Below are 72,089 nucleotides of genomic sequence, written 5' to 3' on the forward strand. Positions count from 1 at the left end.
CATGGTCCAAAGGCAAGAATCGAATGGTCGAGGAGCAAACACCAATTGCAGACCCTGGGCAACTCCGATGGAGGGCTCCACGCCCTCCTAGGCCCCGAGCTTCGTCACAGCAAGCAGACACTCGGTACCCATCTAAACTATCACGTAAGTATCTCTGACCTTTCTCCATTAAATCTATTGATGAGGGGGAGCTATACCTGAAATTCAAAGATTATAAACTTGCTCCCCCTCGCTATTTTGATTGGCCCTTACTTGAGAAAACGGGTAAGGATGAGGGAATCAAAGAAATCCTAACCCGGATGGGATGGAAGAAATTAGATGATAGGAGGTATAAATTGTACAAATTCTATATTGTAGAGTTCTTTACCACCCTACGAATCGACACTGACGATGAGGGTGTAAAAACTCTACACTATAGAATTGATAACACCGAGTCAAAATGGAGTGAGGAAGAGTTTAATAAGGTCATGGGTTTTAAGGAGGGTGATTACACCGAGTGGGACAAGGGCCTCACCAATAAAGATGTCTGGTTTGAGCTTTCAGGAATTTTTGATTTTAAGAAAACCAAAACAGTGAATAAGAACATCACCGACCCTCAAACCCGATTAATGCATAAATGGATAACATTCAACCTCGTCGGCCTCCCCGAGGCCGATAAGGTTAGTGAGGCTGATCTCTTACTTCTCTGGTGTATGACACAAAACAAACCTCCTCGAATGGCCCACTTTATTTGGACTTTAATGGCCGGAGTTCGCTTTTCCAAGCGAACCTCCCTCCCTTTTGGCCATATCATCTCCCGCCTAGCGGTATGTGAGGGAACCATGGCTACCTTCAAGTTAAAAGAGTCTGAAAATTTTAAACTGTTAGATTCGAATTATCTGTTGCGTGCTGAGCTTCTCCACAAGTCGGGGATGTGGTGGAAAGAAATTCAATCTGTAGGTACAGGTTCCTCTGAGCCAATGGACCTTGGCTCCGAAGAGTAGGATGATGAATATCAAGCGGAGCCAGAAAGCGGCTTTGAGGAACGAATGACTAACATGGAAGCCAATTTGGAGCAGTTGACACATGAATTCCGCGATTTCCGCATGGACGTCAACGGATTCATGTCCGATATGTGCGGCTGGATGGATCACCACCCTTGAGGGAGTCCCTATCCTATTTTCTTTTCCCTTTCATATATTTTGTAGCTTTACTTTTCTGCATTTTCAGGAGTAAATGCTTGTTTTAAGTGTGGGGAGGGGAAAATTAAGATAGAAAATTACATGTCTGTCATTTTCTTATCGTTGTGTCTTGATTAGACTGTTTGTGTGTTGCATTTGTGCATCTGCTGTCACCGTGTCTGTCGCGTCTGTTTTGTAGAGTCAATCAAAGCCTCCCTTCAAACCGAAAGTCTTGGTTCTTCGCTTGAAATGGATGAAACACTTTAGAGTTATTATATTACATACCCCCCCGAAAACCTTCATCAAAAGAAAAAATTATACAAACATGCCACCTTAATTTTACCCTTGAATAATTGATGATGAGGTCGTGTCCCCAGTACTTAATTTTGATACCTAGTGCAATTTAGGTAGTCCACCTTTAAAAAGATGATAGAAGCCAAAAATTGTGAAACCCGAATGTCAACCTAAGTTGAAGTCGTGTTACCGGAAGTAGCCAAATTACGCTTAACGTTAAATGCATAAAATCTTAAACCAAATTTGCTTGCCAATGCACTGAAAATCTAAATCTCCAAATACCTCTTCCCACCCTACTCCAATGCCTACAATCAATAAGTGCAATTGCACAAACAAATTCTTGGTATGAGTATGCATAGCATCTTGGTCTTGTGATCGGGTTGTATCGCCGGGGGTACGTCACCCATGCGTTCAACCGGTACAAAAGGCCCCTCACATTGGAAAGAAAACGGGAAGAGGGGATCTAATTCCTCAAGAGCCTTGGTTTGGTGATCGGGTTGTATGACCGGGGGTACGTTACCCATGCGTTTCAACCGGTACAAAAGATCCCTCACATTACCAAGTGATTTAATGTATTCTGTTTAACAACTTTAGGGATTTAATATGAAGGTTCACGGTGAATGATTTGGTTGTTCATTTTTGGCTAAACAAATTAAGTTTCTATCTATCTTCTTAGAGTGTGGGCTACTGATATTACCTTTGAGAATGAGTTTTCACAAGGCGACCCCTCTATCATCTTCGGTTCAAGGGTAGTTAGTAAAGTGTCTTGTTTGGAAATATTCCGGAAATGTCGAGAGTCCGAGGGCTATGTGATTTAATTCCTTCTAAAATGTCCGTCTTTCTTGCTTGAGGACAATCAAGATCTAAGTGTGGGGAGGTTGATATTTCCATATTTCATAGGTGTTTATTTACATTTCAGTCACTATTCTTAGCCATTTTCAACTGTGTTTGTTTATTGTTTTCGTGTTTTAGGTCAATTTTGTGTTTCCCTTATCTTATGGCATGATTAGTGTTTTTCAGGACTTTTTGGACTTCCTCGGAGCTCTAGGAAGCAATCAGGCATCAGCCGAGAGAACGAGGAGCTGAAGCGGACCCGGCCACATGCTGTCTCGCCGAGACAACTACTGTCTCACCGAGACAGCCACTGTCTCACCGAGACAACTTCTGTCTCGCCGAGACAGAGCGCGAACCAGCAACGCAAGTCCGGCTCTTTTTGCTAAATTGCCCCTATGAAGACCTGGAAATATCCATTTTGTACTCCTATAATTTACCTTTTTGCCCTTATAGCTCTTGTTGTGACTATAAAAGGGAATTAGGTTTTTATTTAGCTCTTCCTTCCCTCTTTTGGATGATTACCTTCTTTTCTAGCAGCCATTGATAAAAAAACACATTTTTGGAAGCTAAGCTGTGACTCAAAAATAACAATTGGATTTTCAATCATTCTGAATCGATTATTTTTTGGCGACTTTCAATCGAAGATTCATCAACGATCACTAGAGTGACAGTCTAGTTCTCTTCTCCGTTGTACTCTTCTATTGATTTTCAATATATAATTATGGATTCCATCTTTATCATTATGATTGTGTTAATTTCCACACCTATGAGCTAATCTCCATCTAATCTGGGATGGAGGTGAATTTGGTGTGAATGATTATAATCAGGTTTAGAGTTAGGGTATGATTTGATTATCGACTTAATCTGCTTGTCTGTACTTAACGCCTTGATCCGAAAGGAAATAGGATTTTAGATAGATTCGAGACCGAAAGGAGAGAACCTATACTGAACCCAGACAATCAGACCTCACTAGGACACTAGGAGTGCAGTTCTTACTCGGGCTACGGCTTAGAGTTCAACCAAATAGGACTTAGTAATGCTTTACATGTTTTAGAACATATTGCCTAACCAAGCTATTGTTTGAACGCATGTGAATAGGGGTTTAGAATACTGATCACATTCATGCCTCCTCTAGAACGGTTGCCGTTATATTTCGATATGATTTAACGACCCTTAACTCGCACCTAGATATATGATTCAACCAAAGGATCCGAAATCCCAGATTTCTTATCCATTAATCCCATCAATCAACGTCCCTAGTATTAATTTTCAGTTCTTTATAATTAATTACATCTTTAAATTAATGCCAAATTCATCCCAATTCTATTTGTCTTGACACTTGGACATTTGAGTAGACTTAGTGGCTCTGCAATCCTGTCTCCCTGTGGGTTCGACCTGTGCTTGCACACTTTATTACTTGTTGCGATAGGTTCATACTTGACCTTAATTTTGCTATATATCCACGGAGCATCAACAGCGCATGCTTGAGGCATATGACTGGTGATGAAACTCAGTTCATCACGTTTGAGCGTAAACAAGGAGGAAGTGTAAGTTTTGGAGACAACAAAAAGGGTAAGATAGTAGGGTCAGGAACCATCGGAGGTAATCCTACTATTGAGTCAGTCTCCCTAGTCAGCGGACTCAAATATAACCTACTCAGCGCAGCTCAGCTATGTGACAATGGGAGAAAAGTTATATTTGATGCTACTGGATGTAAAATATATGAGGGTAAATCAAATGAGTTAATTTTAACTGCCCCTCGCATAGATAATGTCTTTATGCTAGACTTAGAGAAAAAGTTTTCAAAAACTGTATGCTTAGTATCAAAGGAAGAAAATTCCTGGCTATGGCACAGGAGACTTGGTCATGTAAGCATGGACCTCCTGGCCAAATTAGCAAGAAAGCAATTGGTTGAGGGACTGCCTGAACTTAAATTTGAAAAAGATCAATTATGCCACGCTTGCCAAGCTGGAAAACAAACCAAACAATCTTTTCACAGCAAAAACATTGTCTCAACTAAGCGTCTGTTAGAGTTACTACACTTGGATCTCTTCGGTCCAGTCCAGCCGCTGAGTCTGGGTGGAAGAAGATTTTCCTTGGTCATTGTAGATGACTTCTCTCGGTACACTTGGGTCATCTTGCTGAGTAGCAAGGATGAGACCTTTGAGACATTTTCAAATTTGGTTAGAAAAATTGAAAATGATAAAGACCTAAAATTGGCTCACATCCGAAGTGATAATGGTGGAGAATTCAAAAACCAAAAGTTTGTTGAATTCTGTGAAGCCAGCGGCATTGACCATAATTTTTCTGCTCCTAGAACACCTCAACAAAATGGGGTTGTTGAAAGGAAGAACATAACTCTGGTTGAAATAGCCAGGACAATGCTGAATGAGCATAGGCTTCCAAAGTATTTTTGGGGAGAGGTTGTTAACACAGTGTGCTATATTCTTAATAGGGCTCTAGTTAGACCTATATTAAAGAAAACCCCCTATGAACTTTGGAAAGGACGAAAGCCCAACATTGGATACTTTCGTGCCTTTGGCTGTAAATGTTTTATTTTGAATACTAAAGATAGCTTAGCAAAGTTTGACTCAAAAGCTGATGAGGCTATCTTTTTAGGCTACTCAACAAACAGCAAAGCATACAGAGTTTTCAATAAACGAACTCAAGTTTTAGAAGAGTCAGTACATGTTGAGTTCGACGAGACTAACCCTGCAGGTAGATACCAGCCACTGACCGAGGATGATCCACACTCAGTAACCGCTGACCAAGAACCAGCTGCTGAGTCATTTACTAAAAGGCTGACCAAGAGTAAGAGTGAACCTAAGATTGTTTTCACTGACCAGTCTACTTCTGCAGAGATTATTGAAACACAGACAGCACAAGACATAAATCTACCTAAAAAGATAAGGATTCCAAGAGGGCACTCAGAGAGTGCAATCCTTGATTCTGCTGGGAATACCCTGATGATGAGGAATCAACTCAGAAGGTACCTCAGCAATGTAGCCTTCGTCTCAGTTCAGGAACCTAAGAACTTCGCTGATGCTGAGGAAGATGAATTCTGGATGAGCGCAATGCAAGAGGAACTCGACCAATTCAGAAGAAACGATGTATGGGAGCTAGTGCCACATACAAGGAGTCAGAAGACCATTGGAACAAGACGGGTCTTCCGCAACAAACTGGATGAGCAAGGAAATGTAGTTAGTAACAAAGCAAGGTTTGTAGCTCATGGCTACAGTCAGCAAGAAGGTATTGACTATGGTGAGACCTTTGCCCCAGTGGCAAGGCTAGAAGCTATTAGGATCTTATGTGCATATGCATCTTACATGAACTTTAAATTATTCCAAATGGATGTTAAGAGTGCATTTCTTAATGGAGTTATAAACGAGGAGGTTTATGTTAATCAAACTCCAGGGTTTGAGGATCCAAAATTCCCAAACCATGTTTATAAACTCAAAAAGGCTCTGTACGGCCTCAAGCAAGCACCACGTGCTTGGTATGAGAGGCTGACCAGTTTCCTGCTGACTAGAAATTATGTCAGGGGCAAAGCTGATACAACCTTATTCATTAAGAGAAAGGGTAAAGATACCCTACTGGCTCAAATTTATGTTGATGATATAATATTTGGTGCAACTAACGAATCAATGTGCAAGGAATTTAGCAAACAAATGCAGACTGAGTTTGAAATGTCGATGATGGGAGAACTCAACTTCTTCCTCGGACTTCAAATAAAACAAGGAAAGAATGGCATCTTCATCAATCAAGCTAAATATGCCAAGGAGATATTAAAGAAATATGACTTGGAAAATTGCAAGCCAATATCCACTCCTATGGGCACTGACACTGTCCTCTGCGCTGACGAGAATGGTAAGTCAGTAGACAGCAAATTGTATCGAGGTATGATAGGCTCTCTACTTTACTTAACAGCCAGTAGACCGGACATTCAGTTCTCAGTATGCTACTGTGCTAGATATCAATCTAACCCTAACGAATCTCATTACACAGCTGTAAAAAGAATCCTTAGATACTTGCAAAGCTCAGTAAACGCAAGTTTATGGTATCCCAACACACATGGCTTTACACTCGTTGGATACACTGACGCTGACTATGGTCGAGACAAGCTAGAACGAAAAAGCACCTCTGGAGGATGTCATTTCTTAGGAAGCTATCTTGTATCTTGGTTCAGCAAGAAGCAGGCGTCAGTAGCCTTGTCTACCACTGAAGCTGAGTACATTGCTGCTAGTCACTGTGTTGCTCAAGTCCTATGGATTAAGCAACAACTTGAAGACTATGGTGTTCAAACAAAGACAATTGAGGTCAAATGCGACAACAAAAGTGCAATTGATCTATCAAAGAACCCAATTCAACACAGCAGAATGAAGCATGTCAGCATAAGGCATCACTTCATTAGAGACCATGTACTCAAAGGTGAGATAAAGCTGACCTACGTCCCAACGGATGAGCAGCTTGCGGATATCTTCACAAAGCCACTGGCTCGTGAACAGTTCAGCATACTGAGAGAAGCCATTAGTATGTTTAATCCTCTTTAGTAAATTCCTGTTCTAAAATGTAAATTTATGCTGAGTGAATTACTATAATGAATGATTTATGCAAATGCATGCTGAGTGATTGTTATGCTGAGTACTTAACACAAAATACACATCAATACTGAGTCAATATGCACACCGAGTAGTAATCTTAAACTGAGAAATCATCATTTCATATACTGCTGACCACTCAGAATCCAAAACGCTTAGTATTCTAAACGCTGAGTGTTAGATCCGTTGCTTTAAATGCAAAAGCACTCGTATAGCCACTTAGGATGATGTATGCGCCGAATGTGTCATAAAAGCCAGGATCTTTATCGATTGACAATCCCAAGGCAAAACTGACATATGGATTCGATAAGATCCACTCTTCACCGCTATAAATAATGGGTAAATCCCCATTCTTTATTTTCTTTACACCTACCGAATTCTAAGGCAAAGCTTTCTCTCTAAAAACTCTCAAAGCTTCCCAAACTTGTTCTGAAACTATGACTAAAGTTTCCGTCAACATCTCCGGTGCCGGTCACCCTAAGACTAGCTCCGATGAACCCTCCAGGCACACTTCTGTGCCTGAAACCACCAAGGTCTCTACGCCAAGTAAAAGAAAAACTGGGCAAGCTACCTCCTCCAAAGAAAAAACGACCAAAATCAGAACCTATACCAAGGTTTTTTATAATATTAGCGAATGGAAGGTGGACTTCTCACGATGGGTCTCTGAGAACTTCGTGACTTCTGAGCAACCCTTCTGCGAATGGATATCGCAAAATGGATGGACCGAGCTGTTATCTATTAGGGATCACACCTATCCTGACCTAGTAAGGGAATTCTACAAGAACCTCCAAGTCGCTGATGATAACCAGGACTGTCTGGCAACAGTAGTAAGGGGGAAAACGATTTTCATCAATCCCACCTATTTGGCGAATTTGCTGAAGTTGAAAAATGAAGGAGCAAAGCTGAGAAGATCTGGAGATCATGAAGGTACTGGGTACGAAGTCACCTTCTGTAAACCTAAAGGCCACTCAGGAGAAGTCTCCAGTTCCTCTATGGGTCAGCACCAAAAGATGGCTCACTATCTGCTGACCTACTTCATTTATCCTAAGATCAACTGCACCACCTCAGCAACGAATTTTGAGCAATGCTTCATATGGCATATGCTGACATACAAACCGATCAACATGCCAGTATTCCTAATTGCTGGGTTCCTACGGAGCACCGAAACTCTAAGGCTGGGCTCACTCATCACCAGGATCCTCATTGATCATCAAATAGACCTAACTGATGAAGTTAAAGCTAGAGGATCTGAAATCACAGTAGCTTCACTGAGGGCTTTGAAGTTCAATCAGCCTCTGAAGAAAGGAAAAACTGCTGCTGCTGGTGAACAACAAGCTGAGGAAACAGCTGTCCCGAAGAAAGGCAGAAGAACTAAGGCTCCAGCTGCCCGCAAGAGGAAAGCTATTGAGACCCCTTCAAAGAAGGCTAAGCCTAAGGCAAAGAAGCCTAAGTCAGTTGCTGAACCAGGTCAGGAGAGACCTAAGTCAGCTGAGAAAAGAAGCAGGCAAGATGAGCCTGAAACTGAGGAAAGAACAGATGTTGATGTGCAGCCTCAAAAGAAGCAGAAGTCTTCTTCACTGACTCCCATTGATGCTATCCCTACTGACGTCACTGTTCCTGGTGACTCTCACTACACACAGTGTCTAGGAACTGTAGCTGAGCATCAAGAAGATGAGGTGCATTTGGACGATCAGTTCATTGCACAAGTTGAGGAAGAGCTAGATGGTGACAGTTCAGAAGATGAAGAAGAAGAAGAGGCCAGCGGTCAGGATGACGCTGTGGACAATGAGGAAACAATCAGTGAGGTTGAAGCTGAGCAAGCCAATACTGAGTTGGCTGCTGGAGAGGAACAAGAACATGACCAACACAATGTTGATCAAGTACAAGATCAAGCTGACCAGCTTAATGCTGATCAAGAAGCTGATCAAGAAGAAACTTCTCCATCTCACTCAGGAGAGTCTATCCAAGCTGACACTCCTCCTCCTCGCAGAAGAAGATTGGTTAAGGTAGGTCAGACGACAGTCAGTGACATTCCTGTTCAACAACCAACCCTTCCTGACTTTGTTATTCAGAAGCCAACCAATGACCCCTCTGCACTTAAGCTGAAATTTTTCAGAAAGCAACCATCCTCTACTCCACCGGCCTCTCTAGAAAAGCAAGCCTCTGTTTCTTCACTAAAGGAACATGCCGACTTGAATGCTTCCGCAAATTCTACGAGTCAAGTGGAATCAATTCCCGTCGATGCTGTCAATCCAAGTCTTGTGCTGACTCAGAACATTCCTGCCTCAGTTAGCACCGATAGCATCCGGATTACTTCTTCTCCAATCAACACCTCTGCCGATCAATCAGTTCTACCTGAAACACAAGTGCAGATTGGAAACTCACTTCCAGTCACTGACCACGTCATTCCCTTGACTCCTCTTCCAACCGATCATACTGATGTCACTGGACAACTTAATGAAGGCTCTCAAAGTTACATAAATGCCACTGAGTCTGGCAAAAGAATAATCGACTCAGTGCAAGCATTGATCAAAGACCTTCAACAAACTACTCTTCCTGCTGCTGGGTCTTCCACTATTGAGACAACTCAGCTTTCCCAAGTCACTCAGCTTCTCAACGAAGTTAAGGGATGCAAGGATTTGCTGAATGTCATCATTACCTTTCAAGCACAGCAAGCTAAGCAGGATTCCATTGCAAAGCTGGCTGAGATCCAGCTGACAACAGTTCAATATCTCAACGCTCTTCAAGAACAAGTTCAGACTTTGTCAGCTGCGAACACACACTATGCTACTTCTGATGAAGTTAAAATGCTCTTTGCTCAGCTTCACACCGAGCAAATTAAAACCAACGAGCAAATGGTCTCCTATTCTCAGTGCTCAGTGGAGCAAATTGGTGAGGCCGTTCGATTGCTGAATCTGAACAAGCAAGAGATGGATACTGACGCTATGAAACAAAATGAAATGATGTCTATCACCAGACAAACCTTCAACCACATACGTCACAGCAATGTTCAGCGTCAATACTATGACACCTACTTACTCAAAACATTCCATCAAGTCATTGCTGGTCTGACCGATGCACTTACATGGATAGGCAAATCTCAAGCCTTCACAGTCAGCATGATCAGCGCTGCTGAGCTTAATATACCCGCCGAGGTCTCAGATAATGGAGTGGCTATTTTTGATGGTGTCAATGAAAGCGCCGATAGACTTAAAGCGCTATCCACAGAACTGACCAGAGCCGTCTTAACCGATGCCTTTAGGATTCCTCCTCCCGATGCTGACAAAACGGGGGAGAAAGAACAAGCGAGAACATAGCATGAGTCTAGTCAGTCCAAACAGAAGAGAAAGAAATAGATATAGGCTAGCTCAGTATAGGCTAAGTATGTAGTCTCTATGCCTGTCTTGAACTTTTGTTTGTAAACGCTGACTACCTATATTAAATATCAATACTTGCATCTTCTGTTCAAACTATGAGTTATGAATTATTTTTATACGATGCTGTGTATTATGTCATTATGTATCTTCAATTAAATCAGCTATGTTTAAAGGCTTATAAAATTTATTGATTGAACCCAATGCTGATAACATGTTTGACATTGACTTATAAAACTCATTGAACAACAAATTACTCAGCGCTCTCTGAATGCTATAATTTCTGCTTAAACACTGAGTAAGATAGAATATGATCCATGAGCTGACCTATATCTGAAAACTGACCTTAGACTTACTCGATTAAAACCTTTAAATGTTTAGAGTAAAACTAAGTCAGTAGCTCAACCCTTACGAGGGAGTTTGCTAAGTTATATTAGGTCAACTATCATGGGGGAGTTCAACACTGAGTTCCTCGCTGAATAGTTTTGCCAACATCAAAATGGGGGAGTTTGTTGAAACACCTTTCCACATAATTTTGATTTGAAAAAATTGTTTAAGTATAATTAAAAACATATTCTAAACACACTAAGTTTAAATGCTTTGATTTATTCTACTAATGTGTTTGTTCAATGTTGAGTTAAATTGCTTATAAGACATAAGGATTAAAAGGCCCAAGCCCAATACAAGAGTCAAAGCCCAAGTCAAACGGTTCAAGACATCTCGACCCACGCATGTCAAAACGTTGTCGTTATGGACAAAATGCAACTCAGCGGAAGAAGGATCTAGAAGACCTTCAGGGAACAACTTCGGAACGAAGCTGCTGAGTTGATTCGACAAAGCGTACAAGACAGCAGCTGGCTAAGGAAAACTTCCAGACAAAGTGTTTCCACTTAGGGTAAAGTTCAGACGACACAGTATGCTGTCCAGTTGACTTTACTATAAAAGGAGAGACATTCTGTCGAGCTAACCAAAAGCTGACCGAGGACAGAAGATACTCAAATCTGATTGGCCGAGAGCTCTGAGCAAGTCAGGATGACAATGACAGTAAGCCGTTTCCCTCCAACGGTTATTTCGAAATTTGAAATGACCGATGCCTCAAGACGTCTCTATAAATAGTGCCATCAGAAGCTTCATTCAACACAGAACTTGATCAAGCCATTACGCTGACCAAATTTCTACGCAAGTTCTGCAAGCAAGAAGCAAAGCAATCTTATACTAAATTTCATATCTTTTGTGTAAAAGTCTAGAGTGATTATTCAATCATCTAAGGTGTCTTAGCAATCATTGTTTAGGACAAACACTTATCATTTCTAGAGATTAGAAAGGAGAGGCTGAGTACTCGGTTATAGTACTCAGCGAGAGATTAGGATTGAGTAGAGGTATAGAGGAAGGTACTCTTGTTATACTCAGTTGCTAAGATTGTAAAAGGTTTGAGGCTCTACCTTTAAAGAGCTCAGTAGAGGATTCGAAAGCTCGAAACGTGTTCCGGGGATATGACGTAGGCTTAGAAGCCGAACCTGGATAAATCTGCTGAGTAACGTATTTCTTACCTTAAACTCCTTATATATATTGCTTGCTTAAATAACAAAAAACTGACCAAGTAAAGAGGCAAGCTGAGTTGTGCGCATCGAACATCTGAGCTCAGGAATAGACTCTAAGTGCTATATCCTGACTCAAGTTAAGAAACTGACCTAGTCACCAGTTGACTAAGCCAGTATCTTGCTGTTTACTCAGCGCCGCTGTTAAAAACCTTTTCTCTTAAGAAAAGAAGTTTGCTCTAAATTTAAAAATTTTAAATAGTTCCTAACCCCCCCTTGGAACTATACTTGTAACATTATAAGGGACCAACAATTTCATCCATTGGAGGCGAATCATCCAAGAGGTCAATAGCTCGAGATTTGCAGGCCTTCTTCTTAAGCCTTCTTAACTTTCTTGCCTTTGGAGGAGGTAAGTCAGCAGGAATGGAATCAAGAGATTATTCTATTCCGAGATCAGTGTTGAGCCCTTCCCTGACTATTTCTTGCTCTGGGGGCTCAGCATCACCTGTCTCATCCTGTACGGCTGGACTTTCAACTTGTTCAATATCGCCAGTTTGTTCTTGCTCCGTATGAGTTTCTTGATATTGCTCAATATCCTCGTCAATATCATGCTGATCTTCGTCACTGCTTAGTTCTTCTGCTTCTTGATCAGCATGAATTTGCTCAAGGTCAATCTCTTGGCTTCTGATGAAGTGAGAATCATCAGGAACAGCAAATCCAAGAGGAACAGCTTCAACTGGACTTATCTCAGCAGTTTTCTTCTTCTTCTTCTTCAGAGGGGTTTCCACACTTTTTGGCTCCTCAGGCTCATCTTGCCTCTTTCTTTTCTCTGCTGACTTACCTTGGTCAGCATCAATTTTCTTCCCCTTAGAGACAACCCGAATTTTCTTAGGGACAGCATCAACATCCTTTGAGCTGGTTTGGATTGTCTTGCGTTTCTTTTCTCGCTTGGTTTGGACAGCAGCTTCGGCTATAGCAATATTTTCTACCTGAGGTAGCTCAGCATCATCTTCCTCTTGAGCTTCCCCCTCAGCTTCCCCCTGAGCTGCCTCAATGACCCCTTTTCCCTTCTTAGGCTTGATAGGTTGGTTGTATACTAACCCAAATAACAGTGCAGCTGTAATTTCAGTTCCTATTGTTTCTATCTTATTTACCAAGTCGATTTGGTGGTCTTCAAGAATTCGGGTAATAAAAAAACCCAGCATGAGCTTGATAGTACTTCTTTGGAGTGCTCCTACTAGAAAGACGGGCATATTAAGGGGACTGTAGGTCAGCATGTGCCAAATGAAGCACTGCTCGAATTTTGAGGCGGATGATGTTGTGTTGAATTTCGGGAAGATGAAGTTGGTTAGTATATAGTGCGCCATTTTTGGTTTTGCCCCATGCACGTGTTGGTTATTTCCCCTTTGTGTCCCGCAGGTTTACAGAAAGTGGCTGTGTGGTCCAGCTTTTCCTTAGTGGTCCTGAATTCCTTTCCGGTGTTTGGAAGGTTCAACAAGGTTGCGAGATAGGAGGTGGTAATAGTGAGCTTCTTACCTTTAATGTGAGTGACAATATGGTCAGCATCACTTCCATCAACACAGAGGTTGGAGTAAAATTCACGTACTAACCTAGGGTAGGTTCTTCCAGCAAGCGAAAAGAGCCCAGTCCATTCGTTTTTCGCAATCCATTCACAAAATGGTTGCTCATGTGTTATAAAGCTTGGGGAGAAACCATCTACATCTGAGAACCTCATGATTCTTCACATTTGGGTATACTTTGACGAAGAATTTCTCATTCGACTGCTTATCCTTCTTCTTCTTTGAAGAGGTTGCTAGGTCAGTTTTTGGGTTTCTGTTTGGGGTTTGGTCATACTGACCTTGTTGAGGAGGAGATTTAGGGTTTTCATCGGTGTGGTCATCGTTGTTACCGCCACCAGAAGGATTTTGGGATTTCGCCATTACTATGAATTCTTTGAGAGGATTTTGGGATTTAGAAAGAGGGATTTAGAATGCTAAGGATTTCGAGCGTAAAGAGTGATAAGTGGGGATACTTTCACTATTTATAGCGGTACTAATTAATCCTATTCGTTGAACTAGCCGTTTAACCTCGAGATTATCAACCGACAGAGATTCTGTCATTTATGACACGTTCAGCGCATGGGTTTTCTCATTATTTCTTACGTTATCCTAGGTGGCTATTAATGCACGTGCCAGCATTTAATGTTTTAAATGGATTTTACTCAGCATTAGGAATATCAAACGTTTGTGATTCTGAGTAGTCAGTTTTACGTAGGATAGTTGTTTGTGGACTTTAGTAACTCAGCTTAGGAAAAATCACTCAGCATGTATGTCTACTCAGCTTGGGGTGATTTCATGTCATTCTTAACTCAGCATGCAACAGTTACTAAATTATCACAAATCACTCAGCATGGTAATCACTCAACATTCAATTTAGCATATAAAATTTATTGAAGAGGATTAGACATACCGATAGCTTCCCTTAGTATGTTGAATTGCTCATGAGCCAAGGGCTTCGTAAAGATATCCGCAAGCTATTCATTTGTTGAAACGTAAGTCAGCTTGATCTCACCCTTGAGTACATGATCTCTGATGAAGTGGTGTCTTATGCTGACATGCTTCATCCTGCTGTGTTGGATTGGATTCTTAGATAAGTCAATGGCACTCTTATTGTCACATTTGACTTCTATTGTTTCCGTTTTGACTCCATAATCCTCAAGCTGTTGCTTAATCCATAGGACTTGGGCCACACAGCTTCCAGCAGCAACGTACTCAGCTTCAGTTGTAGACAAGGCTACTGATGACTGCTTTTTACTAAACCACGAAACTAGACAGCTTCCTAGGAATTGACATCCTCCTGAAGTGCTTTTTCGTTCTAGCTTGTCTCGTCCATACTCAGCATCAGTATATCCAATCAGTGTGAAGTCACTTGTATTTGGATACCATAAACCTGCATTAACTGAGCTCTGCAAATATTTGAAAATTCTTTTTACAGCTATTAAGTGAGATTCCCTAGGGTCAGCTTGATATCTTGCGCAATAACATACTGAGTACTGAATATCAGGTCTACTGGCAGTAAGATAAAGTAGAGAGCCTATCATACCTCGATATAACCTGCTGTCTACAGACTTACCCTTTTTGTCAGCACAAAGGACCATGTCAGTGCACATTGGGGTTGATATGGGTTTACATTCTTCCATATTAAACTTCTTTAACATTTCTTTGGCGTACTTAGACTGACTTATGAAGATGCCATTCTTACCTTGCTTGATTTGAAGTCTAAGGAAGAAGTTGAGTTCACCCATCATAGACATTTCGAACTCAGTTTGCATCTGTTTGCTAAACTCTTTGCACATAGAATCGTCAGTAGCACCAAAAATTATGTCATCTACGTAAATTTGTGCAAGTAGGGTATTTTTACCCTTTTTCTTAATGAACAAGGTTGTGTCAGCTTTGCCTCTGACATAATTCCTGGTTAGCAGGAAGTTGGTCAACCTCTCATACCAAGCTCTTGAAGCTTGCTTTAGGCCGTATATGGCCTTTTTGAGTTTATAAACGTGGTTTGGAAATTTTGGATCTTCAAACCCTGGAGGCTGACTAACATATACCTCTTCGTTTATAAAGCCATTAAGAAATGCACTTTTACCATCCATTTGATATAATTTAAAGTTCATAAAACTAGCATAGGCACACAGTATTCGTATAGCTTCTAACCTAGCAACGGGTGCAAAGGTTTCACCGTAGTCAATGCCCTCTTGCTGACTATAGCCTTGGGCTACAAGTCGGGCTTTATTTCTGACTACATTGCCTTGCTCATCTAGTTTATTTCTAAAGACCCACTTAGTTCCTATGGTCTTTTGATTCCTAGGTTTAGGTACTAAATCCCATACCTCATTTCTTGTGAATTGATCAAGCTCTTCTTGTATAGCGTTGATCCGATATTCATCGTGCTCAGCATCGGCAAAATTCTTTGGCTCATGCACTGAACGAAGGCAACATTGCTGAGATACTTCCTAAGCTGATCTCTCGTCATCAGCTTGTTGTCAGCAGCATCAAGAATGGACTTCTCCGAATGTCCTCTTGGAATTTTTATTTCTTTGGGTAATGTTGAGTTGTTTGGAACAGGTGTTTCTACAATCTCTGCAGGAATAGATTGGTTAGCAAAGGTTATTTCAATCTATTGCTTACCTTTGGCCAGCCCTTGTATCGATGACTCAGAGGCTCCATTTTGATCAGCGGAAGCTGAGCTTGGTTCATCTTCAGTGAGCTGAGTTGACTTTCCTGCAGGGTCAGCTTCATCGAACTCAACATGGACATATTCTTCTATAACCTGAGTTCTTTTATTATATACCCTATATGTTTTACTGTTAGTTGAGTACCCTAAAAAGATCGCTTCGTCAGCTTTGGCATCAAACTTTGCAAGATTATCTTTTGTATTGAGTATAAAACATTTACACCCAAAAGCACGAAAGTAGCCAATGTTGGGCTTTCGTCCTTTCCAAAATTCATATGGGGTTTTCTTAAGAATAGGTCTAACTAAAGCCCTATTTAGAATGAAGCATGCTGTGTGGACAACTTCACCCCAGAAATACTTTGGAAGCCTATTTTCACTCAGCATTGTCCTAGCTATCACGATAATTGTTCTGTTCTTCCTTTCAACAACCCCATTTTGTTGAGGTGTTCTAGGAGCAGAGAAATTATGGTCGGTACCACTGGTTTCATAGAATTCATCAAACTGTTGGTTTTTGAATTCTCCACCATTGTCACTTCTAATATGAGCTACTCTTAGGTCTTTGTCATTTTCAAGCTTTTTAATCAATGTGGTGAACATCTCAAATGTTTCATCCTTGCTACTCAGCAAGATGATCCAAGTGTACCGAGAGAAATCGTCTACAATGACCAAGGAAAATTTCTTACCTCCCAAGCTGAGTGGCTGGATAGGTCCGAAAAGATCCAAGTGTAGCAATTCCAATGGTCTCTTGGTTGAGACAATATTTTTACTTTGAAATGACTTCTTAGTTTGTTTGCCTTGCTGACAAGCGTTACATAATTTATCTTTTTCAAATTTAAGTTTGGGTAATCCCTCAACTAGTTGCTTTCTAGCTAATTTGGCAAGAAGATCCATGCTTACATGACCAAGTCTTCTATGCCATAGCCAAGAGTTATCCTCTTTAGACACCAAGCATATATTTTTAGAAAACTGTTTTTCTAAACTCAGCATGTATACATTGTCTACACGAGGGGCAGTTAAAATCAATTCGTTTGTTTTTCCCTCGAATATTTGACACTTAGTATCATCAAATACAACCTTTCTGCCGCTCTTACAAAGCTGAGCTACATTCAGCAGATTATATTTGAGACCTTTAACTAAGGAGACTGACTCAATAGTTCGGTTACCTTCGATAGTACCTGAGCCGACTATCTTACCCTTCTTATTTTCTCCAAAGCTTACACTTTCACCTCGTTTAAGATCTAATGTGATGAACTGAGTTTCATCACCAGTCATGTGCCTCGAGAATGCGCTGTCTACATACCACAGTTTTGATTTCTCCACGCATCTCAGGCTCACCTGCATTTTAGACTATTCATCTTTAGGTACCCAATTCTTTTTGGGTCCTCGTTTGTTAGCATAAACAGGTGCAAAGTCGTATTTTAATTTGTGACGGCATACTTTGATGGTGTGGCCAATTTTACCACAGAAGTCACAATGAATTACCCTTTGAGGGTGGTCAGCATTATTATGCTGAGCATGCCAACATACCTTTGTGGTATGTCCTTTCTTTCCGCAGAAGTCACATTGGACAGTCCGCTTATTGTACCAACACACATCTCTTGTGTGTCCTTTTTTCCCGCAACAGTCACACTGTGTGAACTGTTTATGCTGACTAGTACTTGAGTACTCAGCATGGGGTTTATTTTCATTTGAGCCTCTTATTTGGCTCTGTAGGGTAGTGACATCATTTTTTAGTTTCTTTGAATCTGATTGGACCTCCGAGACAAACTTGTGCATAATTTCTATGTTGCTATGCAGAGTTGAGTTGTCTTGGAGAAGATATCGGAGCTCACTCAGCTTGACCTCTTCAATCTCATCACACCGCCTGCTGAGTGCCTTTACTTTCTTATTGCACTTTTTAGTTAACGCATATAAATCACTCAGGGCATTTATCATCTCATTTCTAAGCAAAAGTAAGGATGTTACCTCATTGTTGTGTACCTCCTGGTCAGTTTCATCAGAGAGGTCAGCTTGCTCAGATTGAGAGTGGTCAGCATCATCGGCCATGAAGCATATGTTTGCCGTTTCATTTGCATCAGCTTCGGATGATGTTGACTCATCACTGTCACTCCATGTTGCTACCATTGCCTTCTTGTTTCCCTTCTTGTCTCTCTTGAGGTTCGTGCAGCTTGACTTGATGTGCCCAGTTTGGTGGCACTCGAAGCAGGTGACAGGCTTTGAGCTGTCCTTCTTATACTTGTTGTCACTGGGCTCGGCTTTGTATTTATCATTTCTCTTGAATGACCTTTTGCTGTTCCTATCATTCTTCCTGAACAGCTTCTTCATTTTCCTGGTGAACATTGCCATTTCCTCATCATCTGATGAGTCAGCTTCGGTGGAGTTAGCTTTCATGACAAGTGATTTTTGTTTCTTGTCTTCTGACTTCTCTTTTTCTTCAAAGTTTTTCATTGATATCTCATGAGTCAGCAATGATCTGATCAGCTCATCGTACTTATACGTAGTCAGGTCCTGAGCTTCCTCCACTGCAGTCTTTTTGGCCTGCCAGCTTTTGGGAAGGCTTCTTAAGATTTTCTTCACCTGTTCTTCTTTAGTGAAGTTCTTTCCAAGTCTTTTCAACTCATTTATAATGTTGGTAAATCTAGCATTCATTACCGAGATGTCCTCATTATCATTCATCTCGAACAGCTCGTATAATCTCATGTGCTGATTCACTTTTGATTCCTTGACCTTGCTTGTGCCTTCGTAGGTCACTTCAAGCTTTTTCCAAATCTCCTGTGCTGACTCACAACCTGAAATCTTATTGTATTCTGCAGCATCTAAAGCACAGTGAAGCATATTGATAGCCGAAGCATTGTTTTGAAGTTTTCTAAGGTCATCTTCTGACCACTCAGTTTCACTCTTAACAACTTTCTCATTGTTAACAGTTTTATATGGCACGTATGGGCCTTGAACTATTGCAAGCCATGCACTCATGTTTGTGGCTTGAATAAAGTTCTTCATCCTATTCTTCCAGAATGTATAGTTAGATCCAAAGAATAGGGGAGGCCGACTAATAGATAATCCCTCAGGGAGTATCTGTGTTGTTTGGTTCCCGGGAAGGAAACGAGTGCTGTTCTCAGCCATTTATTGGGATCCGCTCAAGATAGTTATATCTTTGAGTAGTGAGCTTAGGCTCTGATACCACTTGTTGGTCTCGTGTGATTAGTTCCAAGGGGGGGTTAGGAACTAATATAACTTTTTCCAAATTAATCTTGCTGACTTAATAATTTTGGTGAGTTTATTAACTCAGCTTTGGTCAGCTTGGCCGATTTTAATGCAAGACAGCTTTAGTCAGATGCTGACTAAGACTGTTTCACTAGAGAGTTGGGAATTGACACTTGTGGTCAGCTTCCAACTCAGCACTCCAATTTACTCAGTGTCAGTTTCAAACAGTTTATATGCTGAGTAAATATAACAAGCAACACAAGCACTTATATATATATATATATATATATATATATATATATATATATATTTGATAGAGTTAGAAATTACTCAGTATCACTTATCCTGGTTCCACCGTACTGTGGAACGACGGTGCCGTTCATTCCACCTAAAGGTGGAACGAACGGCCGTGCCGTTTCCACCTAGGGTGGAATGGACAGTTCGTCCGTTCCACCCTTGGCGGAAACGGCACAGGGCGTCCGTTTAGGGTAAATTTATCCGAGTTTCACCTCCGATTCAGAGGCGGAACCCGTGATTTCTGAATAATTTGTAAAAAAAAAACTTACCGGAGATTTCATGAAGCCTTTACCCGCTCCTGGCTTTGGCGACATGTTGTTTTAGGTCTGAAAAACCAAAAAGCTAGAGAGGATTTGAGAGGATTTGAGATTTTTGATTTTTTGAGTTTAAATTATGAGGAGGGCATAATTGTCAAAATAGTGCGGTAAGTGGAAAAAATATTGCGGTAAATAGCAGCCCATAAGATAAACTGAATAGTACATTTTTAATTGAATTAGATGTTCACATCTAAGTAATTTAACAGTCAAACGCTTAATAAACTAAAAATAAATTATCAATAGTCTTATAAAAAATTAAAGGCTTATGACCAAAAAATAAAAAATGAGCAATCTCAAAATACTTTACATTATTAAATCAAAAAATATAATAAGATTAAGGTAGCTGAAATTCTTTAAAGAAAGAGTGAGCTAAAATTAATATTATTAAATTACAATTAATTTTTAACATTGAAAGTTATTATTTTGGAATTTGTTAGAATTCTTATATATATATATATATATATATATATATAACTAATTAGTTTAGTTTTATTCTCCGCCTACGTCCAGTCCCCAGAATCCTTCGGGCTTTTAGAATCCAATACTGAGCTCTTTAAGGGTAGAGCACAAACCGATTATAGGCAGTTGAATATGCAAGAGTACCTTCCTCTATTCGTCTACTCAACTCCTACTAAGCGCTACAACCCAGCACTTAGATTTCTCTACCACTAAGTACTAAATACCAAGTACTCAGCACGCACACTCTCAAAGTTACAATTGATCACACAATTGTTCCTTTTAAGATAAAGAACACTTTACATGATTACAAACAATCAATCTAGCATTTACACAAAGAATAGAAGATTGGTGTAAGCTTTCTCTTTTGTTTTGAGTGCTTTGAATTTGTATCTTTCTCACTTGTAATTTTCTGTCAATCGGCAATCTTCCAAATGATATCTTTGTCCCTTTTATAGTTGAAATGAGAGGAACAAATCATTTGAAATTGATTTGTCCGTTGAGTCCAAAACGGCTCTTTTGGGGGGACAAACCTCTAGTCAGCTTCAGATGTGCAGACCAATCCTGTCTTCTGAATTCTTCAGACGTTAGATTTGTCTTCTTCCTACAGACTTTGTCTTCTTGCGGCAGTTTGTCTTATAGCATCGGACAGTTGACCCATGCATCTTGGAATTTGGCTTTTGCGTAATTCAAGGCTTCTATTATTGGTGCTGACAGTTGTCGAAGTTGTCTTTTAGTTAACGGATCCTTCAAGCTATCCTGAAGATCACTCAGCTTTACTTCGATAGTCATTATCTTTGATTTCACCAATACTCATACTGAGTTCTTTTTCCACTCAGCTTCCATGGTCAGCTTCGTTCTGTAGAATCTATTTCTTGGAGCAGACTTCTTCTGTGCTGAGCTTCGTTTAACTCAGCTTCTTTGATCAGCTTTATTCTGAAGCTGTTGTTCTGAAGATGACTTATCTTCTCTTATGCTGAGTTGCTCCTCACTCAGCTTGTGTTGTGTTCTTATGCTGACTTTGTCCTGTTTTAATCTTTATTTCTTTTTGCATTTATACTCAATATTGAACAAACGGATTAGTACAATTAAATCAAAACACTTAAATTTAATTGTCTCTTGATCATGGATTAAACTTAAATGATTTTGTCAAATCAAAATCTTGTGGAAAGGTGTTTCAATATGAATGTCCATTAAATTAAATGAATGATCACCAACAAATAAACATGTATTAAATATACACATGTTATAGTTAAAGATACGTGTAGATCCATTTATTTTATAAGTCTATTACTATAAATGCTATCGCGTTCCAATCTTTGATTAAAAAAAAAAGTCTATTACTATAAATAAGTTTATTCTTCATTTATAATACACATTAATATTAAGATTTTTATACATCTTTTTATATAGTGATGTATTTTTTCCGTTTCATAATATTTATATATATATATATATATATATATATATATATATTTGATGGAAATGAGGAGGGAGCGAATGCTCCGACCCGATTTATTAAGAGGAAAGTCAAAAAATTACAAAGCTAAACGGAATAAAGAATGATGACAAAAATTAGTTGAACCTATAAGAGACTCAACCAGAGTTGTTGTCTGCCAGTAGAAATTTACAAAAGTTTGGAGGGGCATCCCACCAACGCTCTCCTGTACTGTTGCGGGCATAGTTCGCTAGACGGTCGGCAACTTGATTACCTTCCCGGTAAGTGTGGGAGAAGGACACTTGCATTTCCTTCAATTTCTTTTTGCAATTTGACCATGCAGTAATTAACTCCCACGGAACCCGGCTCGTGCGTGACCGTATGATCGTAACGACATATGACGAGTCGCTTTCAATCCAAAGCCGATTCCAACCCTGATTATAAGCGTAAGAGATTGCCACGATTGCCGCCTTTAGCTCTGCAATATGTGCAAGAGGTGCTGCTGTTGGAAAAGTGAAATCTCCCAGCATCTTCCCTGAGCTGTCCCTGAATATTCCCCCACATCCGGCCGTTGTGTTCATGACCGAGGCGTCTGTATTCGCCTTTATCCAGCCCGTTGGTGGCGGTTGCCATTTGACCGGAATGATCTTCGGAGCTTTCTGAAGTCTAGGCTTGAGGGCCAGCGAGCAAAGAATTTTCCTCTCGATCGTTGCGTTCCAAACAGAGCCATTCCCAAAGTGATCGGCGTGCCTTATTTGATACCATAGAGATCTGAACATTACATGAATATTGGGAATTACATTGTTAAAGAAACAGTCGTTCCTAACTCTCCATATGACCCAAACTACATGAACAATCGCGCTTATCCAGAGGTTTTTTATCTGCGGGCTGAACCTCATCTTCAGAGCTTGATCCACAAACTCACGAAAATCGACATCATATCGAAGCCGTCTCCCAAACAGTGTAGCAATGCCATGCCAAAGCTGTTGTGCGTATTTACATCTTATCATTAAATGTTCAAGGCTTTCCTCCTGTATCAAACAGTAACAGCAGCGGGAAACGATAACCATTCCCCTTGATTTCAAACTGTCATGAGTGGGGAGCCTCCCCATGTAAGCTCGCCAAAGAGTTAAAGAGTGCGATGGGGGGATAGTCGGTTGCCATATCAGATTAACCGTACGGTTCTGTGGCGGGTTTTGCAGCCATTTATAGAAGAGCTTAACCGTGAAAATACCATCTGAGGCAGGTCGCCAATAACACTTATCTTTGTGATCTCCACTTCTGCTAATCAGATTTACCGCTTCTACGGTTTCCGTGCTTAAATCCGGCAAGTTTGTCCATCGGTCATCAAAGCGGAAATCTCGCGTGCTATCGCGGAATTTGGCTCTTTCAGATCTACTAATCCCCATCTGATCAGCAATGGTTGGGATAATCCATTCGGCATTCCAAAAGGAGAGATTTGTATCTGTGCCCAGTAGCCAACAACAGTTATCTCTCAGAGTGTTGTAGACGTTTTTGATAGAACACCAAACCGAAGAGAGGGCAGGGATCTTCCTTGGTAAGCCAGCCAAGTTTATGAAACGAGATCGTAAGGTATTGAAGCATAAGGAATCCTCATTCAGCACTCCCCAAGCAATCTTCCCCGTGAGCGATGTATTCCAAATCTCAAGTTTTTTAATGCCTAGACCTCCCTCCTTTAGAGATTTAGTGCAAGAGTCCCAGGAAGGGATAACAAGCTTCCTTTCAGTAATTGATCCCGACCAGAGAAAGTTCCTCATATATTTGGTAAGACGTTTCATTAAGCTGGATGGCCATTTGTATAACATAAAGGTGTGAGTTAGAGAGCCCGTAATTACCGTCTTGATTAAAGTAAGTCTTCCCGCCATAGACAGCGCACTACCTTTCCATCTGGCAAATTTATCTGTAATTTTATCTGCTGTGGAGGAGAGAAAATGAGCTCTAGGAGCCCCAACAAACAGCGGATCCCCTAAATATAGGAAGGGGAGTTTGCCAGTTCTAATACCCGTGATCCCTGCAAGTCTGTTTCGACGCCGTTGTGTAATGTTATCCCCAAAAAACATTTTGGATTTGCTCCAGTTCACTATCTGACCCGAGATATTGCCATAGAGGTCGAGATATTACCCGATATATATATATATTATAATATATAATGTTTTGATTTAATCTATTCACCTCAGTTCAAATCAAATTAATTGACTTTTATTAAATATATCATTATTTAAGTTATTTTTTATTTTAAAAATAAATAAAAATTAATTAATGAATATAATTAATAGAAAAATAATAAAAAAATTAAATTAAAATTAATTATTTTTTAATTATGCTACAACTTAAAAACAAATATTATAAAATAGAGAGAATATAGTTTATTGGAGGACTAATTAAGAGTGCAATTAATGTTTGCAATTATCCCAACAACAACTGAGTGCGGTATAAATTAATATATCCCATTTATCATTATGATAACTTTTAGTGGAATTATTGTAGATCCCAAAATTAATTTTATGTTATCATACAAAAAGTATATCAATTTGATACATGAATTTTCACATGCACCTTAATGAGTAAGTGAATTTACGTATTTACAGTTAGATATAGACTTATTAAATCTAAGCATTTGGATACTTTGAATCTCTACCTTATGAATCTAATAAGCCTAGATCTAATGGTGAATGAGCAAATTTTACATGCTCGTTAAGATGCATGTGATCAAGATTGTGATTTGATGTTCTAAAAGGCTCACAGTTTTTTATTTTATTTTATTTTATGAAAATGCTTGTAACTTCATTAGATTAAAACACAATACGTACAATAAGAAAACAACAGTAAGAAATCAAACCTTACAAGATCAATAAAGAGACTAAATCGACTACAAAGAGCAAAAAATGTCATAAAGGCATAAAAAAACACAAAACAACAATTAAACATATATTTCTCGTAAATCGAAATCTGCAGAAAAGTAGATGCAATCCAATCTTCAGTATTTAGGTCATTTCGAATATTCGGATCTGAGTCCTTTCTGTTGATGCAACCACGTAGATCTATTAATCCACGCACAAGATAAATCGTTTCCGTTCATGCTAAATTCGACAAAGGTATAAATGAAAGAATAATAGAATGCAGATACAATTCAGACGGATGAAGAGATCCAATAAAATATATGAAAACCGACTATAAAGAAAAAAGCAACAAAGTAAAATATATAAATCTAATCCGAAGTGGGTAACTTCCTTCTTCCTACATAAAGTAGATCGTCGAAAAAAGAAAACTTTTAAACTTGACGGATGATGAAATTTGGACAGAAAAGGAGAAAAGAAGAGTGGAATGAAGTGAGGAAAGGGGGCGGTTATTAATTTCGCACTCGCAAATTTATTTTAGAAAATGATAAATGTTCAAATTTATCTCTAATTTTAAAAAATAAAGATATATTTCTAAGATATATAAATAGTAAAATTTTGTTCTAAACATTTTTAGAGAGTAATTACATGTCCTGTGATTATAAAGATTTGCATATGTGTTTTTATGATACTTTTCATTACAAACGTAATTTTGTGGTTTGCAAAATTTTGTATTGTTTTACTTTGTTAAATATGACCGATAACGACGTTAAAAATAAAAAATTTAAGGGTTAAATGATATTTTAAACAATTTTAATTCTTCAACCTTTTTGCTTTGAGATCATTTAGGTGTTGTTGTTTTTATAAGAGAGAAATTTAATGTTTAGAAAGAGAAAACTCCAAAAATGATGATTTTGAAAAATTAAAAATATGGTTCCATAGTAAATATGATATTAACCAACTTTAATTCTTGATTTTTTTTTTATTTTAAGGTCGTTATCAGTCAAATTTGGAAAAGTAAAAAAATGTAAAATTTTACGAACCACAGGATTACGTTTGTAACGAAAAATACTACATATATTTATCCGTAAATCCTGGTTATACCACATAGCATTACTTTTTTGTAGGGATATATTAAGGCTTTCAAAAAATATTAATTTGAAACTTATCCCTTTAAGAAATGAAAAATTCATGCAAAATGTGTTACCAAATGCAGACCAACAACAAAATTAGGCACAATTAATTGATTTCTAGATGAAGAAAATGATTTGACATTGATAAGTTAATGTTAAAGTTCAATATAGTGGAGAGTTAATTACCCAAGTTCTAAATGATGATTTTTGTTGAAATTTGAAGAAAAAATATCTTCAAACCTTTGCTTTTTTTTTTTGTTGATCTTTTAATTTTTTTGAAAAATTAATTTGATAAGCTAGTAATTAATTATAATTAAGGCTTAATACATCATTTGCCCCCTGAACTTGTACAAAATGGTTGATTGGCCCCCTGAACTTTCAAAGTGTCTTGATAACCCCCTGAACTTGCATAAAATGTTCAGTTAGCCCCCTGAAGTTGCGTAAAATGTAATCAATTAATCATTCGGTCGTAAAAAAGTAAGTCAAATGCGGAAGATATATTGTACACATCTTAAAAAAGTAAAACGACCAAGATCGGGGTATGCCATTATAATATTAGAGAAGAAAATGTTTTATAGTTCAATAAGTAACAAATTCTTTTTTAACATGTTTTAATCTATTTTGTGGAGTATGTAACAACATTCTAAGACACGTGTAACATATCTTCCGCATTTGACTTACTTTTTTACAATCGAATGATTAATTGATTACATTTTACGCAAGTTCAGGGGGCTAACTGAACATTTTATGCAAGTTCAGGGGGCTATCAAGACACTTTGAAAGTTTAGGGAGCCAATCAACTATTTTAGACAAGTTCAGGGGACAAATGATGTATTAAGCCTATAATTAATCATTTTAAACTTTTTTCGGAGAAAGATAGTTATTTCATTCCTAAGAAAAATAGTACATATAAATAATTAAAAACTTATAATTAATATATTAAGAAAGGTTGAATCTGCAGATTCAATAATATATAGATTATAAATATTAAATGTATGACATCCATTTTATTTGTATCTGAAATTGTATTTATTTTAGCATCTATAACCATATTAAATATATAAGAAAGTGCTTTTGAATTATTTTAAAATTTATGAAAAGAAATATAACTTTTAACCCAATTTGATATTTGTAACTTTTTCCAATAATCAAAAGCTCAATGTGTACCGTTATCTAATCGATTCGAAGATATAATAAGTCAAACTAAAATTTAAGGACTTCATTAATAAATATCGAAAATATTATGCACCTCCAAATACTTTCTTTTCTTGAAATTTACATCACGGTATCCCAAAGTTAATTACTTAGGTCTATTTAGTCAACTTATTATTTGTTGTTTGCTATTGAAAAAAACTGATATTGGAAAAAATTCATTAAAAAATAAAGCTACTTTTCATATATAAAACAACAACAGTGGTTCTCTAACCAAACACCTAAAATGCTCATTTTTAATACAAAAAGATAAAAGAAAATAGAAAATTGAGTAAACAAATACTCCTTTAATTTTAATACATACCCAACTTTCTCAACATACACTTAAACATTTAACGGTACTTTAAACTTTAAAAGAACATTGCACCTCAATTTGCTAGAAACGATTTTTTTTGTAACCTTTTTACTATATCAACTTGCTTAAACCGCTAATATCATGTAAAATAACGGATTGGCCATAGTAGATTAAACATTTTGAAAGGATAAAAAAGATGTTTTAAAACTTTAAAGGGTCTTTAGTCGTTTGGATACAAGTTAAAAGGATTGAATATGTATTAAGCTTTACTGATAATAGGCGAATAAACTAGTAGGGCACTTGAATCAATAAATATGCCTTGATTAGAAGATAATTATCGTTAACACGTGGAACAATAGGAGAGAGTCCTGAAGCCGAAAGATTTCAGTCTCTATAATTACAGACTGATAGTTTGCATGTCAAATCCTATTGGATCCATCGAAAAATATTCTCTATTGTTAGCCCTACACGTGTCCCAAGTCACCATTAGGACACACAAACTTTCAAATTGGATGACTGCATAGTTAAATTATCTCACCACAAAGCCCTACAGTTCTATAATTCATCATATTCTTCTTTAAAAGCTCTGCTAACTTAGACCATCTCCAATCCATTTCATCATCTTTGCTACATGAACCTGTATTTTTTTTTTCGTTTTCTCTTTCTCTATTTACAGTGTTTTTGCTCCAACACATTTCCTCTCTCCAAACAAAAAATTCATTTCGAAATAATATTATTTTACTAAATGAATGTGTGGAAGAGAATAATATCTATATAATTTAATAAAAAAATAATAAAAAATAATTATTATTTTATTAAATGATGTTGCATCAAATTTGTGGGAGTTTCACTGTATGTATAAAAAATGATGTGTACTGTTTGATGCTCATTGGAGAGTCAACTAACATCAAATCTCCTACCCAAAATCAAATTAATACCATATGAAACGAGCATAACATGTGGCATAATAATGTCCTTCAGATCAAACGCCACATGTAACTTGTAAAGCCTTCGGAATAATAAGGAACTTCCAAGGAGCATTTTCCCTATTCGGGAAACCCTATTGCGTCTAGGTTAAGAAGTTCCATAAAACTTCTCCTAGCACCGAACGGAAGAGGACTTCTAATAACAAAAGGATTCGACCTAACTCTCTATATAGACATGTATAGTTACCTCTTACGGTACGTTAACTATTATCTCACAACTCTTCATTGTTCTTCAACTCTTCCCTTAATATCTTACTGACTTATGTATCGGAGCGGGTTCACCAGATTCCGGCCTCCTAGGTACAATCAAGGACAGTTAAGCAAAAGGTTCAAACTCCCTCTCTCAAGTTCAGATACACATATATCACAGTCTCACATACCAGCTTTTTCGAGGCATGAGCGGGTATTGATCCAAGCCAGCCTTTCTAGGAAAAGTGTTCCTAAGCATACTTACTGCTTGACTAGCTTGCGACTAAAAGAGGCTGAATCGAAATGCCTAAAGTAAGACGTATGAAGCCATAGCTACAAAATGAAGTTCCCTCGCTCGTTCTCGAATACTAATTAGTAGTCGCCTTAAGCCTAGATTCAATAAGAGTGTGTTACTAGATCGGGACCTCCTCTCACCGTTACAGGGTCGTTGATCACTGAAACAAAGGGCAAGAAGCGCGAGGGTTGCGCTCGTTGTAGGACTTAACCCAACACTTTACCGGGCTTGCTTTCCTTCCCGATTCAGTCTTTGTTAAATGATTTAAAGTATCAGACTGAGGTCGTCGGTTACCCGACTCCTCATTCCACCATTTTTTCTATCTTATCACATCATATTAATTCTTTATGATTTATTAAACCAATAAATATGAAAGTAAACTCTAAAAATGATGACATTTAGAGCATCTAATTTGTATTCCAACACGAATCCCATAAGAAATTTTAAAATCAAGAAAATTATTTTGAGTGGAGGTCTTAGGGATGATGGATAAGAATTGATGTGTAGTAAATCAGAATGAAATGAAATATTAATGAAGTCCTACTCAACATCATGGACCTGCCCAGGTTGTGGGGAGTAGATACCTTTACCTAATTACACCTCTATAGTGGCTAAATTACACTCATAGTCCTTCTATTTTGGTCTAATTTTCTTTATGAATTAATTATACTGATAGTTATAAGGTGACGGATCCAGAATTCATTGAGAAGTGTGGTGCTTATTGGGATTTATGGGTGCAAAATTAATATATTTGAGTGGTTTTATATAAAAAAAAAAATTAAAACTCCATTCACAGTTTCCATAGAAATTTTGACGTTTTCCAATGATTAATGATGCTCAAGCGCTCCAAAACCTCTCTAGATTTATCCCTATCAACGAGGCTTGAAGTCAGTTTTAAAAAGGTTAGAGCATCTCCAACAACCTCTTAAGTTAGCTCTTAAGTTAAAATTTGAGAAAGGAGAATGAAAAATCAGCTTCAACTGCCTCTTAGTGGCTCATCAAATCACTAAAAGCCTCTTCATCATCTCTATTAATAGAGAGTCCATCTCCACCTCTTAGTGTATCTTAATTCATTTTTTTATTAATAATTTATTATTGAAAAGTCACTCTCCTTACACTATTAGTAAATATAACAACAATTAATAATTTTAATGATAAAATAATAAACAATGAGTGAATATAAAGAGTATTATTGGAGATGAAATGTCTTAGCCACTCTTAAATCACTAAGGATCAATTATTTATATTATTTTTAGAAAGTGCACTGAGAGATATTTTTAGAAAACTTTATTTTATTTCAATATAATTATTGAATTTTTATTTTTATTTCGGTAAAATCACTCCAATAAAAATAATCACATAAATAGTGACATGACAGTCCCATTACAAATGATTGATTTTATATATAACATTACAGAAAAATAAAGAGTATATTGACTATTTTGAGATTATAATAAAAACTTAAGTCTCACAAAAATCTAGGTGCCTTATTTCTATTTTTTTTTTTTGTCAAATAGATACATGTGGATTTTTTTTTGTCCAAACGGGCAATGAAGTATTTATTTTACTAAAAATGACGATCTTTTAGTTTATACTATAAAAATGACCATTAACAATCTTAAAATATAAAATTCCAACAATTAAAGTTGTCCAGTACTATATTTACTACTACAACAACAACAACCACAAAGTCTTAGTCTCGAAATGATTCGAGGTCGGCTAACATGAACCATCATATAAAACCGTGAAATCAAGTTGTATCAACGACACAAATTCTTTCCATCCACTCTGTCCTATCCACTACCATATTTTCCTCAATCCCTAATAAACTCATATCACTTTCGATCACCCTATTCCAAATTTGTTTAGGTCTTCCCCTGCTCCTCACCCATACATTCCTTTGTCACTCTTCACCCTCTCTAAATATTCATTTTCTCTTTTCTCAGGGCCGGCTCCAGGGGGAGTTCCCCTAGGCCGGCGCCTAGGGCCTCACAAAATTGTGAGGCCTCAAAATTGCACTAATTTAAACATTAGGGTTAAAATTGCTCCTGACCCAAAACGTCAAGGGTATTTTTACACCTTAACCCTATATAAAATAAAAATTGTTGCTTTTTGAAGATAATATGGGAGTTAGCTTTACTCGACTAATCCCAAACTAATGTGCTGTGGTGTTTTGTTTTATTTTCTTTTCCTACCAAAAAAATTTGTTAGGTTAGTCCTTTTATAAATAACTTTGCTTTCTCACTCTTGCCATTTATTTATTTAGTTTAGGTCCAAAATTTTCATTCCGAACAGCATGCTTTGATGAAGAATTTTCCAGATAAAAGATATGAGTCTATTTATGGGTCAAATAATACTCGTGGTTTAGTTCATTTTTAAAATTAAACTTTGAATTTTGTATAGTTTACAAAGTTAGTATTTAATTGCTCCAAATCGATACTTTTGTACTTTTCTCTTGATTTAATTAGAGATTTTGCAGATGAAAAATCAAGAAGAATAATAACTTCTTAGTTTTAGATTATTATTATTTGATTTTGATTGTTATATATAGACTAATATATGACTTGGATTGTAGTTAATAATATACTCGTCTATTTTTTTTTTTTGGTAGAAAAGGAAAAGAAAAATGAATAACAACAAACTACCCAGGAATTAGCCTAGGGAAGCTAACCCCAATCCTATCTTCTAAGAGAAGATGAGAGATGAAACTTGGGGAAACAGGAAGGGTAGTAACGCCTAACGTCCCTTCATGGCCCGCCGCCGCCAAGCGATCAGCAACACGATTCTGCTCTCTAAAAATGTGTCTGAACTCTACGAACTCAAAGGAGGAGCAAAGCCTTATAATAGCTTTGATGAGGTTGCGACTGTTAAGACCCATAGAATGATTCTCAGAAATCATTTTGATTGCTTCCAAATTATCAGACTCCACAGAGAGCCTCTTAACACCCAGCCTTTTAGCAAGATTGATTCCAGTAAGAATAGCCCAGAGCTCCGCAGAAAAGGAAGAACCCAACCCTAAATTCTGGGAGAACCCAGAAAGCCAGACGCCCCCTACATCTCTAAGCACACCTCCAGCCGCAATCTTACCGTTACTGAGGCAGGAACCATCAGTATTCAGCTTCACAACCCCCTCTCTTGGCCTGCTCCATCCCACGAGATGGACATCACAACACTGAGAGGCTCTGGCAAGGGACTCTCCTTTGAAACTATCGATAATAGAGAAAAGTTTTTTCGAGAAGAAATCAGCTAAGTTTGTCATAAAAACAGTTTTATCTCCAAAAATCTCCTCGTTTCTCCATTTCCAAACTTGGTGACAGATAATAGCAAAGAAAATGTCACCATGCTCCATGTATGGAAGCAACTTTCCTCTAACACCATCAGAGAACCAGTCGACCTCAGAATGTGCTATGAAGGAAGAGAAAATATGGTGTGGGAGAATTTTCCTCCAAACCTCTTTACTATTAGAGCAATCTCTAAGAGCATGGCACAAAGTCTCAACATGGCCTCTGCATCTACTGCAAGCTCCAGAATCAGCCAAGTGCCTTCTGTGCCTATCCGAATTAGTAAGAAGCCTGTCCTTAACGCCCAGCCACAGGAAACTCCTAATACGGAAAGGAACTTTAAGGGTCCAAATCGACTTCCACACATCCGAGGGAGGATCAGATCTAAAGAGAGAGAAAGCTTCAAAGGCCGATTTGCAAGAATAAACTCCATTGTTAGTCAGCGCCCAACAGTGCCTATCCAAGTCTTCCTCTTGATTACTCACCTTCACTCCCCGCATTCTAAGGAGAGTCTCAAGGCTAAAGAAAGTATCAAACTTTGACCAGATCCAGTCCCCTTCCGAGTCAACCACATCGGCAATCCTCCAGTTGCGTATATCACTAGGCGGGGGGGAAGAACACACCTCAATTAACGGTTTATCCCCAATCCAGTTATCAAACCAGAAACTAATGGACTTACCATTCCCCACCTCCAGGCCAACTCCCGAGCAGAACTCATCAAACACAGCACTAAGTCCTTTCCAGAGGAAGGAACAATTAGCAACTCTCTCTTTCGGGCCCCCGAAGATTTTGTCTTTCCGATACTTACCACAAAGGAGGCGAACCCAAAGAGAGGAGTCTATTAGTAGTATTTATTATTTCTTAAAAAATATTAAATTTAAATATGAAAAAAAAGTAAAAGAATTGCCTAGGGCCTCTAAAATACTGGAGACGGCCCTGTCTTTTCTCACCAAACAACACCTAAATAACCTGAAAATTAAAAAGTTGAAGAATTAAAGGATCTTAGAATATCAACAATTTTTCAATTTTGAGATTGTCAACACTTATTTTAATTTTAAGATCCTTGTTTTTAACCCTAATCGTAAAAAAAAATAAAAAATAATCCTTATTTTATAGGTACCTGTTTGACAAAATGTAAAAATAAAAGGAATTTACTTTTTGAACTTTAACAAAAATAATAATAATAAAATTGAAAAGCCATAGGTATAATTTGGCATTATACCTATTTCACTCCCTAAACTAAAGCTTCAAAATTAATTAGGACTGCAAACTATTAAAATCATCAATTAAATCCCTAAATTAAGCAAAAATCAGTGATATCCGAAACCCTACTTTTAAGATAGAAAGAAAGTAAGAACTCTTTATATTCGCTAGAAAACTTTTTCAGATCTCTAAACTAAGCAAAAATCATCAATTGAATCCTTATTCTATCTTAAAATCAGCACTATAACTATTTGATACAGACTGTAATAATTTCTGTGTTGGTTCAAAATAAGTTTGAGGAATAGAGTCTGAAACTGTTCAACCCAGTGATTTTCGATGAAGTCTCGAATGATGATTTTTGTTCAGAATGGAGACTTAATTTATAATTTTTGTTTAATTCAAAGACCTGAATGATAATTTTGATTGTTTAAGGTCCTAATTGATTTTAGAGGCTTAGTTGAGGGAGCCAAATTGGTATTATCCCGTATAATTTACTATACTCTATGCTGACAACAAAAGTATACGAAAACAGCTTCACCCAATAAAAAAAATTTGATATCCATGCAATTTTCTTAACTATAGATAGAAACAACAATGTATATTAATATTATATATTTTCATATAATTCTTTTACATAATAATATATACTAATATAAATATGAAAACATAATAATTTTATGGAGAAAGTACGAAAAAAAATGCTCGTGGTTTACCTTATTTGCAAATAGAGGTCCGTGGTTTAAAAGTTTGCAAATAGAAGTATGTGGTATGCTTTTGTTACAAAACAAAGTATTTAAAATTAAACTTTTAAGTAATTGATGATAATAAGAAATTTTTTTAATTTTTTTTCAATTATATTTATATATTGACAAAACACAGATCTCATAATCAAATTGAAACTGTGTAAAATGAATTTAAATATCAATTTAGTTCATAAACTGTCAGATTAGTAAAAAAACGTAAAATTCCACCATATTTTTTATTGTTTCGATTTAGGAAGTTGTTTTTTTCGGGGGTTATATTTTGCTGATATGTAAGAATAATTTTTTTAAGATAAAAATGTATTTAGTTGTAATCAGAACTTAACTGTGTAATTATAATACTTTGTTTTGTAAATAAAACATATCACAGGCTTTTATTTGTAAATTTTTAAACCACATACCTCTGTTTGCAAAATGAGCAAACCACAAGCATTTTTTTCGTACTTTACCCTAATTTTATTATACTCAGACTATTTCTGAAAATTATTATAATCTATCAGAAATTGTCACCTCATATTATTGAGATGATCATATTCTATGGATGTATTTAGTTTACCTGTTGTTTACTGTTCTTGTTTTTCCAAAGAGTAGGGATTCTCTATTTTGTAAAAAACTACTATTCAGCTATAAAAAGCAAATATAATATGTTTAACTAAACACCTAAAACTCATTTTTTTAAAGTGAAAAGGCGAACAAGAGAAAAGTAGGTAACTAGACTAAAATTTCAATGGATATAATCTCCGTGAGCAATATGGTATTCCCTATATTCCAAAATATAAGTCATTTTAGGTTGTTTCATGTAAATTAAGAAATGCAATTAATGTAAAGTGGAATTAATGAATTTATTTCGATTAATTAAAAAAATCGCTCTCATATAATGGTTGGTGAATAAGTCTTGTAATTTTGAGAAACACATAGACCAAGGCAAAAAATTTAATGCTTAAACCAAAAACTATACTAAAAATTCTTAGAAAACTAGAACGTCTTTGTTTTTGGAAAAAAAAAACTCAATTGGTGAAATGACTTATAAAAAAAGGAATGGAGGGAGTATGTATTACTCACTTTGTTTCGCAATAATTTTTTTTTAAGGTTAAAGTATAAGAATTAAAAAATATAATTAATTTTAACTAAAAAGTTTTGTTTCCCCTGTATTAATTACACTTACTAATTAATTTTATATATTCCAAAAAAAAGCAATTTTAATAGGAATATATATTGATTTGCATCGATTGAATCAAAACCTCGGGTCTTGGTCCTGTTTGACAATTAGCTGATAATTGATTACCTTTTTGGTTAGGTGATTTGACTAGCGGATTGTATGAACTTGTTTGATAAAAAATTAGCTGATTGCTAATAGCTATTTGTGTAAAATGACAAATAAAGATGTAGTAAAACATTTATTTAGGATTAAACAGGGTGTTTGGTATTCTATTGGGATAGGGATAAGGATAAAGGTTGGGATAAGACAAGGAAAATAGTTGGGATAAGGATAAAAATAGAATAGTCGAGAATTATTATTCAATGTTTGGTACGTGAGATAAGGATAGAGATAAAATAATATATTTTACTATTTTAACCTTATTTAAACTACATAACCTTAATTTGAGGGATAAGATGGACTTTTCCATCCTATTAAAATCGCAGGAGCTTATCTCACCTCCTTATACCCACTCCTACTGGGCATAGGATTTGAGAGATAAGATGCTTATCCATCATTTGTCTCACTCTTCTATCCCCCTAACAAATACGAGATAACTTATCTCGTGTATTTTTTATCTCTATCCCACCTCCTATATCCCTTCTAACAAACACCCTGAAAGGGTATTAATTAGGGATAAAAATATCCATAAAAAGAGATGGAGCAATAAGCTAATTGAAAAGGCTCGTATAATGAGTTTTTTCAAAATTAGCTTTCAATAAGTTTTTTCAAACATATTTTCACCAAACACCATTATTAGAAATATGACTAGTCAAAACCTCTAGAGTGGCTCAAACCTCTAATTTTACTCCAAAAAGCTGTTTACCAAACAGAGGCCTTATCAAACAAAAAAAATCTCTAGATATTAGAGCGGAGTGAGTATTAATTTATCATAACGAGGAAATTACTTTTTTTATTACATAAAAGTTTAGGTAAAGGTATGTCTACCCACCCCTAATATCAGGACAAACCACATATGCAGATGTCCGATCTTTAGAATCAGATGCTGCTAGTCGGTCTTTAACATTAGTTGCTGCACATTTTTTTTCGAGATTCGGGCTGTGTGGCTATTGGTCAAATTTCGGGGATTGGTTTCTCGCAATTTAGGAAGAATGCCTACTGCTCGGAATGGTGATATGTTTGATGAGGTTGGGCTGCTGCGGAATGCAGATTCGACTATGGAGATGGTTGTTCTTTCGAGTCAGGAAGTGCATATGGTCACCGCCAACTTCTAATTTCTACAAGCTTAACTGTGAGACGACTTTTTCATTGAAAACATTTATTGGTTCATTTGGCATGGTAGTCAAGAACTGTGGGTAGTCTCCATATCTAGTGGAGGCCCAATTAATACCACTTTATCGATCCTACATGCAGAGTTATTAACGATCCTTTATTCGTTGTGTGTGGTTCGAGATTGTGTTTCATACTATTTTGATAGTTTCTGCTATACAGTTGCTTGAAAGTGATTTAATTGGTAGAGTCATTTTAGGCTATATTTATGAGATGGGTCGGTTCCTTCCGTAATTGAGTTCGTGCATAAGAGACGATAAACGAATTCTATAGCACATATCTTAGCTGTTTGAGCACCTTCTCTTTCAAACATGGAAAATCTCATTGAAGATTTTCCTAAATGATATTACCTCGTAATATATGGTTTTGTTTATTAAAAAAAGTAATAATTTATTAGTCCTCATCTTTTTACGTAACACACTGTTTAGTCCCCCTATTTTGAATAACACATTAAAAGAGTCTTTATGTTTTTGTCAATATTAACCTTTTTGTCATTTTGTCTATTTTTTTTAGATTTTTAACCGAACATATCTTAGCTTTCAGGACAGTTATAGTAAAATATAAAATAACTATATACCCCTGTTATTTTCTGTTTATCTATTTATGTCAGAACCAAATATAAAACAGAAATGAGTCCATGACTCAATCCAATTCATTACCATATCATTTTTAATTAGAACTGAGCACAAATTCTGAATTTTTTTTTGAACCAAATAAAATATTCAAACAAAAAGATTTCAAATTAGATTGGCAAAAAAGTATAATTAAGTCCCTAAACTTTACCTGTTTTAAGGATTAAACCCTTAATCATTTATTTTTCCACATTGAATCCTTTATCATTAATTATATTATGGATTACGCCCTTATTTAACTTTTTCGTCGAGTTTGGATTGCTTACATCGTTAGAACGATTCGGCTTATTGACATAGACAAGTAAAAATAAGAATTCATTAACTAGGAGAGATAAAAATTAAAAACTAAAATGAAATTATAAAAATTAGTTTCCAGTATATTTTTTCAAACTCGATTTTCTCCTCTTCCATTTTGTGATTTTCAATATTAGAATCGCCAAATCGATCTTCTCATCTCCTAAACTCGATAGAAAAGTTAAATGAGGATCAAATCCATAACAAAATAAATGATCAGAGACTCAATGTGGAAAAATAATTTATCAAAGATTTGATAATTAAAACAGGTAAAATTCAGGAACCTAATTATGTTTTTTGCCAATTAGATTAAACCGTTAACTTTTTCTTTAAAGCGAACTAAATTACACCATTAATTTTCATTGAACACCATTCTATAAATAATAACACAAACTATTCCTAATCAAATTCATACAATATCAGGCAATTTTTTAGCTTGATTCTCATTTAAAAAAAAAAATTTGACATGAAAATTGAAATAAATAAATAAAATTAAAAGATAAGTTACCAAAATAGACCTATAGTTTTGGGGGAAGTATCAATTTAGGCTCCATGTACAAAATAACATCAATATATGCCTAACATTTAAAAAATGTACCAATTTAGACCTCAATAACGGAACGAGGTACGTCATTGTATCTGTTAGATTCTGATTTCTTCCTCCAGTACAATTGACAGAACTTAACGGAATAAAATCAATGATGTATCTCGTTCCGTTATCGAGACCTAAATTGGTACCCTCTTTTAAACATTAAGTCTATATTAAGGGCTCTTCTCTGGTATCTCTCTTGCTTCAAATAAGGGCTACCGTTTGATTGAGATTGAATTGGATAATTCCAAGATTGTGGATGCTCTTAATTGAGATGGCGTTGTTGGTTGTATTGGTCGGAATCTCTTTAAAGGGAATTTTGAGTGTGTTCGAATTCGTCATGTTTTCCGCGAGCAGAATCGGATTGCTAATTATTTGGCTGGTGTGGCTCATTTCCACCACAGGAGGTTCGAAAGCTGCCGTTAAATGACATTTTCGGTGTTAGCTTTCCAAAGATGATTCTGCCTTAATCTTTTTTTATGTATTTTTTTTTCATGTTTACCAAAAAAATACTTCCCAAAAACCATAAACATATTTTGGTACCTTATCCCTAAAATTAAACAATATTAACCTCTAAGAAAACCTTGTCCACTAAATTTAAAAATGAATTTAATCCAAGCCCAAAGTGGTACTCCCTGATTCATTGCATTCAAGTCTATCCTATCCTCATCAGCTGCATGATCATTGTATTAAACATACTATACTATATACTATACATTATAAATATTTAATTTCTTTGTTATATATAATTTAAATTTTATGAGTGGGATCTGCTTCAAGCATTATTGGCCATATTACAAGGGCGTCTTCGTCATTCTACATACAACCAAATATGCTTTCATTATTAGAAGCTATGATCTGTTTCAAGCATTATTGGTCACTAAAGTAATTTTTGGACCAATAAAATTAATGAAGTATTAAAGTATTAATTTGTATCGATAAAGTTACTATACCTGGATCCGACAAAGTATTACTATGCCCGGATTCATCAGTGGATTGCTAAATACATTCTCCATTTGATTTTTTTTGTTTGCCCTTCTCATAATTTTAATAAAAAACTGATAATTCTCTCTCCAAAAGAGTCGGAAATATTAAAATTTACGTTTTTTTTATCAAAGTCATGAAAAAATAATGCATTTTTTATGACGACTTTGCATTTTCCGTCAAAAAAAATTGAACAATTTAGTATTTTTCATCACTAAATTTTTTTTGCACTGACAAAAATTTGGCTTAAGCGGATCCTAGCCAAGGCTGGGCGGATGCGGCATCCGCCTAGGCCAAATGCGGATCCTAGCCAAGGCTGGACGGATGCGGCATCCGCCTAGGCCAAATTTTGTCCGATTCTCTCCAATATCCAAATTTTCAGTTTTGACATTTTTCCAATATCCAAATTTTCAGTTTTGACATTTTTTTATGAAAAGGATAAAATTGTCCAAATGAAGACGGTGATAAATAATTTAGGAAGGGTAAATAACAATACCCTAAAATCATTATGCCCAGATCCGACACTCTGAACTATTCAAAAACTGACACGACTGCCACTTCAACAACTCACAATATGTTTGACATGTGTCACCACATGGTGACGTGTGACAATTAAAAAGATTCTAAACATCCTAACCTGTAGCGTGCATCCCAAATTGACCGGATTCAATTTTCATTTTTATTTTTAATTTCTATGCGGTGACATATGTCAAACATATCGCCAGGTGTTATTGACATGGCAACGACAACAACTTTTCAATGATCCAAATCATCGAATCCGCTCATAGTAACTTTATCGAAACAAATTTGTTACTTCAATGACTGGCAGCTCTTACTTTAGTGACCATAAAAACTTGTTACCCCACTAACCCACAACAAACAAGTATGGATCTGTTAAGACTCCATTTCAAACTCGACAACACAAATTTTTTAGAGTCTAACCCGTAGACAAGATCTGTTTGATAAGATTATCATAAAAATTGTCTAACCTGTAGACAAGATATTTTTGATAAGATTATCATATAAAACACGATTATGACACAATAGTCCATTTTGACACCCTATCATAATTTATAGGGACAATCTGACCGATAAGATTATCATTTTGTTCTTATAGGGATAAAAGTTAGATTTTCACTTAAAATTACTGGAGAAGCTCAATTTCGCTCTTATTAGAGAAATCATCGCGCAATTTTACCCTTTCCCAAGGAATTTCGTTGCTAATTTTCGATGAAATTTACTTAGAGAAGGGTAAAACAGAACTAATTTTTTTCTATCATGAGGGTAAAGTTGAGAGCTAAAATTTCCCTGGAGGCAAAATTAGGCTATTTTGTATGATGGGGTAAAATTGATCTTCTCCCTACTATAATCTCGAGGACAAATTTGACCCTTATCCCTATCTTATGTAATCGTATTGATAAAATAACACGAGTATGACATGCCCACCCGAATTGACGCTGCTAGTTAAAAAGCATTTTTACATATTTTGATGAATACTACATAAGAATACCCTGCAAAAGACAATGTCCTTAATGGCTAATACCTCAAAATGATGTCTGTTCTAAATTTACTACTTCAACATGTAATATGCACAAAAATACCAGACTATGAGTTCATAAGCACATACCGTCAATCTTCCAATGCTAAATCCTATTATTAACATTTATGAGATGGTTATTAGAACTGTATATACCTGCCTTGTCGTTTGTCGATTAAGCCACCTCCTGATGATTAATGCGCCTATGCCTCAAACCTACGTCCAGTTCGTGACTGTTTTGAATCAAATCAACATCTGGCATAGTTGAACTTTCTCCTTCGGAGGAATTCCCAGCTTCGTTTCGCCTCTCTTCTCTATCTTCTCCGTAATTGTGAAGCCTACGACCAATGAGATATCGATCGTCGCGTATGGAGTTGTGGAGGTTGGTGAACCAAACATGGAATCTCTTTGCACAAAAGCACAAGACACTGAAGCAGAGACATCCCAGCCATGCGAATCGGTAGACAGCTGAGTTTACGACTAATGGGTATCCGAGCACCGGAAATACGCCTCTTGCCAAGACGTAAGGTACACACAGGGCTGTTAGTAGCTTCATAATTATCGGAAAGACGATCTCTCGCATGACCCAAAGACCTTGCAGCCTTGAAAATCCATCTTCTCTCACCCTCTCAAATTTTACTCGCCAAGTTTCATCCACTAGTGGCATCATATGGTCCAACATAACCTGTTCGACGCAAGAACATTACAACATTATTTTTGGAACAAACATTTTCGTCCAATTATTTCATCAATATTCATCTTGTCTATGACTCCATGTGCAAGTTGTAGCTAAAGCAAAAACATGTATAACACATGAGAAGAAGGGGTAAATTGAACGACCGTCACTGGAGTTTAGTGTTTGTTCCGTAAAGATCATTGAACATCATTTTCTTTCAATAAAATCGCCGAACTTCACATTTGATTTCATTCAAGTCACTCCAGCTGATTGTGTATAGGAACTCAACGAAATGTTGACGTGACGCAGAAGACAGTTGTCTATAGTGTATAAACTACCTAAACGCCACCCTTTTTTCCATGTTAGACATATCTAGCATGGCGCTTAGTTGTCTTGTCATATAGTCAATTGTCTTCTATCCCACGTCAATATTATAGTGAGTTTTTGAATTCAAATTGGCAAGAATGACTTTATTGAAATCAAATGTGAAACTCTGATTTTATTGAAAGAAAACGAAGTTTAATGACCTTTGTGAAACATACCCCGACTTCAATAACCATCGGTTCATTTTAACCATGGTACTAGAGTTTCAGACTCTGTTAGGGATGTGCTACGGAAGTAAGAACACAGCAGCAATATGAACAATACTGAAGGAGTAAGCCACTTTTCTATTGCCATTGGGATATTATAATATAACTCCTTCAGTATTGTTCATATTGCTGCTGTGTTCTTACTTCCATAGCAAATTCCTAACATCATTCTTGATATTAAAAAAAAATGTTCATCGTTCTAATTGACTAGAAGCGAAAAATCTAGTCCTACTTCCTAGAACCTAAGTCAATGGGCCTTGCACTTGTTCACATAACATCTCCTTACCACAACCATATAAAACATATAAATTGACATTATGGACTGCAATTTATAATATTAAGCTATTTAGCCAAAAACTGTTACAGCGGAAAAAAAAAATCGGGATTAATTCCAGTCATTTGGCCCATTTTAGAAAGTGATCAATGGGTGAAAGCAATATTCTTTCATGTCTCGTGAACTAATCACACTTGTCGGAAAAAAAAAAAAAAAAAAAGTAATATGTATGTGGCAACCACGGAAATTTTTCTGGTACACTGATTGATCAAGTTAAGAAGCACAAAGTTTGATAACTCACCAGCCTGGTCCAGATCTTGAGAAATATGAGTCCCAGTGCCCAGTCCTGATACAGAAGAAAAACTGGACTTTCATCCACAGGCACTCGCATGGGCACAATCACCAAAAGCTCAAAAAGCAGCCCAATCATTACTGGAATTACAAATATCTGCATAAAAAGACATTTGTGAGTCAATATTTTAAAAAGTTGCTTTGACATGAAATGATAAACGATGTCGAACAGACAAAGGCCTGACAAGTAACAACAGTATTGACATACCCATATTGACAACAGTACAGAGCTCTTCAGGACGATGCCACACCACTTCCAGATTTGGCGAAGCAAGACAATCGCCCTATTTGTTTTAATGTACTCGATGGAATATCTAGCTCCAGCTAAAGCAGTCCAAATGACATAGCTCCCAATAATGAAAGCATATAGATCTAAGGAAAAATACAAAGCAAAAATAAATCATTCACATACATTAAGCATCAGTTCGGACAGAAATATTCAATGAGTCAGACATACCATTGCACTTGATGCCATGAGTTATTGGTAGAAGAGGAATAACATTGAAAAGGGCACGCCCAAGAGATATAGGTACCACAATCAAGGCAGAATCGAATATAAGCAGAGTCATCCAAGCCACAATAAGCAGAAGGACAATCCGAAGAACAAAGCTATACCTGCTAAAAGATGTATGTATGGTAAAATATTAGATGGCAGTGGCTGCAAATAACATGGCAACATATGATATCAAGTGAATAAAATAATGAAGTCAAACATCATGCATGGCATAGTAAGAATAAATAACAATCAATGATCCAGGCAGGCTAAAATGAACGCATAATGGTATTATGAATTGCAGAACACCAAGGATGAGCATACAACTGTATATGATAGAGAATATGATTTTCATAAGAGCAGTCATTCCCTGCTGTTTAAGATGACATATATATGCATATTGGTTGTTGGGGGATTGAAGAGGCTTAGTGTTGAACCCAAACCTCCCACCACTACAAAATGGGATGAAGCCGATTGGACCAAAACCAATTGGTAAGTGGGCAAGAAAGGCTAACAAGTCTTGTTTGACAACAAAATCCCCATTAAGCAACATAATAGTCAACCTCAGCTTGGATGAGATGAGAACATTAATCCACATACGTCGGAGACAGCTAAGGTAGAATAATCTGAACAGGAATCCTGACTAAATTATGAGTTGATATAAAGTTGGGGTGAGCAATATATACAGGTTTTAAAGAGGGAGGGAGAGGGCCTGAAAATAATGTCAGGAAGAACAATAGAGCAATAGCGCTCCCCACTATTGAGAAGATGCAACGAGAGGAGGCCTACAATTCTAGAATTACTACTTCTAAGTGTAGCCAAGAAGTATTAGTCACAACAACGGAACTTACAAGCTAATTAAAAAATAGGAACCTAAAGTACATAATAACATGATACATCTAAAAAAAGGTATACTGATAAGATGACCAATGACACTCAATAAGCTGTCACTAAGATGATATTAACAAAGCTGTTAAATTACTAATGCCTTTCTGCACCCATATAAGCTAAGTTATGAAAAAGACAAGATGGTACTTAGACCAACTGAAACAGTTAAGTTTTAAATTTTAATGCATACTCTGAATCAGATTGTTCATCACTATCATATTCCTCAGCAACACTAGAGTTTCCTGCTGCAAGAAGACCTCTGTTTGGTTCATCACCAGCAGCAAGTACAGCCAAAGCTCGATCCTGTTCACCCAGTTGACCTGCAGGTAGTCTATCCTGCCTTCCTGGCTCTGGATTTCCATTGTCCTGGCCACTATTGTCTTCTGGTCTAGGCAGCAAAAAGTCTGTTAAACCAAGTGCCCAACCAACAGCAGTAAACCAATAGCGCAAAAGGGATTTGATTGTGGTCCGCAACTTGAAATGCTCAACAGCAAAAGGAATGCAGATTTGAAAAAGAAGCATATCAGCTGGAATTTCAGTAAATGGATCTGATACCCTGCAAAGATGCACATCCGTGTCAAAAAACAGAATAAAGGATAATTACAACATTATAGACACTGCAGAAGAAGAATGCAGTCGGTTCTTACGATATGTCCAGTGGAAAAATGGAGGGTGCCACCCTCATTGCAAGTTTGACAGGCAAAAATACCAGCATCACAATTAAACTTCCATAAACTGCAACTGACAACAAAACCCTGCGGGCATGCTTGTGCACAGGATCATCAATCAAATCGCGAAATGGGTTGTAGTTCGGATCAGCTGGATCTCGAAGAAAATACAAAACCCCTTGACGTAAAACCTGCAAGCAGATAAAGAGAGAGGGATTGTCAATTTATTATAACCATAAATCTTCAGATAGTATCTTCTATATTAAACATAAACGTGGCTAAGAATGATACCCCACGAAGAAGACTGACGAAGATACTTATTTGTAACATGTAGACAATTCCTACTACCCAATGAACCAATGAGCTTGCCAAAGGAGAAACTGAGAAGAACTGAACTCTTTGAGACATGGTCTTCCCAAACATCCTTATAGTACAGACATCCAGCCACCATCCACACATCAAAGGAAATACACCAAGTTCAATCACCAGAAGGAATGCAACCTTAATCATGGTCATCAAATGCCTCATTGCTGCCAAGAACTGCCTGAAAAGGGATGGAATTGTTTCTGCTATAGAGGCAATACCATAAAACCTTCCCAGAGTCAAAGGTTCACCTTTAGTGTATCGAATCAGAGCAACAATTCCAAGGTAGAAAAAGACTAGAGAAAATATAAACATGTAACCAATTGCAAGAGTAGTGACATCAGAAAGCCGTGACGTGCCAATACTTGCCCCTTTCAAGAGATCCGCAGACAGTGGAGAGCTTATGTTTTTTGCGACTTCATTTACCCCACTACCATTTACTTTTAGCATGTCTGCAACCTGACCGAGAAGTCCACCATCTTGGCCTTCAGATGTCAAATTTGTAACAGCAGTAAGTGCATTCTTGATCGTAAAATTGGCTATGGAGAGAGCAGTATCTGTAAGTGGCATGACTGTTGACAACAATGGACCGCTTGCAGAAGAGAAAAGCCATGATACATAGTAGAGAATAATCCGTCCTAATGAAAATGGCACAAAGATGACAACACCAAGGAATATCATATTGCTAGCCAGAACCTGCAGAGGAAGACAACCACCATGTAAGAAGAACACCCAAATAGATGTTAACAATAGGTTTGATATGTTATTTCTTTGCTTTCACCCAGTGAGCCTTGACATCAGAATATCATAACAAGCTGCATCCTCCCCCATCCCCTCAAGCATGAGAAATAAGGAAGAGTAATCCTTGCAGTCATTATTATCAATGAGAGAGAGGGAGGGAGAGAGAGAGAGAGAGAGAAAGAGAAAGAGAGAGAGAGAGAGAGAATGAACACAGCCGAAAGCTCAAAACGCAGATTAGGTGGAAAGAGAAAAGATACAACAAGCAATCCTGTTTCAGATTTAGAGGATAATACGGGTGTTCAAGATTTATCAAAAGAACACATAATTAAAATTATACAAAAATAGAAGGGCCAATCATACTCACAGTAAATGCATTTTCAACTAAATGGAAAACTGGACCCTGCATGCCAACAAGCTCGTCAAAGGGTACATCCTCTGCACCATCAGCATCATCTAGGCCATCAAACATTTGTTCAACATGAGCTTCCAGACGAGCTGCCTGCATCTCCCACCGAGCAGCAACATTTTCTGCATTCCTTCTAATTATTTGACCAGCCCCAGCAATTCCTTGTCCTGCAACGGCCTCTTCAGCATTTCCCTCTCCAGCAAAATTTCTGTTAGCTTGCCCTGGTGGCCGTCTTGCAGCACGGGCACCGTTTCTTTCACCTTCATCCTCTCTATCAGCATCCTGACCTCCAATCTCCCTCAAATGCCTAAAGTAATCTCTTAAAGAAGTGGCTCCCAGAAAAATGAAAACAATGCTAGCAGATAGTAAGAAGCCATGCAGACAATCAGTGAGAATAACTGTGGTCGAGATATGACTTAAAAATAATCTCTGCGCTTCACCAAAACTCCTCACAAAAGCCAAACGCCATATCCAGAAGGTTATGAAGGGTATAATGAGAAGCCAAACTGAAAGCACAAAACTTAGGCGCAGAAAGAACTGCAGAACATGACAAGCCTTCATTGTCATCCCAACAACAAACTCCTGAAAAGGAAGTCTTGTTGGGGCATTCTCAGCATAAACAGGAGAGAAGGAGAATGCATGCTTGCAGACCTGGAAATATGAATGTAATCAATTAGAAAAATAAGGAAAGAAACTAGAGAAAGAAAAAAATAATACTTCAATAAAACCCCTAAAAGGTGTAAGACAAAGATTACAAGAGGAAAAGACTATAACGTTCTAAAATCCAAGTATCCAACTCACTAGATAAGTTGAGGACTTCCTAATAGCAGACGAGGCCTTTCCAAAAACTAAAAGAAGAAGGCTCGAGAAAGCGAACTCCATATTTTCAACACCAAAGAATATGGAATTCACAGTAATATTATATGTGCTACTTATCTTCAACATGAGAAAGGAAAAAGAGAGAAGCTTGATTAAACACTAATGATTTATTATAGCCCCTCTTATAAACCGAAGTCATGCACTTCATCTGTTCTATTTCAACTTTCATCCCAAAAATATGAACTTTTGACTGAAATTCCCTGTGAAGACAATATATTGAAAAAAATCCCTGCCCCAACTGCATTCACTCAGCATATAACATAAAACCTATTCAGTATGAATGTAGAGCCCATCTGACAGATGCAATGAGCAAAACGTTTCTTTATGGCTTTTGTTATCAAAGAAATGTCTAAATCCCTAATTAAACCTTGCTGAATCAATTTTCAACAACACCGATAGAATTAACATCATGTCATTTCCAATCAAATTCACAAAATCCCTACATCAACAAATTAATTGCTTAACTTAACTTAAGGTTTCTACATCAATACATTTGAAGAGAGTCAAGAAAAGTACGTACCTCGCATTGACGGGCGTTGCTATGATTCAACCACTGCAAGAGACAATCCTGGTGTACGAACTTAATACTTCCACTACACGCACATGGATACCGTAAAGGATTCTCTGCATCCCCAGGATTTCTACAGATCCGACAAACATCCCCCTCCTCCTCATCGTCCTCATACCTCGACGCCGAAGCAGCCGCAGCAGCAGCCGCCGACACAGACGAAGCTCCATTACTCTCTTCCTTTCCAATTGAATCGCGATTAGACGCAGTAGAACTCGAAGAAGACGATGAGGATGATAGAGATGGCGACCTCAGAGAATCATTAGCGTCATTAGGCGTTGACGCCGCCATGATCTCCATTAGGGAAGGCAAGATGTGCAGTTGAAGCTGGGATGACTCGGGTGAGTTGAAGGAACGAGTTGGAATCGGAAACGCGCTTTGGGAGAAGCGGTCGGAGTTTGAGGCCTTAAATCGGTTTGGTCTGTGTTGATAACTACGCGGTCGGTTTGTACAAGACGAGCAATGACGTGGTGGATTTTGATTGGTTATTGACTAAAGTAATGGAATTCTTCTTAATAGAATCAATTTCTTTTTTGATTATTTTTGCTTTATTCTTTGCTTTTTATACTTATTGATATCTCATATATAAATTAATCCACGTGGCGTTATCAGTGAAACACGAATCGTCACCTGAAAGAAAATATGGTATCATCATAAAGGATCAGCTACGCACGAAAACTCAAGCACACAATTATGATCCGGGAGATCAATACCAACCCAACCTAGAACAACTTGTTGTAGCACAATCGCATCTAATCCCGCCAATCACAGACCTAGTGAGTTTGAGGAATACTGAATCTCACTTAATGGATACATGTCCGCCTATCAACGGGTAACATGTATCCCCTGTAGGCTCTAATGTTTGTAACTACTTTAGTCTGTTCAAATCACACCATAACATGTGACATGTATCCTTCATATGCTCTAACATTTGTAACTATCTTAATCTGTTCAAATCACATTATAAATAGTGTAAGATACCTCCAAGGTACACATTCATTTCATTAAGCTTATAATTTTCAACTTTAATTTACTGTTTGCTTATCCGCAAATCGAACAAAAAAGCTTACTTATGCATCGGAGTGGGTTACCCGGACCCCGACCCCTTATTCGATCATTTTTCTATCTTACTGCAGGCTTGCACAAGAACCTACAGGATTCAACCACATCAAATTGGTGCGGTGAGCGTGTACAGACATAATCATGACATGTTTGAATAGTTTGATTTATTTCCCCTCCTCTAACACACTTCCCGCATTTAGAGTTAAAAAAACGGCAGAAGAAGAAACACTTCGACTTCAACAAGTCAAATAACAACCTAGCCTTGAAAATGGAAGAGAATATTGATGCATTAGAGCCACAACAACAAAGGCTATTGGACAAAATCTCTAAGCGATTAGCAAAAAATCTCAATTCGATCTAAGAGACTATTAACATAATGTGACAGGAGCACGCCATCGAAATGGAAAAGGTAAAAGAAAACGGAAGATAGCCGAGGAGACCATCATATACATCAACAAATTCCAAAATGCAGTTTGTTCTACCGGACATCACACCGACCGAAGTTGTCGACACTAATAGGACGGATCGCATGTGCATTGTGTTGGTCCCGTGTGATTAGTTCCAAGGGGGTTAGGAACTAATATAACTTTTTCGTTTTAATTATGCTGACTTGATATAATTCTTTGAGTTTCACAACTCAGTTTTGGTCAGCACGACCGAGTGAGGCGTAAGACGGCTTTAGTCAGATACTGACTAGAGCTGTTTTACTTGCGAGTTGGGAAATTACACTTTTGTGGTCAGCTTCCAACTCAGCACTCTGATTTACTCAGTGTCAGTTTAAACAATTTATATACTGAGTAAATATAGCAAGCAACACATACAAATATATATTGAGAGAGAGTTAGAAATTACTCAGCACGACTTATCCTGGTTCGGCCTCTCCGCCTACGTCCAGTCCCCAGAATCCCTCCGGGCTTTTTCAATCCAATACTGAGCTCTTTAAATGTAGAGCACAAACCGTTTACAAGGCAGTTGAATATGCAAGAGTACCGTCCTCTATTCGTCTACTCAACTCCTACTAAGTGCTATAACCGAACACCTAGATTTCTCTACCACTGAGTACTTAAAACCGAGTACTCATCACAACTCTCTCAATTTTACAATTGATACAAATTTGTTCTTTTTCAGACAAAGAACACTTTAGATGATTACAGAATCAATCTAGCTTTTACACAGGGATAGAAATTTGGTGTAAAATCTTTTTCTTGTTTTGATGTGCTTTGTATGTATGCTTTTTTTCACTTGTATTTCAGCCAAGGATCCAAGAAGTGTACTTGTCCTTTTATAGTTGAAATCTGAAGATACAATGATTTGAATCCGGAATTTTCCGTTGGATTCAAACGGCTTTTTCTTGCGACATGTTCTGGTCAGCTTCAGATTTGCAGGCCAATCCTGTCGTCTGAATTCTGCAGGCGCCAGGCTTGTCTTCTTCTCGCAGGTTTGTCTTGTAGTGCAGGTTTCGTCATTTAGCCAGCGGACATTTGCCCCATGCATCTCGAAATTAAACCTTTGCGTAATTCCAAGGTTTCTATTATTGGTGCAGACAGTTGTCGGATCTTGTCTTTTAGCAAACGGATCATTGGTGCTGTCTTAAAATCATTCAGCATGACTTTGATAGCCGTTGTCTTTATTTGTTGCCAATTCCGATACTGAGTTGCCTTTCACTCAACTTCCACGGCCAGCTTCGTTCTGCAAGATATAGTTCCAAAGAAGACTTTTCTTCTTTTATGCTGAGTTGCTTTTCACTCAGCTTCTGCGGTCAGCTTCATTCTGAAAGCTTTGGTCCTGAAGAAGACTTTCCTTCTTTCGTACTGAGTCATTCTTTACTCAGCCCGTGCTATGTTATCATGCTGACTACGTTCTGTCTTAATTTGATTCATGTTCTTATAAATATTTTTATACTTAACATTGAACAAACGCATTAGTACAATTAAATCAAAGCACTTAAATTTAATTGTCTTAATCATGGATTAACTTAAATAATTTTATCAAATCAAAATCATGTTGGAAAGGTGTTTCAACACATTAGTCGAGAGGCTCGAGTGACCAATCAAGGGAGAGAGAGAGAGAAAGAGTTCCCTAGTAAGACGTTATAGATCAGGAATTACACCGACATATGAGATATAAGGAATATCGATACTCAATCCCTTTCGAGGTCAAACCAGAGGAGAGAAGAAAATTAACGCTCCCCGAACAAGAGGACTTCAGACTCAAATTGCAGAAAGCCCATACACATATCGGTCGAATCTTGATCCATACGTTAGAAAGATAACAAAAAAGTGTCTAAGCCGAAAACTTAAGACCGATGACCACTAAGGAGAGAGGCACCCCGAAGAGAGTGGGAGACTTTGAAGTCCAATACGAAGTAATTCTAACCAAATTAATAGAGCTCAAGAATGTCATAGCCGAAGCAGGTCAAAACACCCCGACATAACAAAAATCTCAAAACTGCTATGTGCCAGAATCATGTCGGAGCCAAAGCTGAGAGGATTCAAATACCCACTATTGAAGGAATATTATGGAATGGGGGATCCCACCACCCACATAAAAAACTTCAAGCGCTTCATGGATACTACAACAACCACATATGTTGATGTGCCACCTCTTCCCTAAAACATTGAAAGATGTTGCTACCTATTGGTACGAGCAGCTTGGCACAGGCTCAACCATGAGCTTCAAACAAATGGCAAGGAAATTCATAGACCACTTTGTAACATCTATCCCCAAAAGAAAAACCATTCAGGACCTCATTACCTCATCCATCATGAGCACGAAAGCCTGAAAGACTACGTGGAACGCTTCGAGTAGGCTGCAATACAAGGCAAAATGCTAAGGGGGTGTTTGGTTAGACAATTGTATACTAGGGAATGGGAATGACAATGGTTAATTCCCTTTCTTAATGTTTGGTTTTATAATTTTAATTCAAGAATGGGAATCACATTCCCTCATCTATGGGAATTATTGATTCCCTCTTCCCTTCCCATCAATTAAATTTCATTCTCATTCCCTTTTAACCAAAAAAATACCACGTTTTGTTTATATATTTTAATTTTTTTTATGAGAGACCCACGATTTGTTTAGTTTTGCTTCCAATAACTACCCATGCACCCATTATGATTCTATATATAGATTTTTTTTCAAACATATGTTATATAAAATATGATATATTAAATCATACATTAATATAATATCTTATTATATTATCTAATAAATTTTTTATTAGTTTGAAAAAGAAAATTTAATTTTGTTCCATTTTGATTTTGATTCCAATTCCGAAATTTGTTACAAACAATCCCAAACATAACCGAATTCTGATTTCGAATTAAACCAAACAGATGAATTAAATAGTCATCCCGATTCCGATTCCGTAGCATTCCGATTCCAATTCTGATTCCGAGGTTTGAACCAAACGCTCCCTAAATGTAGAAGGCACAATAGACATAATGGTTTTCAATTGCCTCAACGAGGAGCTATCATGGAAATTAACGACTAATCAACCATGCACTTTCAAAGACCAGATGACTCAAGCAAGGGATTTTTGTAGATGGGATGCCCACAAACTGAACCCCCTGTTGAAAATGAGAGTTGTCTCCACCATCTCACATAGGCAGCCCATGAACGATAGAGATTGGGACCAAAGAAAACCATGAGAGCACTTAGAGAGGGAAACGCTCTCACTGAATGGTCACATAAAAGAGGTCCTATATTGGATAGAGAAGAACGTGGTACATATCAAATACCCCCTAAAGATGAAGCTATCACCTCTACGAAGAAATGGCACATACTGCCACTTTCATAAGAGTGAGGGGCATGACACGGAAGACTGTAAGCAACTTATCGTCAAACTAGAAAAATGGCCACCTAGTAAAAACTGGACCATTTCATGCAAAAATTGGAAAGGTATCTATATCAGAGCCAAAAGATAAGCACGACAAGGACCAAACCCACGAGGCATTATTAATATCCTCTCATGAGGACCCACTCTAGGCCATGCATCCAAAAGAAAGAGGTCATCGGGCAGAGAGGGATCTGATGAGTCTAGATCAAATTTTTCATTCGACGGATGAAAAATACCCCTTAGAGTAGTGCATGATGACACATTGGTGATCAGAATCTAAATCAAAGATTTCAAAGTTCATATGGTATTAGTTGATATTGGAAGCTTAACAAACATGACAAAGAAATCATATAAAGCATTGTGCCTAGAGCCAAGTCGGTTGAGCCCTATACAAGCCCTCCTGATGAGAACTAGCAGATATACAGTCCCTTTGCTTAGAAGTATAATAATGGAGATAGGAGACAATCATCCAACCTAGTGATTGGAAGATGAATTCATGATGGTAGATATCGGTCTACTATATAGTATGATCATAGGAAGACCCTTATTGTCAGACTTGGGAGGTGCTTTATCCATCCAACATTTGGTGTGGAAGATCCCCACATCTAGAGGGATAACTATCACCCAAGGAAACAAGACTGCAGCGCAACAAACATGTTGGTGTATACCCTAGTCCTGACATTATAATCTTGACAACACCATTAATCGTAAGGCAATAATCTATACTATTGGTTCACTTGTGCAAGTCAGCCTTATAAAGTATCCAAGATTAGTTATCTGCTCATGTTTGACGGGTTAAGGACAAAAGCAAGCGAAACCATGAGGCAATAAGATACTATTTCGAAACATCCCTAGTTTGTCATCGTCATAGAAACAATGACGAACCAAAGACTAGTATGTGCTTTAGCTATTAATGGTGTTTCACCGGTCATGGATATTATATATCAGTCAAGGGCATAGGGCTTATGAAACAGTAAACATTGGATCGATCCGCTATGAGAACATCACATGGTTACAATGTGATGAATAATTTTCATGTAATACTCACAGATGAGTCATTTGACCCAAAGTCACTATAATGCCTAGATGAGACACATTATGCTTAGATAATTTGTTTAACAGGTACGTGATTGGATGTCAAGTATGTGATGGTTGGATATGCTCTAAATCATGCTTTAGAAACCATGAGTGAACCATAGAGATTGCTACTCTCATATGGGAGATGGAATATCACCGACCACTTGATTTGTGAAGTTGAGAGGTGCGTGGCCACACCCGAATGAGGCAATCAGAGTTATTGCTCATTCAATCTTATTAATCCACTTAGAGATCAAGAAAGTTCCAAGAACTAGATGAGGGTGACAATGTCGTGCATCAGGGATACCTTGAGATTGCTATCAATCTTTTGATATGAGATATCTATTTGTGCGCCACCTTCCCGACATCTTTTGGTGCCCAACTTTTTTCCATTATAAGGTTTTCGGGGTCTCCGATCACGTTAGTAAGGTTTGTTTTTCAAAATGACCAGCAGAATGTCAGGTTTGCACATAACATACCATTTGATGAGACTGAAACTATTTTCTAAAACACCAAACTAAAGTACAGTTCACAAATTAACAATATTTTAACGATTTGTAGTCCTCGCACAAACAATCTGTAAAACATATTCTAAGTATATTTTAATTAACCTAACATATATGATTATTATATACGAGTAAAAAATGTTGTTTCGAACATAAAACGCGGATCAATTAGACATAATACAAATTCTACGACTTTGATACCAATGGAGGTTTTTACTCAACTAATCATATGATTTTATCGGGTTACCTCTTGAAGCGTGAATAATCGTTGAGATTACAACAGAAAAATTTAAACCACGAACTTGTACTACTAGTCACGCTATTCCTATGCCAAATTTATTAAGGAGGAAGAACGACTGTCCAAGATCTAAATGCAAAGTCCCTTTGTACAGAGAGACGCTCTAGATTGAGAGGGAGAGAGATTTTGTGTTTTCTCTAATTTTAGTTGTCTTAATTGTTCTGATTATGTCTAACTGAACCCTTTATATAGGCCTTTAACAGTACTAATTTTATTAAATTTATTAGACAATCCCCTCCTAAAGTTATCCATTTTACCCCTTGAACTTAAGGGACAATCCATTAGCCACTCCACATCTCTAAAAGTGACACAACACGCCCCTTATTTTTTCTCAATCGGAGATGATTTTAACCACTGGCCTTTCGATTGACTCCCCATATGCAATATGATTTTTCCCTTCAAACAAATTTACCCCTTCTTAGATCATATTTTGCAATAGCCTCTTTAAACTCATACACACTTTGAAATACCATACCGAAAGGTGACGTTGCAAATTTTTATAAAAGGAAAAGCAACATTGTATAAGAGAAGTCAACCGAAAGGGAAGTGGTCTTCACAAGTTAACATATCCTCCGATTGAGAAAAAAAATAAGGGGCATGTTATGTCATTTTCAAGGAGTTGGAGTGGCTAATGGGTTGTCCCTCAAGTTCGAGAGGCAAAGTGATCAAAATGGACAATTTTAGGAGGCTTCGTATGATTTAGGCCTTAATTTCATTATCATTCTAACTTTATTTCTAACACTAAGTTAGATATGAATTAATCTCTCAATACAATTAGGATTCCTCTAATCATTTTTAATAACTCAATTAGATAAAATCTGAACCCGTAAACATTATACTTAAGATTAAGATTGCAACTTTTTACGTGAAAGTTAAATCTGTTCTCTTTCAATAAGCATATAGCTAAATTTGCAATTGCATAAACCTATAGTATATCCAAAGGACAAAACCAAATCAAATCAATCCAAGACAAACACAAAACAAAAATACAACGTCTTTTGTTAATTTTGTCCACTAAATTTATCTAAAAAGTTTAATTGACCCTTTAAACTTTCAAAGTGCTATATTAACCTTTGAATTTGCATAAAAATATTCAGTTAGTCCCATGAACTTGCGTAAAATGTAATCAATTAATCATTCGGTTATAAAAAAAATAAGTTAAATGCGGAAGATATGTTGCACGCATCTTTAAAAAAAAGTAAAGCGACCAAGGTTAATTAGGGTATATGATTCTAATATTAGAGAATGATTTTTTTTATAGTTGAACAAGTAATAACTTTTTTTATATGTTTTAATCTATTTTGTAAATTATATAATAACATTCTAAGGTACGTGCAACACATTTTCCGCATTTAACTTACTTTTTTTTATAACGGATGATTAATTGATTATATTTTACACAAACTCAGGGAGCTAACTGAATATATTATGCAAGTTCATGAGTTATTGGGACGCTTTAAAAATTCAAAAAGCAAATTAAGCTTTTTAAACAAATTCATGGAACAAATGATGTATAAAACCTTAAGTTTAAATATTTTTAGTAGCATCATCATCATTCAGAATGTGTGATCATTCCAACAAATTTAAAACACTTTGATAATATTTTCATGCCTCATGAATGAACTTGCTTTTGCAACAGCTCCAGTCAGTTATGAAAAACATACACCACCGAAATCTTGAAAACCCTATAACTAGATTTGATTCTGTAATTTCTTTTTTTGAATTTCCTCGGCTTCAGCTCACGAATGAAATCTCGAAAACCCCATAACTAGATTTGATTCTGTAGTTCTTCTTCAATTTCCTCGGCTTTGGCTTGTGTAATTAGACCCTCGGAAAGTGTCAATGGATTTACATAACCTTTTCGAGGCATTGTCCTGAAACGATCTCAAACCAAATGTCTTATTCAAATTTGCAAAGTTACTTGTTCATAAGAAAACGAAGAACATAAAGGTAATACTCAGGGGAGTAGGAGAAGGGTGTACAAAAAGCTCTTAAGAGGGTCCAAATTTTTTTATTATACAAATCTAAATAAATTATTATTATTACTTATTGTGTGAAAATTAAGTGAATGTTAACTTATGCAGAAAATTAACGCTCTAAGAGTCTTAGGAGGCCAATTTTTTTTTATTATTATTGTACAAATATCTAACTTAATTATTTTTATTATATTTAATATGTTAAAAATCAAGTTAAAAGTATTTTGGTGTTTCATTCTCTAGAAACATTATTATTATCTGAAAGTATTAATTTTTTTTAATGAATAAGGCCCAATTTTTTTTTTTCATTTAGCACATGATCCCAAAAATATTTAAGACGGCACTGGTAATACCGGATTGGTTAAAAGACCACAACGAGCTCCGATGTTGCTCGCCACAGCGCAAATTGATCAATGATCTTCTGCATTATGTTACAGAACATAAATTTATACAAATTTATTGTTCACCAAAATCTAAAATCTGAAAAAACGAAATTGAAAAATGTAAATAGCATCAATGTATTGGATATGAAAAGCATTGAATTTTGATTTAAATGAGTTATAGAATAAGCAACATCAAATAGTCTAATCCCAAACTTTTATTATCCGTATTAGTTACCCCAACGGGTATACTTTACGAATCTCATACTCGTCCTATTTAGGACCCGTTTGTTTCATACGCTCCTGCTTGTTGGTACTGTTAGGTAGCAGATATTAATCGATTTTTCTGTAAAAATCAGTTGTTTCGAATTTTTACTGAACGTTTTTTTGTCTCCTGTTTAGACTTAAAAGGCAAAAAGCAGTTCCGAAAATTGAAAATAAACGGGCACTTAAATCGCGGGTACGTGCGGTTACACCCTTATCTGTTAAGGACTAATACATAAAATAAAAATATTACAAATTTAATAAACCATCCATAAATAATTCATCTATAAATTTAATAAATATTTCAAATTAAAAAATTCTAAATCAACGTTAATCAATAAAAATAAATTGGCTTAGTGGTAAAAATCAACGGATGAAAGTCAAATATATGGCGGATACTGGATAACGGATACTCTAGGGGGAATTCCCATACCCGTCTGATACTCGTCACGAGTAATGATTTTGAACTTATACCTGTTACATACCATTTTATATAGGATACACATAGTTCCATTAGAGTCGGTACCCATTGCCATCCTTAACTATGACATTATTATCAGAAGCAAATAACAAAAATCATACGAACCTTTAATAGAAAGCAAGAGAATCACCTCGTTATCTCAATCGAACAAGCTGATACACTGGTTCTTGACATCTTGATGCGATCAAAGAATTGAGTTGCAAGTTCATGAAGAAATTTGATAAGTTTTGATACGGTGGCTGTTTTGCAATTTCTATCAATTCAAACTTTTGTGTTTCGGACCATATTTTGCATGGAAACAAGTTAACAGCAAAACTCATGGCTTCTTCGTGTTGTACATTCTTTTTTAGACAAATTCCACTGTTTAGTCCTTTAAAATTGCAATTTAATGAATTTCGGCTTATTTTATAATTTTCCTTAGTCTTCCAAAACTCTCTAAATTTTGAAGGTTATTGATAGACATTCATACGTGAATCAACTATTAATAACGTGTTCTTTGTGATTTTTGTACTGTCACATCTTCCCTATGTATGCCAACCACCTATATAGGCAGTTGCGGAGCCAGGAATCCGTGCTTGGAAGGTGATTTTAGCCCAGCATTTCAAGGTAATTTTTCAAAATCCGGGTAAAATTTTTTTAGCCTCCTAACACTCTAAAGTTTTGTCATTTTGATGTGTTTGACTAAAAAATTAAAAGTGTTTAACGTGAAAAGAGTATACATATTTATTTATTTTTATAAGTATAACGCTAATTCTTAAAATTGATACATTTTTTTTATTTACTTATAGATTTTTTTTATAATTTTCACAAATTAAAATTTAATTCGGAAATTAAGTTATTTGAGCATTAAAAGTAAGAATTTGATTTTTTCTTTTAATGGCAAACGCTCCGCCTGATAACAGATAGTTCAACAAATGACAACATAGTTCTTACATTTTTTTTGCATTCAACAATGAAGAAAAATCTTGCGAAATAGATTTTCGATCAACCCGAAATGACATATGCTGAGTTTTATCTATAGTACTTGTTACTCTAGAATGTGATGAAAGAGAAATTGTCTCTCGCAACAGAAATGACCAGATCATGCATTTTGTAACTTTTAATATTACCAAAGTCATCCTTTTGAACGTCTTGAAAGAATGACAGCCGAAAAAGGTCCATGAAACATCTAAAGCCAACATCTTGATGACACTCATTTGAATTTGGTGACTTGAGTACCCTTGTGCCTTCCAAAGATGTATCAGTTCTTTTACAGGAGTTTTGAAGTCTTTAGGATATAAACTACAATAAGCAAAACAACGCTTATAATGGGAAGCAAGACAATTGTAACTTAACTTAAGAATTGGCAAATATCATTATTGTACACATATCTTCGAGAGTTCTAAGAACTCTCTTAGATAGACGTGTACATGGAATATATTTTTTCCAATTCTTAAGTTGAGTTACAAACGTCTGCCTTCCTATTATAAGCGTTGCTTGCTTATTGTAGCTTATATCCTAAAGACTTCAAAATTCCCGTAGAAGAACAGATCCATCTTTGGAAGGCACAAGGGTATCTCAAGTCAACAGATTCAAATGAGTGTCTTCAAGATGTTGGCTTTAGATATTTCATGGATCTTTTTCGGTTGTCATTCTTTCAAGATGTTCAAAAGTATGACTTCGGAAATATTAAAAGTTGCAAAATGCATGATCTGGCCGCTTCAGCTGCTGGAGAAAATTTCTCTGTATTAAAGACAAAACTCAAAATTTCTCTGTTCCTGACTTCTGCTTGCTCCTGCCATTCTCCTTCAATATGACATCAGTAAAGGTTCACAGGAAATTTAAATCCACAGATGCATCTACAACATGGTGTTACTGAAACTTGATCCGCCACCACAAAGCTAAACGGTATCATTTTTTATATCTATCTGGGGACTAAAGCCGAAAGGAAGCTTGAGATGTGATGCAAGTGCGTTCTAGAGTAAGCAAGGACTGAAAAAAACACACAGCTTGAATATGGTCAGCATATCAAATACTATGAGATTAATATCGGAAGCATACGATAGATAGACGATGTGAACTGATATAGAAAGCAAGAGACAGTAGTATACAATTCCAAGATATTGTAGAGTAATAAGAAGTTGAAATACCTCACGTTGCCATGACACGTCCGCCGTGTTAATCATTGGACAGAGAATCTCTTTCATCTTCTGATGAATGTATGACAGCTATGAGATACCAAAATATACTATGTTAAGTTTCTCTAATTAAACATCATTTTAGAAACTAAATAGAACCTGAAAGGAGCAATGATGCCCAATTCAACTCTTACCCACATCATATGGTGCTTTGCGACGAGCCGTACTACAACTCTGTCAAGATAGCCTAATTTAGAAACACATGCTGTAAGGCTGATCATCTATTCCAGTATTATATTAGAGCATGGAAGCTACCCACCATTTGGGCATCTCCTCCAACCTAAAAAAATTTAACAAGGAGTTCAAAAAACCGGAACCAAATTTGAAGAATATAGTAGAAAGAAATGAAGGTATAGATCAAAAGGGTCATTAAAGAAGCAAACAACTGATCATTTGGAACAGACCTTGTCAACTCCCTGCGATGTGTAGGACAAATAAGGGGCTCTAATCAACATCATGTGTCAGACTGTAAGGGACAAATGCTGACATGATTGCTCAATAAGGCCTTTGTTGAGGCATGGAAGAAGAGCACTAGTTTGCATATTTGTTTGCGTATTTTTCTTAGAATTGCTTCATATCCACTGCTAAATTCAAAATCTCATGCTGCTACCTGATAAACCCTTAAATTTGTCGATCCTCATTTCCGCTTTCTCCTGGCATTATCCTGGAACTATCATTGCATCTATCTGGTATCTAAAACTGCAATGAAGCTTGAGATGTGATTTGAATGAGTTATAGAATAAGCCAGAACGAAAAACAGCTCATAAATGTAAGCATATCAAATACTCTGAGATTAATAGCAGAAGCAAAGACAATCCATATGAACCTTCAACAGAAAGCAAGAGAATCACCATGATAACTCAATTGAACTTTTTGCTGATATATTAATGGATGTGATCTTCCCTCTGTATGCCAACCAGCTGTGTAGGCTTGTTCGATTCCAGAACTGATGCATTTGGCAGATTCCATGTCGTGCTTCAGGTTTTGTGCATTCTGTTAAAGATTATCAATAAAGCATTACTTTCTGCACTGCCAATAGCCTCCACCGAAATCATCAAGAAATCAGAAGGTTATGCATGCCACATTCATCATCAGACAAACAAGCCCCCCTTGTAACAGAGCTTAGCTAGCAGTCGATATGACACTAAAAGTCAACAATGGGACTGAATAAGTAGATGAATAAGTTCAAAATAGCTAGATGAAGCCAGATTCAAGTACTACTCGTATCACATGGTACCTAATTTCAGAAACACATCTTAATCAGGCAGCAGATTTTACTATGGAATCGTTTAGTAAAACTTCGAATTGAATTTAAAAAAATGAACGTATAGATCAAAGGGCGAGCCTTGGCGCAACAGTAAACGTTGTTGTCGTGTGACCGAGAGGTCATGGATAGGAGCGGCCTCTTGCCAAAAAAATTGGCAGGGGAAGGCTTGCCCCAGTACACCCTTGTGGTGGGACCCCTCCCTGGACCCTCGCTTAGCGGGGATGCGTAGTGCACCGGGCCGCCCTTATAGATCAAAGGGCAAAACATGTACATTGGCATATTGAATAGGTCATAAAAGAAGCAAACATTTGATCATTCAGAACTGACCTTGTCAATTCCGACGACAACTAAGGGGCTTTGTGTCAGCCATGCTGTTTCAGGGCAGCTCTTCCATTGATAATGATGATGGTTTTGTTTCAACAACAGTGTTGCATTTCACAAATCTCTCTCTAACCTTAACCTTACGACCCATTTCGAGACCAAATGCAAACTGGTTGGAACTTGAAAAGAAAAGGCGCACCTTTTTTTGCCATTTCGAGACCACCCATAACTCGTTGACGCAAGGCCTCTGTTGAAAACTCATCCAGCAAGTCATCAGCATCATACATGGCCAATTCTTGACTTGAAGATTCTCCATGGACTTCTCCTCCGCATCAAGAAGCACAGCTTTGATTGTTGAAACAGTTGTCTTGAGTTTGTCAAGCTCATCTTTGAGACCCCACCACAGCCCTATCTCCTTCAGCACAGAAGAACCCAACAATGCAATTATTCTACCAGCGATATTATAAAGGACTACTTCTGCCATTAAACACAGGGAGGAATGGATACAAGTAGAAAAAGATGAGAAAAAGGTCTGAACTGTAAATAACAGATCTGAATTTCTTGTGAATAAGACCTGAAAGAGTTGAGAGTTGACCTTTAGCACATGGAAGTATGAAGTCTGAATTTTCTGCGAAGATGACAAAGGACTTGTTTTGGAAAAAGACAAAGGAGATTGTTGATTCCATATTTTGTTTGGTAGCGCCTGCGAATCTGAAGGAGTTGACTACATCTGTAATTTTTTAATTGCATCCTCCAACTTTAACTTATTTACAAAGGTGGCTTTCTTATTTTGATACTTTAAAGTTTAAACTCTCAACTTGTTTTTACAACAATAAGAAAAAAGAAAAGAAAATAGTCACATTTGGATTGGCAAAAACTGAACTGTATATGTTTCACAATTGGACTTTAAAAATCACATAAAGTTTAAGCTATTTTGAATTGGCAAATCCTGCTAGCTATTTAAACCAGGGAAAATGTGTAAAAATATCCCTAAAGTTTACAGCCAAGAGTAATTTTACCTCTAACGTTTTAAATTGTGCAATTTTATACCCCTAACATTGCCATTCAACATCAATTTGACCCTTAACGTTGACAAATTATGTCAACTTCAGACATCATTATGAAACACAGACGTTTTGTTTCTTTTTCTACACCAATTGCATATCAGTTGGTTTTAAAAAAAAAATTCATATTGTTTGTGATTTAATAATACAATTGGAGATTAATATATTTTTTGTGATTTAATAATAGAATTGTGATTTATTCTACACCAATTCCAACTCGTACAAAATACATTATATATATATTTATATGTTTTTTTTTTAAATTTTCACGTCTAATCATATGTTTGTGATCTGTTACTAATGACTGATATAGGGACGTATATGTAAAAGTAGATGACAAGATTCATGATCGAGAAGACAGTTTGATGGATTATTTCTTAAATTAACCTTATATTAGGGTAAATAGCACCATTTTAGACAAACAAACAAACAACAACAAAGCTTTAGTCCCGAAATGATTCGGGGTCGGCTAACATGAACCATCATATAAAACCGTACAATCAAGTCGTGTCAGCGACACAAATTCTCTCCCTCCACTCTGTCCTATCCACTACCATATTCTCCTCAATCCCTAATAAATTCATATCACTCTCGATCACCCTCCTCCAAGTTTGCTTAGGTCTACTACCCCTACCCTTCACCACTACATCCCTTTGCCACTCTTCACTCATAGCACCATTTTAGACGTTAAGGATAAAATTGTTAAACGTTAAGGCTATTTTTACACCGTATGCCCTTTAAATAACAATGATAACAACCAAGTAAATTAAGCAATGACCCTTCCGCAAGCCAATTATCAGATAAAAAAAAGTGTTGCTGCCATCGTTAACGAGTCTTGCAAGCTCCTTTGACCACGACAGAAGCTTCCAAAATGATGCTTTTCCAAGTAAAAGAACTAGAAGCAGTGCGAGAGCTTCCATACTTCGTTAGTAAGGTTCGAGTCCAGAGGGAACTATTATCAGTGAGTATACGCCATCCAAGTTAAGCAAGAAGGGCAATATTCATCTCATGAGCCCGAAGAATTCCCAAGCCACCTGAAGCTCGCAGGGAAGAAACCACATTCCAAGAGACAAGATGGGTTTTTTTCCCCTATGATAAGCTCCCCAAATTAAGCTTCTGTTAAGCGAATCCAATTTATCGCAGATGCCAAGCGGAAGAGATTGGCCGTGACACTAATACTAAGTTACTGTGCTTTTATTGACACAAAAAAGTTAACAATGGAACTGAATAAGTAGATGACAAATCTTTGCATCCTAGTTCAAAATAGCTAGATGATGTTCTAGATGCAAAATATTAGAAACTAAATAGATGCAAAATAGCTAGATGATGTTCCAGATGCAATATATTAGAAACTAGATAGCCAGATGACAATTCTTTGCATCACATGGTGCTACAACTCTTGAACCAAATTTGAAGCATAACATATCAAGAAGCTCGAAAAATGAACGGGAAGACATGTAATTGGCACATTGAATAGGTGATAAAATAATTTTTTATTTTTTTAATTATTTTTTTATTTTTTTATGAAATAAGTTACTTAAAAAAAAGGGTTATAAAAGAAGCAAACAGTTGATCATTAGAAACTGACCTTTAATCAACATCGTGTGTCAGCCTGTTCTGTTTCAGGGTGAAGCCAAGTTTTTAAGTCCCTTCATCACTGCAAGGGACGAGTCACAAGGAGTATAAATTTCAAAATTTCAAACAGTAACCATGTAGAGACATGAACACTCAAAAATACAGTGGATTTAAGCCTTATATCTATCAGTGGATTTTAAAGAAACCATCAAAAGGATTATATTCAATTCAAAAAGGATAGAGATTGAAGAGGAGAATGACATACTCTTTCAGACACACAAACCCACAAATAAGGGGCTTTAATCAACATCGTGTCTCGGCCCGTTCTGTTTCAGGGTGAAACCAAGTTTTTGAGACCCTTCATCACTGCAAGGGAGAAGTCAACAGGAGTATAAATTACAAAACTTCAAAAATAACCATATGCAGTATCCATGTAGAGACATGAACACTAAAAAATACAGATTTTAAAGAAAGGGTGAAAATGATTATATTTAATTAAAAAAGGATGGAGATTGAAGAGGAGAATGACATACTATTTTAGACACACAAACCCACTGATAGATTTGCAGTCAGCTAGCCATTCCTCTGTATACTTTGAAAGCCAATGGTAATATTTGGAATGTGAGAGATCTTAGGCCAATCCTCAGCCATGTTGTTCTTGCATCTTTCTGACAGTTGGGGACAATAATTGATAGTCAAATCTTGTAACATGACGAGGTTGCCCATCCACTCTGGTATAGACGCCAAACTACCACACTGATAGATTTGCAGACGTTGCAGATTGGTAACATATTGAAGCCCCTTTGGTAGAGAAACCAAGTTTTGCATGTTACTAAAATTAACATATTGGAGGACTTTAAGGCTTTGCCACTGCATGCCATCATCATTCTCATCACTAGACAGACTTTTACACGAGCAATCATAAAACTCGAGACGTTGAAGAGAAGGAAGGTATTGCAGCAACTCATCCACTGGACAGTCTTCCATTTCCCAGATTGAAAGATCCTCCAATTGAAAGAGACTAGAGAAAGGTGATGAGGTGAATTGTGATGCTGAAGTTGTCGTCATATTCAGTACTTCCATCAGAGATTTTATTCCGTCTTTCATCAGCGTCAGTATTTTAAGCTTCGGAAAAAGTGGCATGTAAGTCAAGCTAGGACAACCTCCAATTTGGAACTCATGAAGACAAGGAAAGCAAGGCAACTCTTCCATTGATAACGATGTTGGTTCCGTTCCAACATCTGTCTTGCATCTCACAAATCCCTTCAGATTGGGGCAGTCTCTCAGAGTAAGATATGTTAGGGAAGGAAAGAATGACGAAGATCCTCCGTTTTCAAAATTTACAGAAACATCTACATACTCCAGATTAATTAAATCATAAACCGATAACTTTTTAAGATAAGGGAGTTGATCAAATGGTGGGAGCCACTGTATGCTTCTGCAATCGCCAAAAAGAACGGAAACTAAATTAGTGACAGATGGTAGCCAGCTTGGAGGCCGTACTCCTCTATAACGGTACACCGACAATCCTTTCAAACTTTGGTGCGGGCATACTGCTTCCAATCCCATTTCATCATTAGCAACATCATCTGCACTGCAATTATCATTACCATGTTCAAAGTCAACCCACTCTAATGTCAATTTCAAAAGTTGTTTCTTGGCACTCAAATTAGCTGCCTTAAATTCAAATGCAGCATTTTTCACGCATTTCAAATTCGTGATTCTCAATGCACCTCTCAAGTTGTTTAATGCATGTAGTTCATCAAGCCCACCGCTATACTTGGAGATAGAATCATCCTCAGCTATTACAAATAATGATAATTTTTCAAGTCGTGTCAGTTTTCCAATACCCTGTGGCATATGAGTCAACCCACTACAAGCGTAATTGTCAAGATCGGTAAGATTAACCAACTTTGTGATATTGTTCGGCAGTTGCGTGAGCTTTAAACAGAACCTTAATTGCAACACTTGTAAGTTGTGTAGATTGGTGATTGAATCTGGAAGTTTCTTTATATCTTCATTGTTGGACAGATCAAGATATCTCAGGTGCTTCAATTTATAAATGGAACTTGGCAGTTCATTAATTTTCAAGGAAGATAAATTAAGCACCCTCAAACATCTCAAATTACAAAACACGGAATCAAGTTCTTCTTTGTTGATGTGAACCAATCCATAAACCAACGGTAACACCGTTCTTATCTTTTTTGCTTTCACCAATGAAGAAAAATCTCGTGAAATAGAGTTTTGGTCAACACGAAATGACATATGTTGAGTTTTGTCTTTAATATGTGTCATCTCAGAATGTGATGTAGAGAACTTGTCCCCGGCAACTGAAGTGGCCAGATCATGCATTAAATCATGCATTCTGCAATATATGATATTACCAAATTCATCCTTTCCAACATCTTCAAAGAACGACAACCGAAAAAGATCCATGAAACATCCATAGCCAACATCTTGAAGACACTCATTCGAATCCGTTGACTTGAGATACCCGTGTGCCTTCCAAAGACGTATAAGTTCTTCTACATGAATTTTAAAGTCTTTAGGATATAAGCTACAATAAGCAAAACAGTGCTTATAATGGGAAGGGAGATGGTTGTAACTCAGCTTCAGAATTGGTAAAATATCATTCCTGTACACAGTCGAGAGGAGTTGATTTTTGTACAAAAGCCATTCAGACTCCAAATCTTTAGAGCACAACATTCCTCCTACTGCTCTAATGGCTAAAGGAACGCCATAACACTTGGCTACAATTTCCCTTCCTATAGCTTCATGGCTTAGATTCGGCACTTGCCCTAGCTTGAACGCTATCTGTTTGAACAACGACCAAGCCTCATTTTCAGTCAGACCTCTTAATTCATGTATAGAGATTGGCTGACTCATCTCTGCAACCTTTCTAAGTCGTGTAGTAATTACAATCTTACTTCCTCTTGCACCACCTGCTAACAAGTCTTTTAAGTTGAGCCATTTACTCATATCCTCATTCCACACATCATCCAACACAAGTAGATATCTTCTACCATTAATCTTTTCATGGAGAAGATTTTTTAATGGGTCCATCTCAGCAATTTTTGGTGTCCTTCCAGTTGCAGATTCTAAAACTTTTTTCACCACTAATTGCACATCATAATCATCAGACACACAGACCCACATCCTCAACTCAAAATGGTTTTTGACCTTGTCATCATTATATACCAACTGAGCAAGTGTAGTCTTTCCCAAACCCCCAATACCAACTATGGGAACAACGGACACATTCTCTTCGTAATGAGAAGAGAGTAAAAGCTCCACAATTGCCTCCTTTTCATGATGTCTACCAACAACAACTGCAGGTGCAGATGAGTGAGTTTGGTCCCTGCCCTTAGAAATAAAAACCCTTTCAACATAATGCTCCTCTAAGTGGAACTTTCTATTTGCAGCAATTTCATCTAATTTATCGCTAACAGCCTTAATCTTATGACCCATTTTGAGATTAAAAGCAAACTGGTTGGAACTTGAAAAGAAAAGACGCACCTTTTTGGTGGTTTTAGAACCACCCATAACTTGCTGACGCAAGGCCTCGGTTGAAAACTCATCCAGCAAGTCATCTGCGTCATACATGGCTTCACTCAACATTGCAAGCCAATTTTTTACTTGAGGATTCTCCATGGACTGCTCCTCCGCGTGAAGAAGAACAGCTTCAATTGTGGAAACAGTTCTCTTGAGTTTGTCAAGCTCATCTGTAAGACCCCAGCACAGCTCTATTTCATTCAGTACTAAAGAACCCAATTTTGAAATGAGTCCAACAGCAATGTCGGAAATGATTGCTTCTGCCATTCTAGAGGGTCAGTAAAGGAAACAAGAGCTGTAAATTGGGATGATTTCAAGAAATTAACACAAGGAGAGGATAGAACAGAGAGAACTCAGAGAAAAGAAGATCTGACCTTTAGCAAATGGAAGTATCAAATCTGAATTTGCTGTGAAGATGCCAAAGGAGTTGAGTAGCAAAAAGACAATGGAAGTTGTTGATTCCATCTTTATCTTTGTTTCTTAGTGCCTGCCGGCCGGCTGATCCACTTTTACAGGAAAGGGAAAAAACTCAAAACTTCATTCGAAAAAAAATTTAGATTCTCAGCTATTTTGATAGTTTAATAAAAACTGAACAGTAAAATGTGTCATAATTGGAGTTTAAAGATCAAATAAAGTTCAAGCTATTTTGATAGTCTATTTTAGAAAATGAATCATAATAGTTTCACTTCGGCAGCAAAACCCTAATACATCTATGAAATTCAGTAATCATGATAGAGTAATTGAATTTCCCCCTTCTTCCCCGCCATTACAACCCGAACCAGGTCTTATTTCCTATGAATCATAATAGCTTGATCTCTCAATTGAAGAAGAAGAACCAAAACTAGTGTTATTGCTTTTCTTTCTATTGCTCAAATTGATTGAACAATCAAATATCCTCAATTACAATTATGGATTTTGCTGTTGTCTTCATCAGAAGTTTTCTGACCTCTGAATTCCTATGAACTTCTATCAATTCAAGATCATAAATATCATACCCAATATAATTAGCCTTCAAATCCTTCATGATTTCTTTCTTCTTCGCCGGGTCCATAGCTAGAGTATCGAAAGTGTTCTGATGCTTAAACGGAAAGACTCCTATGGAGCCCTCTCGAATCTAGAGGCCCTCCTCTCGAATTCGTATACAACAATCTATCTTGACTTCTCCGTCGGATATCATTCGCTCTCTCCATGATGTAATCGAGAATTAGGGCTTTAACCTTCTCGATTCGGAGAGTGAAACCTCTATTTTCCTCCGGCAATGACCACCAGGAGAATGTCTGAGCTTGCCGTTGAGTCACTGACGTGCTCCCGATGGTCAATAACGCCATTAAATGGAGTCATTATTGATCAGCCCGAAAGCAATGACGCTAGAGTTGAGAGCTCGAGTGAGACTCAACCGGCTGCCGGAGATGGATATGTAGGAGCTGAGATAAAGCTGGACCGCGTTGTAAAGCTCGTTCACGATTTGAGATCTCTAATGCCAGTGCTTGAAAGGGTGATCAATGAGATAAAGGGTGGTTGGAAGCTCGTCTGAGTAACAAAATTTTTCATGGCAAGGTTTGATACTTTTTGGCATACTTAATTTTTCAGGCTTGGGGCCAATTGGTTTGATGTTACGATTTGCTTCGGATATAAAATGTAAATAGAAAGCGACTAAATAAACCCCTAATTTCAGATATAGAAGGCAATCAGATATAAAAGGGAAATAAGAAGTCAGTAAAAAGGTAAACTAGAAGTGAAAAGTAGATAACTAAACATCCTCATAATACATGGCATGCATTCTGAACTTGTTGGGAAACATTTGGCACCCTGAATTTTCAAAAGATCTTGATAGCTCATTTAAATTGTATAAAATATTCGATTAGCCTTATAAACTTGCATAAATTGTAATCGATTAATCACTCTATTATAAAAAAAAATAAGTTAAATGCGAAAAATATGTTGCGCTTGCCTTAAAATGTTATTATATAATTCACAAATTAGATTAAGAGCCTGTTTGCTAATTGATGTTACTGTTTATGGTTTGCTGTTGGAAAAAGCTGGTTTTCCAAAAAGGAATGATTCTCTAGTTTTGTAAAAAAAAAACTATTTTTCAGCTATAACAGTCAAACATGAGCTCACTAACCAAACACTTAAAACTCTCCCTTTTGAACTGAAAAGGCAAACAGGGCCATGAAAATGAGCAACCAAACGCCACCTAAAACATATTTAAAAAATTCTTACTTTTCAATTATAAAACATTTTCTTCTCTAATGATGGAATCGCATATCCTAACCTTGGTCGTTTTACATTTTTTAAGATTCGTGCAACATATCTTTCGCATTTAACTTACTTTTTTACAATCGAGTGATTAATTGATTGCATTTTACACAAGTTTATAGGGCTAAACTGAACATTTTATGCAAGTTCGGACGTCTATCCGTGACACTTTGAAAGTTCGGAGCGTCAATCAATCTTTTTGGAAAAGTTCAAGAGGCAAATGATGTATTAAACCTATTTTCAAGTTTTTGATAGGCCTAATACATCATCGGCTTCCTGAATTTATCCATAAAAATAGATTGACTTTCTAAGTTAGTGTCTCACGAGCTCGCTAAACTTGCTTATTTGGTATTATCAGGCCCCTAAACTTGTCCATAAAAGTATTTTGCAAATGTCTCACCAGTTTTCTAAACTTGTTTATCCGTAACAACCAAATACAAATAAGTTCGCGAACAACTCGTGAACAACTCATAAAATATTGAACTCGGGCTCATCAATTTTGTACATTTGTATTGCTAAACTCAAATGAAAGACCAACAGTAAATTACTCTGGACATGTAAACCAATCTGAACTTCCTCTTTTCTTTTCTTTTGATTCAATATGAAAGCTACAACGAGTAACAGCAAACAAGAATGCGATAGAAGAGGGAGAAGCCTCGAGAGAATACCGGCTCACCCCCCGATACTATCTCTTCGTTGCATCATCACCGGCCACCGGCCACCGACCACGGCGACAACCCTCGATCTCCACCGACCACGCCGACAATCCAGTTTTCGCAGAAGCTCTGAAGTTCACTGAAGCCGATTGCAGCTCTGCTCTGCCACCACCGATCACAACGAGCACCACCAATTCCAATTGCAACAGCGACACCATCGACCAGGTCTTCCTCATTTCTCTCATCTCTAGGGAGGGAAGGTTTGCCTACCAGGCTACCATCAATGAGATGTGATTTGTAGCATGCTTATGGCTGTTTTTTGGGCTAGATCCTGCATTTCCAAGTCTAAGGTGCTGACATTCACATATTAATTAATTAATTAATTAAAAACTGTTGAGAAGGGTTAGAGAAAGGGTTAGAGATTACTCAGCAGACTTATCCTGGTTCAGCCTCTCCGCCTACGTCCAGTCCCTAGAATCCCTCCGAGCTTTTTCAATCCACTACTGAGCTCTTTAAAGGTAGAGCACAAACCGTTTACAATAGCAACTGAGTATGCAAGAGTACCGTCCTCTATTCGTCTACTCAATCCTATCTAACACTGAACACTATAACAGAGTGTTCAGATTTTCTCTACCACTGAGTACCATAACCGAGTACTCAGCTTCACTCTTCTAACCTTTACAGTTGATATAAGATTGTTCTCACAAAATGAAGAACACTTTAGATGAATACAATTCACTCTAGACTTTTACACAATGATTGGGATTTGGTGTAAGAACTTGCTTTTTCTAATCAGACAGCTTCTTTTTTGGATCTTTAACTTCGTGAAGATTTTGCTTGTCTGTTTCTCTCTTGTATTTTCGGCAAATAATCCAAGTGATGAACTTGTCGATTTATAGTGATTTATGAAGCTTCAATGATTTGAATTTAGACATAGCCGTTGGAGTAAACAGTCTTCTTTCGTCATTGATAGGTCAGCTTACAGAATTGCAGGTCAATCATGTCGTCTATTTTTAGCAGAGGCCAGGTTTGCCAGTTTCATCTTCTTTCACCAGGTTCGTCTTCTAGCGCTAGGTTTGTCTTCTTGCCAAACGCCAGATGGTCCATGCGTCTCGAAAAGGTCCTTGAAATAGATTTTCGAGGCTTCTGAAATGTGTCAGAATTTGTCTCACAAGTTGACGGATAATTGGACGCTGACTTGATTATCACTCAGCTTGACTTTAGCGGCGTCTTGAATACTGCTCAGCTCGACTTTGCAGCTTCGCCTTCAAGCTTTCCCGAAGAAGACGTTTCTGTTGTAACGATGGGTTGTTTTCCACTCAGCTTCTGCTGTGTGTTATGCTTATGCTGACTTTGTTCTGTCTTTCTTTTATAGACTCTTGGTTCCTGTTCTTGTTAGTTAACTTACTCAACATTGAACAAACACATTAGTACAATTAAATCAAAGCACTTAAATCTAACTGTCTTAATCATGGGATTAACTTAAATAATTTTGTCAAATCAAAATCATGTGGAAAGGTGTTTTAACAAACTCCCACATTTTGATGTTGGCAAAAGTATTTAATCAAAGAACTCAGTGTTGATTATCCCTCATGATTGTTGACCTTTTTGTTCTTCTCCCCCGTAAGGGTTGCATCTGTTGACTTAGTTCAACTCTAAGCCTTCTAAGATCTAATTGAGTGAATCTAAGACTTGAGTCACTGACTTAGTTCAATTCTAAACCTTCTAAGATTTAATCGAAAAGAGCCTAAGGTCAGCTTCCGAAGAAGGTCAATACTTGGAACATTTAATCATTACTCAGTTTTGATACATAGTTAAGTTCAGGTATCAGAGTTGGGTTTATCAGAGTTGAGGTATACTGAGTATTCTGTACTTGTTTAATTTTTATGTTCACAAGCTTTAAATTGTTTGTTGTTCAATGAGTAGTTATATGAGGCAGATCAGCATATAAACACAGTA

At 37.0% G+C, this 72,089-nt stretch overlaps 2 protein-coding genes across 24 annotated transcripts; both read right to left on the minus strand.

The window, feature by feature from the left end:
* Positions 1-40,377: 40,377 nt before the first annotated feature.
* LOC136226611 (probable E3 ubiquitin ligase SUD1) lies at positions 40,378-47,798 on the minus strand. 2 transcript variants are annotated; one of them, XM_066015193.1, is made up of 9 exons: positions 47,330-47,798; positions 45,889-46,581; positions 44,712-45,479; positions 44,400-44,611; positions 43,943-44,308; positions 42,829-42,986; positions 42,580-42,743; positions 42,322-42,468; positions 40,378-41,165 (listed from the first exon to the last, which is right to left on the minus strand). In XM_066015193.1, exons 1-9 carry the CDS (start codon positions 47,675-47,677, stop codon positions 40,656-40,658), a joined length of 3,366 nt encoding a protein of 1,121 aa, XP_065871265.1. In that variant the 5' UTR covers positions 47,678-47,798; the 3' UTR covers positions 40,378-40,655. The 2 variants fall into 2 exon arrangements, with proteins under 2 accessions (XP_065871265.1, XP_065871264.1); XM_066015192.1 differs by having other exon boundaries at positions 42,829-42,989.
* Positions 47,799-58,102: 10,304 nt separating this feature from the next.
* On the minus strand, positions 58,103-68,822 carry LOC136227995 (putative disease resistance protein RGA3). 22 transcript variants are annotated; one of them, XM_066016815.1, is made up of 13 exons: positions 68,211-68,822; positions 67,590-67,721; positions 67,180-67,483; positions 64,197-67,021; positions 63,929-64,029; positions 63,677-63,745; positions 61,620-61,727; positions 61,031-61,439; positions 60,288-60,429; positions 59,841-60,135; positions 59,571-59,716; positions 59,389-59,466; positions 58,104-59,230 (listed from the first exon to the last, which is right to left on the minus strand). In XM_066016815.1, the coding sequence occupies exons 3-4, from the start codon at positions 67,260-67,262 to the stop codon at positions 64,237-64,239; spliced, it is 2,868 nt and encodes a 955-aa protein (XP_065872887.1). In that variant the 5' UTR covers positions 67,263-67,483; positions 67,590-67,721; positions 68,211-68,822; the 3' UTR covers positions 58,104-59,230; positions 59,389-59,466; positions 59,571-59,716; positions 59,841-60,135; positions 60,288-60,429; positions 61,031-61,439; positions 61,620-61,727; positions 63,677-63,745; positions 63,929-64,029; positions 64,197-64,236. The 22 variants fall into 22 exon arrangements, with proteins under 22 accessions (XP_065872891.1, XP_065872878.1, XP_065872887.1 ...); XM_066016810.1 differs by having other exon boundaries at positions 61,031-61,501; XM_066016817.1 differs by having other exon boundaries at positions 61,031-61,432; positions 61,620-61,735.
* Between the last annotated feature and the right edge of the window lie 3,267 nt (positions 68,823-72,089).

The sequence above is a fragment of the Euphorbia lathyris genome, chromosome 4 (assembly GCF_963576675.1).
Source record: "Euphorbia lathyris chromosome 4, ddEupLath1.1, whole genome shotgun sequence".
In the NCBI taxonomy this organism is placed as follows: domain Eukaryota; kingdom Viridiplantae; phylum Streptophyta; class Magnoliopsida; order Malpighiales; family Euphorbiaceae; genus Euphorbia; species Euphorbia lathyris.

Excerpts from the sequence above, each read along its gene's own strand:
- LOC136226611 (XM_066015192.1), bottom strand. The coding sequence starts at position 47,677 with ATGGAGATCATGGCGGCGTCAACGCCTAATGACGCTAATGATTCTCTG. Across the intron at positions 46,582-47,329 it reads GCAACGCCCGTCAATGCGAG|GTCTGCAAGCATGCATTCTC; the intron begins GTACGTACTTTT and ends TCATATTTCCAG. Across the intron at positions 44,612-44,711 it reads TCGTCAGTCTTCTTCGTGGG|GTTTTACGTCAAGGGGTTTT; the intron begins GTATCATTCTTA and ends ATCTGCTTGCAG.
- LOC136227995 (XM_066016819.1), bottom strand. The coding sequence starts at position 67,262 with ATGACGCAGATGACTTGCTGGATGAGTTTTCAACCGAGGCCTTGCGTC. Across the intron at positions 67,022-67,179 it reads GTTCTAAAACCACCAAAAAG|GGACCAAACTCACTCATCTG; the intron begins GTGCGTCTTTTC and ends TTCTAAGGGCAG.